A 71708-nucleotide genomic window follows, 5' to 3' on the forward strand; every position below is an offset into this window, starting at 1 on the left:
TTCCTGTTTACTCATACCTTATATACTTTGCTGTGCCCTGCCATCTACCTTCCTTCCTAGTGCTGGGGTTAAAGGCATGTGCCACCATGCCTGACTCTGTTCCCAGTGTGGCCTTGAACTCACAGAGATCCAGATGGATCTCTGCCTCCTGAATGCTAGGATTAAAGGCATGTGCTACCATTGCCTGATCTCTATGTCTAATTTAGTGGCTGGATTTGTCCTCTGATCTCCAGGTAAGCTTTATTGGGGTACACAATATATCACCACACCCTTTACCCTTCTCTTGCTTTCTCCTACCTTCCTTCCACCCACCCCCATCTACTTCTCAGAAAGGGTAAGGCCTCCCATGAGGAGTCAACAAAGCCTGGAATATCAAGTTAAGGCAGGACCAAGCTCTTCCTCTCGACATCAAGGCTGAGTAAGGTATCCCACCACAGGGAATGGGCTCCAAAAAGACAGTTCATGCACCAGGGATAAATCCTGGTCCCACTGCCAGGGGCCCCACAAGCAGACCAAGCCACACAACTGTCACCCACATTCAGAGGGCCTAGTTTGGTTCCATACAAGCTCCCCAGCTGTCAGTTCAGAGTCCGTGAGCTCCCACTAGCTCAGGTCAGCTGTCTCTGTGGGTTTACCCATCATGATCTTGACCCCCTTGCTCATATAATCCCTCTTCCCTCTCTTCAACTGGACTTCTGGACCTTGGCCCAGTGCTTGGCTGTGGATCTCTGTATCTGCTTCCATCAGCCACTGGATAAAGGTTCTATTACAGTAGTCACCAATCTAATTACAGGAGATGGTCAGTTCAAGCACCCTCTCCACTATTGCTAGGAGTCTTAGCTGGGGTCATCCTTGTGGATTCCTGGGAATTTCCCTAGCACCAGGATTCTCCCTAACACCATACTGGCTCCCTCTATCAAGATATTGCTTTCATTGCTCTCTCTCTCTCTCTCTTATCCCTTGTGTGAATTCAACCATTCTGTTTCCTCATGTTCTCATTCCCCATCTCCCTCCCTTGCCCCTAGTTTACCCAGGAGATCTTATTTATCTATTTCTCCTTCCTAGGGAAATCCATGTATACCCCCCTTAGGGTCCTCCTTGTAACTAGCTTCTCTGGGGCTGTGGGCTGATCTCCAAGATATATAAAGAATTTTAAAAAATAGACATCAAAATACCAAATAATCCAATTTAAAAATGGAGTACAGAGCTAAACAGAGAATTCTGAACAGGTAAATCTCAAATAGCCAAAAAAAAAAAAAAAAAAAAAAAGGAACTCCTCAACATCCTTATCATTAGGGAAATGCAAATCAAAATGACTCTGAGATACCATCTTACACCTGTCAGAATGGCTAAGCTCAAAAAACACGGATGACAGCTTTTGTTGGAGAGGATGTGAAGTAACGGGAGCACTCCTCCACTGCTGGTGGGAGTACAAACTTGTACAGCCACTTTGGTGGTTTGGCTGTTTCTCAGAAAATTGGGAATCAATCTACCTCAAGACCCAGCCATACCACCGTGGGCATATAAAAGGATGCTCAATCATACCACAAGGACACTTGCTCAACTATGTTCATAGCAGCATTATTCATAATAGCCAGAATCTGGAAACAAACTAAATGCCCCTCAACCATAGTATGGATAAAGAAAATGTGATACATTTACATAGTGGAGTATTACTCAGAGGTTAAAAAAACAACAATGACATCATGAAATTTGCAGGCAAATGGATGGAACTGGAAAAAAAACATCCTGAGTGAGGTAATCCAGACACAGAAGACAAACGCAGTATGTACTCAATCATAAGTGGATATTAGATGTAAGGCAAAAGGTAACCAGGGTATAATCCACACCCCCAGAGTTTTTTGTTTCTTTTACTATGGCAAAGCCAGCCACTGGGTACGAAACTGCCCTTTACCCCACCTGCAGCCAGGACCCTGTCCAAACTGTGGACAAACATGAGCCTGGGGAGTTGATTGCCTCACTTTGTCTACCAGGTTCCTACTCAACAGGAAAGTCTGTCATATCGTCTGGGTCTGACAACTGAAGAGTGATACTGCCCTGGGACCTCTGTTCTCAATGACCACAGAGGAACTTGAAGTGATTGTCCAGGTAGCCAGTAAGTCTATCATTTTTTTATTAAGAAATTTTTGTATTCATTTTACATACCAACCACAGATCACCCTCTCTTCCCTCATCCTACCCCCAGCCTTCCCCCACCAACTCACCCTCCATTCCTTCCTCTGACAAAGTAAGGCCTCCCATGGGGAGTCAGCAGAGCCTGGTACATTCAGCTGAGGCAGGTCCAAGCCCCTACCCCCACATTAAGACTGTGTAAGGTGTCCCACCATAGGTAATAGGCTCCAAAAAGCCAGCTCATGCACCAGGGATGGATCCTGATCCTACTGCCAGGGAGCCTCTGAAACAGATCAAGCTACACAACTGTCTCACTCATGCAGAGGGGCTAGTCCAGTCTCATGGAGGCGCCACAGCTTTTGGTCTAAAGTTTATGAGTCCTACTAGCTTGGGTTTGGTTGTCTCTGTAGATTTCCCCATCATGATCTTGATGCCCCTTGATCATAGAATCCCTCTTCTCTTTCCTTGACTGGACTCCTGGAGCTTGGCCTGGTGCTTGGCTGTGGATTTCTGCATCTGCTTCCATCAGTTACTGGAGAAAGGCTCTATGGTGACAGGGTATTCACCGATCTGATTACTGGAATAAGTGCTAGTTCAGGCACCTTCTCCACTTTTGGTAGTAGTCTAAACTAGGGTCATCCTTGTGGATTCCTGGGAACTTCCCTAGAACCTGGATTCTCCCTATCGCCATGATGTCTCCCTCTATCATGGAATCTTTTTCATTGCTCTCTCACTCTGTTTCTGTTCGAGTTCAACCATCCTGTTCCCTCATGTTCTCATCCTCCATGCCCTACCCTCGACTGCCCCCTTCACCTCGAGTTTACTCATGGAGATCAGATCTATTTCTCCTTCTCAGAGTGACTCGTGTGTCCCTTTTAGGGTCACAATTGTTATCTAGCTTTGCTGGAGCTGTGGGTTATAGTCTGGTTATCCTTTGCTTTACATCTAACATCCATTTATGCATGGTTACATCTATGTTTGTCCTTCTGAGTCTGGGTTAGCTTACTCAGGATGATATTTTCTAGTTCCATCAATTTGCCTACAAATTTCATGATGACATCGTTTTTTGTTGCTGAGTAGTACTCCATTGTGTATATGTACCACATTTTCTTATCCATTCTTCAACTGGGGGGGCATCTAGGTTGTTTCCAGATTCTGGCTATTATGAATAATGCTGCTATGAACATAGTTGAGCAAGTGTCCTTGTGGTATGGTTGGCATTCCTTGGGTATATGCACAAGAGTAGTGTAGCTGACTCTTGAGGTAGATTGATTCCCAACTTTCTGAGAAACCACCATACTGATTTCCAAAGTGGTTGTACAAGTTTGTACTCCCACCAACAGTGGAGGAGTGTTCCCCTTGCTCCACATCTTCTCCAACGGAAGCTGTCATCAGTGTTTTTGATCTTAGACATTCTGACAGGTGTAAGATGGTATCTCAGAGTCATTTTGATTTGCATTTCCCTGATGACAAAGGATGTTGAGCAATTCCTTAAATGTCTTTCAGCCATTTGAGAGTCTTCTGTTGAGAATTCTCTATTTAGGTGTGTACACCCACCCCTTTTTTTAAATTGGACTATTTGGTATTTTGATGTCTAGTTTTTTAAATTATTTATATAGTTTGGAGATCAGCCCTCTGTCAGATGTGGGGTTGGTGAAGATCATTCCCATTCTGTAGGCTGTCATTTTTGTCTTATTTCCATGTCCTTTGTCTTACAGAAGCTCCTCAGTTTCAAGAGGTCCCATTTATTTATTTTATTTCTTTTTAATTCTTTTTTTAAAAATTTATTTATTTATTATGTATACAATGTTCTGTCTACATGTATGCCTGCTGGCCAGGTGAGGGCGCCAGATCTCATTACAGATGGCTGTGAGCCACCATGTGGTTGCTGGAAATTGAACTTAGGACCTTTGGAAGAACAGCCAGTGCCCTTAACCAGTGAGCCATCTCTCCAGCCCAAGAGGTCCCATTTATTAATTGTTGCTCTCAGTGTCTGTGCTATTGGTGTTATATTTAGGAAGTAGTCTCCTGTGCCAATGCGTTCAAGGCTACTTCCTACTTTCTCTTCTATCAGGTTCAGTGTAACTGGATTTATATTGAGGTCTTTGATCCATTTGGACTTGAGTTTTGTACATGGCTATAGATATGGATCTATTTGCAATCTTCCACATGTTGGCATCCAGTTATGCCAGCACCATTTGTTGAAGATGCTTTCTTTGTTCCATTGGACAGTCTGGGCTTCTTTGTCAAACATCAGGTGTTCATAGGTGTGTGGATTAATGTCAGGGTCTTTAATTTCATTTCATTGGTCCACATGTGTGTTTTTATGCCAATAATAAGCTGTTTTTATTACTATAGTAGAGCTTGATGTCAGGGACGGTGATGCCTCTGGAAGTTGCTTTATTGTACAGGATTGTTTTAGCTATCCTGGGTTTTTTGTTGTTGTTGTATTTTTCATATGAAGTTGAGTATTGTTCTTTCCAGGTGTGTGAAGAATTGTGTTGGGATTTTGATGGGGGTTGCACTGCATCTGTAGATTTTTTTTTTTTTTTTTTTGGTAAGCTTGCCATTTTTACTGTGTTAATCCTACCTATCCATGAGCATTGGAGATTTTTTTCCATTTTCTGATATCTTCTTCAAATTCTTTCTTGAGAGACTTAAAGTTCTTTTCATACAGGTCTTTCACTTGCTTAGTCAGAGTTACCCCAAAGGTATTTTATATTATTTATAGCTATTGTAAAGGGTGATATTTCTCTGATTTCTTTTTTGGCCCATTTATCATTTGTATATAGGAGCACTACTGGTGTTTTTGAGTTAATATTGTATCCTGCCACATTACTGAAGGTGTTTATCAGTTGTAGGAGTTCCCTGATAGCATTTTTGGGGTCACTTATGTATACTATCATATCATCTGCTAATAGCGAAAGTATGACTTCTTCCTTTCCAATTTGTATCCCTTTGATCTCCTTTTATTGTCTTATTGCTCTAGCTAGAACTTCAAGTACTATATTGAAAAGATAGGGAGAGAGTGGACAGAATTGTCTTGTTCCTGATTTTAGTGAACTCACTTTGAGTTTTTCTCCATTTAATTTGATGTAGGCTGTTAGCTTGCTGTAAAGTGCCTTTATTATGTTTAGGTATGTTTTTTGTATTCCTGATGTCTCCAAGATGTTTATCATGAAGGGGTATTGGATTTTGTCAAAGGCTTTTTCAGCATCTAGTGAGATGTGGATTTTTTTCTTTCAGTTTGTTTAAATGGTGGATTACATTGACAGATTTTTATATGTTGAATCATCCTTGCATTTCTGGGATGAAGCCTACTTGGTCATGGTGGATAATTTTGTACATGTAATCAACCATCTTATTAAGTAAAAAACACAAAGCCAATACAGAGATGAAAGCCAAGAGGTCAGAGCAATAGCTAAGAGCTAAAAACCTTACCCTTCACTGTTGGCGTGGTCCTACCTCTCTGAAAGAGACCTACTTCCTGTGTGTCTGTCTTTTTATAGTGTTTCTGTTCTGCCCTCTCATTGGTTGTAAACCCAACCACATGACCTCCTAGTCACTGCCTGTCTGTACAGACCTCCAGGTCTTCTATGGTTGGTATTGAGATTAAAGGCGTGTGTCTCATGCTGGCTGTATCCTTGAACACAGAGAGATCTACCTAGCTCTGCCTACCAAGTGCTGGGATTAAAGGGATGCACCACCACCGCCCAGTTTCTGCTATGGTTTGCTAATAGCTCTAACACCCAGGCAACTTTATTTATTAACATACAAATCACATTTTAGTACAAATAAAATATCACCATATAATTTTTTGATGCATTCTTGGATTCAATTTGCCAGTATTTTATTGAGTATTTTTGCATCAATGTTCATGAGGGAGATTGGTCTGTAATTCTCTTTCTTTGTTTCATATTTGTGTGGTTAGGGTATCAGGGTAATGGTAGCCTCATAAAAGGAGTTTGGTAATGTTCCTTCTGTTTCCATTGTGTGGAACAATTTGAAGAGTATTGGTATTAGTTTTTCTTTGAAGTTCTGGTAGAATTCTGCACTGAAACCATCTGGTCTTGGAAGTTTTTTGGTTGAGAGACTTTTAATGATTGTTTCTATTTCTTTGGGGGTTAAAGGTCTATTTAAATTGTTTTTTCTGGTCTTGGTTTAATTTTGGTATGTGATACCTATCCAGAAAATTGTCCATTCCTTTTAGATTTTTTCCAATTTTGTGTAGTACAGGTTTTTGAATGATTCTCTGGATTTCCTCATTGTCTGTTGTTATGTTCCCCTCTTTGTTTCTCATTTTGTTAGTTTGGTTATTCTCTGTCTGCCTTTTTGTTAGTTTGATAAGGGTTTGTCTATATTGTTGATTTTCTCAAATAACCAACTCTGTTTTATTGATTCTTTGTATTGTTCTCTTTGTTTCTATTTTATTGATTTCAGTCCTCAATTTGATTATTTCCTAGCATCTATTCCTCCTGGGTGAGTTTGCTTCTTTTTGTTCTAGAGCTTTCAGGTGTGCTGTTAAGTCACTAGTGTGAGATTTCTCCAACTTCTTTATGTAGACATTTACTGCTATGAACTTTCCTCTTAGTACTAGTTTCATAGTGTCGCATAAGTTTAGGTATGTTATATATTCATTTTCATTGAATTCTAGGAAGTCTTTAAGTTCTTTCTTTATTTCTTCCTTGACCCATTGGTGATTCAATTCAGCATTACTCATTTTACATGAGTTTGTAGGCTTTCTGTAATTTTTGTTGTTGTTGAAATCTAACTTTAAGCCATGGTGAACTGACAAAATACAGGAGGCTATTCCATTTTTTTTTTAATCTGATGAGATTTGCTTTGTAACTGAGTATGTGGTCCATTTTTAGGGAAGGTTTCATGAAGTGCTGTGAAGAAGGTATATTCTTTTATGTTGGGTGGAATGTTCTGTAGAAATTATTAAGTCCATTTGAGTCATAACATCTGTTAGATCCCTTATTTCTCTGTTAAGTTTCTATCTGGCAGATCTGTCCATCAGTGAGAGTGGGGTGTTCAAGTCTCCCACTACTTGTGTGTGGGGTTTGATGTGTGATTTAAACTTTAGTAATGTTTCTTTTACATATGTGGGTGCCCTTGTATTTGGGGTATAAATATTCAGAACTGAGATTTCATTTTGATGGATTTTTTTTCCTGTGATGAATATGTAATGTCCATCCCAATCTCTTTTGTTTGATTTTTAGTTTGAAGTCAGTTTTGTTAGATATTAAGATAGCTACCCCAGTTTGCTTCTTATGCTCATTTGACAGAAAGGTTTTTGCCTGCCTTTTACTCTGAGGTAGTGTCTGTCTTTGAAGTTGGGGTATATTTCTTGTATGCAGCCTAAGGATGGATCCTGTTTTCATATCCATTCTGTTAGCCTGTGTCTTTTTATAGGTGAATTGAGTCCATTGATATTAAGGGATATTAATGACCAGCGATTGTTAATTTCTGTTATCTTTTGGTGGTAGTGTGTGTGTATTTCCCTTCTTAGGGATTTACTAATGTGGAGTTATCTATTGCCTGTGTTTTTGTGGGTGCATCTGACTTCCTTAGGTTGGAGTTTTCCTTCTAGTGCTTTCTGTAGGGCTGGGTTTGTGGATATGTATTGTTTAAATCTTGTGCACTCTGTGTATGGTGATTGAAAGTTTTCCTGGGTATAGTAGTCTGGGCTGGCATCTGTAGTCTCCTAGTCTTTATATTACATCTGTCCAGGATCTTCTGGCTTTCAGAGTCTCCATTGAGAAGTTGGGTGTTATTCCTATGGGTCTGCCTTTATAAGTCACTTGGCTATAGGTATAATTAAAAAGTAAATTCCACGTAGTTTATCTAGCAATTAAAAGAGGTTTATTTCAGGGGTAACTTACAGCAAATAAGGGGTCGATTACAAGATCCAGGAGAGATGAAGTACAGTCCAGCTTAGTTCTCTGGGGAACTCTGACTTGGTCTGCAAATCTAGCCTCCAGGACCATGAGGAACTAAGAGAGTGAACATGTATGCATCTCGGTTCTTAAGGGGTCCCTCTTGGCCACACCCCAGGGGCAGGTCATAGGTAGGTGTGGCAGTTACTTGCTGCGAGACTAGGGGCAGTGTTTCAAGGTCAAAGCTGGAACAGCTGCCAACTACACTTGGCCTTTTTCCTTTGCTACTCTTAATATTCTTTCTTTATTCTGTATGTTTAGTGGGGTGAGGACTTTTTTGGGGGTCTAATCTATTTGGTGTTCTATACGCTTCTTGTATCTTCATAGGTATTTCCTTTTTTAAGTTGGGAAATTTTTCTGTAGACGAATTTCTAAATGGTCTTTTTAAATAAAAATACATGGAGCCAAATAGAGGGGTAAAAGCCTTAGATCAGGGAAATAGGGAAAGCCACCAGCCAACCTCACCTCACCACTCTGAAGTTTCCAAATGTGAGTTACTTCCTGTCTACCCACGCCTTTATTTCCTTGGTATTCTGCCCTCTCATTGGCTATCTTAGCCCAGCTATCTCACTTCCTCTTTCTACACAGCTCTTGTCAGTTAATATCTGTCTGTACAGACCTCTAGGCCTCTGTGGTTGGTACTGGGATTGAAGGCGTGTGTCACCATGCTTGGCTCTGTTCCCTAGTGTGGCCTTGAACACACAGAGATCCTGCCTGCTAAGAGATTAAGGGAATGTGCTGCCTGACTTCTTGTTTACTTAAAATGGCTGGCCGTTCCCCCCTGATCTCCAGGAAAGCTTTATTTATTAACATACAAATGAAATATCACCACATTTCAGCACAAATAAAGTATCACCACAGTTTTCTTCTGTGATTTTGTGAATAAATTTTCTGTGTCTCTGAGTTGGTATTCTTCTCCCTCTTCTATCCCTATTATTTTTAGATTTGGTCTTTTCATGGTGTCCCTGACTTCCTAGATGTTTTATGTTATGACTTTTTTGGCTTTAGTGTTTTCTTTGACTGATGAATCTAATTCCTCTATTGTATCCTCCATTGCAGATGTTCTCTCTTCCATCTCTTGTATTCTGTTGGTTATGCTTGCACCTGTAGTTCTTGTTCATTTACACAGATTTTCTATTTCCAGCATTCCCTCTGTTTGTGTCTTCTTCATTGTTTTTATTTCAGTTTTCAGGTCTTGAACTGTTTTCTTCACCTGTTTAATTTCTTTTTCTTGATTTTCTTGGCTTTCTTTAAGTGATTTATTGATTTCTTCCAACTTTTTGTTTGTCTTATCCTCAATTTCTTTAAGGGAATCTTTCAGTTCCTCTTTAAAGGCCTCTATCATCTTCATAAAGTTATTTTTAAGGTCGCTTTCTTCTGCGTCTTCTACATTGTGATGTTCAGGTCTTGCTGTTGTGGAACCACTAGGTTCTGGTGGTGCCATATTGCCCTTTATGTTGTATGTATTTTTGCACTGGCATCTACCCATTTCTTCCTCCAATAAGTACAAGAGGTGTCTGTGTGTGAGGGAAGTGCTCTTGGTCCAATCTGTGCTTGCTGTGCCTGTTTCTCAGGGGGCCACTTTTGATCCAATCAGAACTGGTGGATTCTGTGTTTCAGGAAGTACTGAGGTCACAGTGGGGTAGATGGTTTTGGCATAGGGAGTGGGCCTTGTAGATTGCAGCATCCGAAGGGGGTGTTGGTAGGGAATCTTACCTGCAGGAGTCCTTCCTGATGGCCTGCGCCTGGCACAGTGATGGGTGAGGTGAAGAATACATGTTGTACACCAGGACCTAGGTCCTAGAGGACTCTCTGGGTGGGAGAATAGTCACTCACATCTTGGTCCAATCAGAGTTGGCAGATTCTGTCAAGTCTATCATTTTTAATAGATTTGGAAGCTGTTTAGTCTTTACTTCCTGCTTACTTTGGTAGAATTTATCCTTCTCAGATCTCTGGTATTATTGACAACTAGGCTAATGATAGTTTTGCCAGTTTAACAATAGCAAACAAGGCTTTAGCTGCCTCCTCAGTTCTCTTCATGTGTAAAAATCAGGACTCACTTTCCTAGACCTACTTACTAGGTCTAGACACAGTTTACCTTGTTACCGGACTCAGAAAAGAGATAAACTCTCAAAACAGATTTCAAAGTAACTTTTTACTATTCCTTTATTAAAGGAACTCACTTTACAATAACTGTTCTCAATAAGCAACCACCTATATCTTGTGGTGAATGGTGAGACAGGAAAAAGGTATAAAGTTTATGTAAGTTCTGAGGATATGAAAGCTTAAATTGTGATAAGAAAGTGACTTAAGGTGTTTAAATGCAAGGTATAAGGAAGTGAGTTAAGGTATATAAAAAATGAAAAATGGGGGCTAGAGAGATGACTCAGTAGTTAAGAGCACTGACTGCTCTTCTAGAAGACCTGGGTTCAATTCCCAGCACCCACAAAGCAGATCACACCTGTCTGTAACTCCAAGATCTCACACCCTCACACTGTCGTACATGCAGCAAAAACACCAATGAAGAAACATTTTAATTTTTTTTTGTTTTTTGAGACAGGGTTTCTCTGTATAGCTTTGCAACTTTTCTGAGACTCACTCTGTAGCCCAGGCTGGCCTCGAACTCACAGAGATCCGCCTGGCTCTGCCTCCCGAGTGCTGGGATTAAAGGCATGTGCCACCACCACTCATCCACATTGACTTAATTTTTTAAAAAATGAAAATGTCTAAGATTTGTTCCCTTGCTGTGCTGCTGTTACACAGAGGCTTCCACAGTGCCGAGATCTGAATTAACAACGGAGTTCTGATCAGCTGTTCACCTGGCTCTGGTAAAGCACTGCTGCTATCATAGTCACAAGCTCGAGGTTTTACATTTCCTTTGCTTGTCTTCTAAGTACAGACTTAAAAGTGCTTCTCACTGTGCTGAAAATGCCCATCTAATCTAAATATTTTCAGTCTTCCAGAGAGAGTGAAGAGATCCAGCTTTCACCATATTCATATTGTATTCATACTGAAAATCAAGATCAAGGGAGCTTTTCTCTTCTACTCCGTGGGAGGTTTCTATCCTCTCTGAGCTCACCTTAAAGAGTGTTCATACTTTTAACCCAAAGGCATCTCCCAAGCTTCTATGACACAAAGGAGTTAATCTACTGCCTTTTCTACAATGTGGATTTCAGTACAGATTACAAACAATGGTAATGCTAATATATTTAAACATTTGTTTTTGCAAACTTAAAAATTCTTGTAAGCTTCAGGAAATCAACTTGAATCCACCTTTCATGGATCAAATGGACTCCAGATAAGCACTCCTGTGAAGCAACAGCCTAAATTTCTCCACCTACTGCCTATTCCTGAGGGTGAGATCACTACCCTTTCCCTAGTTTGGGACTCCACTTCCCCAAATACCAGGACCATGGCCTGAAAGTATCAAATATACATCCAAGAAAGAAAAAAATTCCCCTAACTTTTTAACTTTACCTTTTCTCCCTAGTCTATCTGTCCCAGCAGATTTCAATCAGCTACAGAGTGCTCAAGAGCCAGCTCCAGGTGATCCCTCAAAATCTGCATCCTAGACAACTTTAACTTGGCTAGCCCCAGGTGGTCCAGACTCACTGACTTCTCTAACTAGGCCTGCATTTTCCTAGCTCCAGATGGGCCCATAGAGCCTGGACTGTAAGTGAATCAGCCTGCTCTTCCAGGACTTGTCCAGTATCATGGCATTTTGAGTCCCCAAATATGTTAACACTCTCAGACATCAGGAAGCAGTCTAATGAGCCTGATGCCCACATTTCTACCTCAGCATCACCCCTTCCAATTTCTTCATCTTTTATAATAAATAAAAGAGAGGAATGTTGGAAATCAGGCCCTCCCACAGCCTTCCCTCAGCCACTGAACACACCAACAGCTATGATGTCATCATGAGTTTCCAACCCTTTAAAAGGTCCCTGCCATCACAGATCACTCCCTTGTTCTCTCACTTTGTCTGTCTGTCTGTCTGTCTGTCTGTCTCTCTCTCTCTGTCTCTCTCTCTGTCTCTCTCACTTTCTCTAATTTTCTCCTGCCCCCACTCTGAGACAGCCTTTCACTCTTTCCTCCCCCACCAAAAAAAGCCTCTTATTTGAGATCTGTTTCATGGTGTAATTTTAACCCTAACATTGGTTCTGTCACTAAATCCTAACAGGTGCATGTAAAGAATTTAAAAAAAAAGGAAAGGAAGAAAGAAAGAAATTCCCAGTCTTCCCATAGTCTTTATTTATAGGTTAATGTTCTATTTTTGATGCTAAAAGGATCTTCAATTAAGTCTTCAACTCAAATTTTAAGGTTCAAACTTAACAAGGATCAAGCTATAAAATACTAATCTTATAAAAAAAATACTATTATAAGAAAAGACAGCCTAGAAAATGCCAAAAGATCTTTACCAACCCCACATCTGACAGAGGGGCTGATCTCCAAAATTTATAAAGAACTCAAGAAACTAGACATCAAAACATCAAATAATCCAATTAAAAAAAATGGGCTACAGAGCTAAAGAAAGAATTTTCTTTTTTTTTCTTTTTTTTTTTTTTTAAGATTTATTTATTATGTATACAGTGTTCTACCTGCATGTACCCCTGCAGGACAGAAGAGGGCACCAGATCTCATTACGGATGGTTGTGAGCCACCATGTGGTTGCTGGGAATTAAACTCAGGAACTCTGGAGAAGCAGTCAGTGCTCTTAACCTCTGAGCCATCTCTCCAGCCCCCCTAAAGAAAGAATTTTCAACAGAAGAATCTCAAATGCCCAAAACACATTTAAAGAAATGTTCAACATCCTTAGCCATCAGGGAAATGCAAATCAAAATGACACTGAGATATCATTTTACACCTGTCTGAATGGCTAAGATAAAAAACGCTGATGACAGCTTATGTTGCTGATGGAGAAAGGGGAACACTTCTCCACTAATGGTGGAAATGCAATCTTATATAGCCACTCTGGAAATCAGTATGGCAATATCTCAGAAAATTGGGAATCAGCCTCCCTCAAGACCTACCAATACCACTCCTGGGCATATATCTAAAAGATTCTAAACCATACCACAAGGACATTTGCTCAACTATGTTCATAGCAGCATTATTCACAATAGCCAGAACCTGGAAACAACCTAGAGGCCCCTCAAATCAAAGAATGAATAAAGAAAACGTGGTACATTTACACAATGCTATTATGCAGCTGTAAAAAAAATGTCATCATGAAACTTGTAGGAAAATGGGTGGAACTAGAAAAAAAATCGTCCTGAGTGAGGTAACCCAGGCCCAGAAAGAAAAACATGGTATGTACTCACTCATAAGTGAATATTAGACACAAAGCAAAGGATAGCCAGGCTATAATCCAAACCCCAGAGAAGCTAGTTAAAGAGGTGGACCGTAAGAGGGACATACATGGATCACCCCAGGAAAAAGAAAAGGTTAAGATTTCCTGGATAAACTGGGAAGGGTATAGAGGGGAGGAGATGGGAGGTGGGAACATGAGGGCTCAAGGTGGCCGAATTGGGGGCAGGGGAGAGATAGGGAGAAAGTGATATGAAAGACATACATTGACAGAGTGTACCATTGAGGGGATGGAGAGAAATTTGCAGCTAGGAAAAACTCCAGGAACTCACAAGATTGTCCCCAGCTAAGACTCATAGCAATGGTGGAAAGGGTGCTTAAACTAGCCTTCCCTTGCACTCAGTTGGTGTCCACCCTAATTGTCATCATAGTACTTAAATCCATTGACTGATGGAAGCAGATGAAGAGATCTAGAGCCAAGCACTTGGCCAAGCTCCTGAAGTTCAGTTGAAGAGATGGAGGAAGGATTACAGGAGCAAGGGGAGGTCAGGATCATGATGGGAAAAACCGCAGAGATGGCTGGCCCAAGCTAGGGTGAGTTCATGGACTCTGGACTGACAGCTGGGGAGCCTGCATTGGACTGCACTTGGACCTCTGAATGTGAGTCAAAGTTGCATGGCTTGATGTGTTTGTAGGTCCCCTGGCAATGGGACCAGGACTTATCCTGGGTACAGGAACTGGCTTTTTAGAATCCATTCCCTATGGTGTGATGCCTTACTGAACCTTGATGCAGAGGAGAAGGGCTAGGTCCAGCCAAAACTTGGCATGCTAGCCTGTGTTGACTGCCAAAGAGAGGCCTTACCCCCTAAGAGGAGGGGATGGGGATGGAGTGGGAGGAGGTGGAGGGGAAGTGGGAGAAGAGGAAGGAGAGAAAATAGGGGTTGGTATGTAAAAGGAAAGAAATTTTTTAATAAAAAATTATAAAAGAGCATTTAACTTACAAAGTGTTATGCAATTCAATTAGTGATAAGCTTTTGCCTCCTGTAAGTATTTTCAAGGTTAAGCCAAATATCAGGTATACTTAATGGTCCTCAAACTCTTCAGAGATTTACTGAATATGGCATTTAAAATATTTAATGGGAAAGTTTCCCATTATAGAGAAAAATGCTCCTAGTGGGAACTCTATTGTATTCAAATGAGGTAGGTGAAGCATAATGACTCCACCTGAATATGGTAACTCTAACCACTGGATGAAACTGCCCCATGCCTTGCCTGTTTCCAGGGTTCTGCCCAAGCTGTGGACCCTTTTGGGTTGATGGGCCTTCTGTGCCTGGTCAAAGTGAGGTCACTGCTCCAAGTTCCTTCTCCACAAGACAGTCTCTCAGACTTGGGTTGGCAGCCAAAGGTCCATGCTGCTCTGTGTGGCAGCTGAAGATTAAATGCTGTCCTGTATGACAGCCAAAGACCTACAACCACTGTCCCCAACAAAGCCATGGAGACCATGGGAGCCTAGGGCAGCCATTTAGGTAGTATGTGAGTCTGGGTCATTTTAATTGATATATAAGCTATTTAGATTAAACCTCCTGCTATAATTTATCCTTCTCAGATTCCTGATATTGACTGACTATAGCTTTATAGCAACAAGCTTAGCAACTCCTCCCCCAAGGCTATAGCTACCTTCCGTTTTATGTAAAAATGAGGCTGCAGGCATCACTTTCCTAAAACTACTAGTTCTCCAGCTGAGCAAGATAAACAGTTTACGTTGCTCCCAGACTCTGAAAGGGATAAACACACAGATGCTTTTAACCCAGAATAAGTTTTGGGTTCCCAAGCTTTCACTATGACTCAAAAGTTTGAGTCAATTGCCTTTTCCACACTGTAGATTTTAGTACAGATTACAAACAGTGGTCATCTTAATATATCTAAAACTTATTTTTCTTTGCTTATTTCTTTGTTTTTCAAGATAGGTTTCTCTGTGTAACAACTCTGGCTGTCCTGGAACTTGCTCTGTAGACCAGGTTGGCCTGGAACTCACAGAGATACACCTGCCTCTGCCTCCAGAGTGCTGGGATTAAAGGTGTGCACTATGACTGCCTGGCTAAAACATTTCTCTTTTTGTTAACTTAAAAAATAAATTTCTGTAAGTTTCAGAGAATCGACTTGAATCCACCTCTCACAAGTCAGGTGGACTCCAGATAAGTACTCCTAAGTCCCCCACCTCTCTATTTCTGAGGGTGACATCTTTCCCTCTTTCCCTGATCTTGGAACCTCCCTCCCACAGTTACCAGGACTATGGGCTTGGAAATGTCAAATTGTAGCTAGAGTTTTCCTGGTCCTGCCTGGCCCACAGTCAGGACAATTCTCTCTCATCTGCCAGTCCCACAGCTGCTCAGACACAACTAAGTAAACACACAGAGACTTCTATTATTTATAAACTATATGGCCATGGTAGGCTTCTTGCTAGCTATTCTTATATCTTAAATCAACCCATTTCTATTAATCTAAAAGTTGCCACGTGGCTTGTGGATTACCAATATCTTAACATCTTCTCATGGCAGTGGCTGGCAGCTCAAACTGGCAGGATGCTGCTAACTTAAGAGAGACAATTAGGAAGCTGTTTTTAGCTCCGTTTTAGAATCTTTTATCTCAGGTTTTAGGTGGAAACTCTTGCCAACCCATTGGGTGCCATTTGTAGCTAGAGTTTTTCTGGTTCTGCCTGGCCCACAGTCAGGAAAATTCTCTCTCACCCGCCAGTCCCACAGCTGCTCAGACGCAACCAAGTAAATACACAGAGACTTCTATTGCTTATAAACTGTATGGCTGTGGCAGGATTCTTGCTAACTGTTCTTATATCTTAAATCAACCCATTTCTATTAATCTATAAGTTGCCACAAGGCTTGTGGCTTACCAGTATCTTAACATCTTCTCATGGAGGTGGCTGGCAGTGTCTCCTGACTCTCTGCCTTTCTGATACCAGAATTCTCTTCTCTGCTTTTCCCACCTATACTTCCTGCCTGGCTACTGGCCAATCAGCATCTTATTTATACAGAGTGATATCCACACCATCAAATGTAAACCCTGAGTAAAAATTTTCCCTCTTTAGCTATATGTTTTCTCCAGACCCACCCAGGCCTGCAGCTGCTCAGACACAAATAAACATACAGAGGCTTGTATTATTTTGAAACTATATGGCCTAATGGCTCAGGCTTCTCACTAGCTAGCTCTTACACCCTAAATTAACCCATTTCAATAAGTCTATACTTGGCCACGGGGCTTGTGGCTTACCAGTTCTTTACATCTTGCTTCTCCTGGCGGCGGCTGGCAGTCCCCTCAGATCTCCTTTCTCCTTCCTCTCTCTAGTTAGAATGTTCGGTCTAACATATTCTGCCTCACCATTGGCCAAAGAACTTTATTTGTCAACCAATCAGAGCAACACATATTCACAGCATACAGAAAGAAATTCACAGCACCCCTAAACTCCTTAATTGTGCCTTCTCTCCCTAGGCTATCTGTCACAATAGATAGCAAATCAAATACAGTTATCTAGCAACTGGTCAGCTTGAGATGTTGCATCAGACTCTGCATCCTAGAGGCTCCAAGGTGACTATCCCCAAGTGGTTCAGTCTCACAGAATGCTCCAATTCAGCCTGTACTTCACTAACCCCAGAAGGTGCTACAGAGTCTGGACAGTGAGTGAAACACCCTGCTCTCCCTGGACTTGGCCATCATTCTGGCTTTCTTGGGTCCCTAACAATGACATCGCCATGTAGCATAAGGTAATCATGATTACATTACTCCTTGTAATGAAGACTATTGGCATCCAGCCCCTTGATAGCCTTCTCCCCGGGTCTGAGGAAGAATCTACAATCAGCTGATAATCTAATCCTTGATGATAAAAATGAATCTACATACACAAATCTCTTTAATTCATTCACTTTATTCTTGAGTCAGTTCTCTCTCCACACAGCTTCTATTCTGCTCTCATATTTAGCTCCTTTCTTGCCTGATTTCTCTCTACATTTTTCTGCTGTTCCCTGTAAATGCTATCAAAACTCCTTCATCTCTTTCTGCCCCATCTAGGTTCTCATCCACCTAGTTAATTCCCATCTTAGCTCCTCTCCCATCTCATCCTCTCTCATCTTGTTCTTCCCCACCTGGCTCTTCCTCATCTTCCATCTCATTCTTCTAGTTCTCTCCTCTTGTCCTCTAATCTAGTCCTTCTCAAGTCTCTGAGGTTTACAGTTATATACCCATGCAGAAGCAATGCTTTGGCTAAGGAACAGTCACCAGGCTTGAATTCCCTCAGGGTCAAAAGGAGGGGCAATAAGACCCACACAAAAGAGCAGGAATTCTCAACCATCACCTGCAACCCAGAAGGGAAGTGACTAATGGGGAAATGAAACAACTAGGGGCTAAGTTCAGCTAAAATCTAAGCAAAGTGATTTTATGTGTACAAACTATATTTTTAGAAGTGGTTAGGTAAAGTGTTAGAGTCTATCAGTGACAAGTGAAAATAAAATTGTCTTATTTTCCTTTGGTTCCTCATCTGTCCAGCTATCTCAGCTGCTGCCTGTTTTCTGCCAGGGCAGGGAGTGCACTCAGGGGCCAGGCAACCTGTGTACAGCTAGGTGCACCTGTTAATTGTTAAGGGTGATCTGGAACTAGAGATAATATTTGGAAAAGGAGAATTTTGCACTTAATTAGCACATCTGTCAGGCCTGGGCAGTAGTCAGAATAGTCATGTAAATTTTTACATTCTCTGACAGAACACACTGTTCCCAGAAAAAGAATTCTAATGGAAGAGCCACAATAGCATGCAAAAAATTTCATTGCAGGAAAATGGCTAATATCCAAGAGCTAATATCACCAAAGATGCCTTGAACCTTGGCTTTACCTCTGGAAGGCCCTTGGCTTCTTGCAGGTATTCGCTTTTGCCATAGTCAGCTGAATTCCTACTTCATATTTTTGTGACTGCTAGCACCGTTATCATTTATTTATTGTCAAAATATGCTGGGTTGTTAGGTATAAACCTGGGACAAATTGATACCTGAAGTGTCCATTAACATATAAAAGTGGATGCTGGGCATGAGGTGTTCCCAGCATCCCTCAGTCTCTACCTATTAGAGTGCCCTTCTGGTTGACATACCCTGAACTCTCCAGCCCAAGTATTAGGCTGGGATACCCTTCTGCCAGCTCCCCTGGCTCCTCTATAACTCAGCCATTTCTTTCTGCCAGTCTTTTGTCCAGTCCCTTGGTTCAGGCCAGCCCTCTTGGTCATCAGCTCCTCTCCAATACCCCCTTTCCTCACTTGGCTCAGGATGTGTTCACCCTGGACTCTCCCAGATGTCCCTGTCACTGCCTATGCTCTCCCTTTTATCTACAATAAACTCTCTTCTCCTCCATACCTAGAAACAGTCACGTCCTACCTTTATTATCTACTTTTTTTATTCAAGGGGAAGATTGTACTTCTGTTTCAGAAGGAAGAGGAGGACACCTCTGCAGTGACAGGTCTCAGTTCACACTAGAAATGCTGATCTGGTGAGCCTAGCAGTGTCCAGCTCTGTGGGCCACAAAGAGCTATAGCACAATGCTTCTACTTTGCAGGGTAGGTTGGCAGCTGGTTGAAGCTTCTGAAAATTATAGCAGAGATTTCTCCTCTTGCTGGTGTCTTAGTTACTTTTCTATTGCTCTTAAAAACATCATGGCTGGTCCATGGTTGGGCACATGGTTAATCTCAGCACTCAGGAGGAAAAGTTACTTGATCTCTGTGAGTTTGAGGACAGCCTGGAATAGAGAGCTAGTTCCAGGACAACCGGTCTATACAAAGAAACCTTGTCTCAAAAGACCAAAATATACCATGACCAAGGCAACTCAATGAAGGAAGGGTTTTATGGGATTATGGTTCCAGAAGGATAAGAGTCCACCATGGAAGGAGGCAGAAGGTACTAGAACAACAAGCAGGCTGAATCTCACACCTTGGACTACAAGCAGAAAGCAGAGAGAGTGAACTAGACATAACATGCATCAATAAACTCTCAAAGCCTGCACCAGTGACATATTTCCTTTAGCAATATCACACTTCATAAAATATCCAAACTGGGGACCAAGTGTTCAAATGTCCAAGACTATGGGGACATCTCATCCAAACCACCACAGCATTCAGCTGCTCACCTACTCTCTCCAGCAATGATTTGGTAACTGAAAAGGATGACCAGAGGGCAGGACACGGTGGTCACCACACCTTCCCTTTCTGTCAGGAAGCTGGAAATGAGCTCTGGCTATGGACTGTCTTCTGATCTCCAAGTCCTCTTGCCCCCAGTGCCTTTGCTCCCAGCCTCCTCTAATGTAAAGCCAGAGCACACTTGCATCTATGCCTGTCTGCTGGGTCCTCATAAACGTTTCTTCAGTCCAAACACCCTGCATGAAGCACAGCCACCTCTGAGAAGAGGTGACATACATGGAGGAGAAAGCAAACAGGACTGGTCCAGGAAGCAGGCCCAGGACCAGAGGGACTTCTCCTGAGGCAAGGGCAGAGCCTAAGCTGTGGAGATCTGGGTTTGCTCTGTAATTCTTTCAGGCCTGGGCACCAGCAAAACAGTGTGGAGGCTCCTGCAGCATGGCAGTCAGAGTGCAGGGGGACTGCCAGCCTTAGGCAGGTCCTTGCTCTAAGGCCACCCATGATTCCAGCTCAGTTCTTTCTCCTGTGTCCAGGCTTCCTGTTCCTTGCCACATACCCTTCCTAGGCCTCCTCCTGCCAGCACTGCCCACTGACCCCACAGCTGCCCCTCCTCCAGGCATTGTCTCCTCCCTGAGGCCCCTCCCACTGACCCCAAATTCCCTTCAGCTTTCTCCTGGGCCTGAGCCCTGAATCAAGTATCTGTTTCTCTGCACAGTCTGAATTAATTTCCCAAGAACCAGAAAAATGAAACTGAAACTAAGTCTGAGCTGACAGAGAAATGGAACAGGGAGGGAGAGGAGGAGGGAGCAGGAGAGACTGGAGGTAGTGAGAGGGAGGGAATAAGAAGGAAGGGAGCCAAACAAAGCTGAGCACAGGATGACATCATCTGAAGTCACTGAATCTGCTGGCTTCATCAATATGCATTCTAGGGCCACAGAATCAGTTTACACCAGGATCTGCTGGATCCCATCTACAAGCCCCACCAGTATGGACTTGGTGCTGGCCACAGACCCTGCTCTCAGCCTGGAAACAGAGGTCAAGACCCTGTGACAGGGCTCTGCTCCTTAGGGAACATAAAGGGAGCCTGGTGTCTGTCCTGCCAGTTCCCAGGACAGGCAGCTCAGGGAAAGGGCTGCAGCATCAAGTCCCTGGGTTCTGAGGAGGAAAGGCACTTACTTCCCTGAGCTGGGGGAGGTTCTCTGCAGAGCAGGGCTCTGCTTTGAATACAGGGGAAAGATGCATCAGGGATCATGGCCTGCCCCCTTTCTCCATGAAGACAGCACCTGTCACCCTCACCAGTCCTGCAGGAGTAGTGTGCTGTCCCCTTAGGGCCTGCTGTCAGAAGTCGCCCAGAAGATCTGGCAGGGTTCCTAGTGATTGCTAATAATGGTTTTTCTCTGCCTCTTTTTGATGCAGCTGCAATGGCCTAGGGAAAAGATGCCTTACAGTAATCAGATGGTCCTGAGGGAAAGCACGCAGCCATCTGAACTGGTGTCCATATAGCAGGTCTTGGTGGGTTGAGCCCAAAATATGCAATTTCTAGAACTTAGGACCCAGCCAAAGGCTCCTGAGGGTGAGTTTTGTTTCTGAGTTCAGTTTGTGTATAGTAGGGGTGGGTGAACAGGACGCTCTGGCAATTTCTCACTAAGTTTCGTTTCTCCCTTGGAAGGGGAGGAGCCAGCACTGTTTAAAGAGGTCTGAGCCCTGGGATCTGCACACTGTATTGCTGAGGAGTGAGTCAGAGTGGTGAGTACAGCACAGGATTCTGTGCAGGGCTAGGGATGACTCTGGGTTTTTTGTAGGTCTTGGGGGACATTGTAGATCACTTCTTAGTGCTTTTAAAATACGAGGATCAGTGACAGCACAGGCAGGGCCTCTGGGCTAGACAGGCAGCAGTCTGAAACATCCCCACAAATCCCAATATGTCTGTCTGGAGGCAGCAGGAGAGGATGGGGTCTCAGGGATATCTGGAGTCTTGGGCTAAGGAATAGAAGAGAGGTTTCAGATCCTCTGCTGCATGGCCAGGAACCCATGAGAAAGCAGATAGAGGTCTCTTGTTAGGGGTGGGAGGATGCTTGGAGACCTAGGGGCAGGCTTTGAAATGCAGGCAGGAGGCTCCTTTGGGGACCCTGCTGGAAGGACTGACAGAGGATCTGTGTAGAGAAATGTACATACCCAGGGCCTACCCAGTCCGCAGAGAGATGTCCTGGGAGATCTAAGCCCTACCTCTGCTCAGAGTACAGGGTATCCCATAGACCTTCCATTTCAATGGTTCAATTGCAGGGGGGACATGGATGGCAGGGACCTGGGAGAAGAAAGGGCTCTTGAGTCTCTCAATAGCCACTGTAACACCCAGACAGGCCTGAGAAGGCTCCCACTCCTAGGCAGGCAGGATAGCGGGTGGATAGGGGTTCTAACAGCGAAAGGGCTGAATCTTATTCCCATGCTGCTCTTGTTTCCAACTGGGCTCAGGATGCTTTTCTAACAGGACAGAAACCCAGGGAAACCCTGCCAATGGGATCTGTGTTCATAATAAATGGTATATAACACATGAGTGGGCATATGCCCACTGCCTACTGTAGCGTGGAAGTGTAGCCAACCACACCAAGGACAGCACAAATAGGCACAGGTATGCCTGGATAGGAATGCTTAGAGCCCACCACACCTGGTTACTTGTGTGGTCCTGACCCTGAACTTCAAGTAAGGTAGGAGTCTGCATAAATGTGATGGAGCTGCCCTGATGGTCTCTGTGCAATGGGATCTGTAGTGTGAAAGAGTTAGGATGTGGGGAGACAGGAAGCAGGGTATTCTGTAGCTCTCCTGCAAATTAGGGTTGATCTAGTGTTGGGAGCAGCTTGTGCTTGACTGGACCAAGATCTAGATGGGCAGATGCACTCACCTCAGGTTGACAGTGCAGCTGGGTGCCCAGGGCACTGAATGAACAGAGGAGGGTGTGATCCTTGAGGATGCTCTGCTCCTGAAATCCACCAAGTCTCAAAGGTGATTCAGGAGAATTGTACATGCTTGTGATTTGCAGACACAACATAGGGCTTAGATGCCAGAAAGGGAACAGACTCCCTGTATCCTGTTTTGACTGCTCACTAGGAGTCTTTGGTCATGGAACACAAACCTGGGGACTAGTCATATCCCTTGATTGTGCAGTGAGACTAGCAAGACAGCCATGGACCAATAGATGAGGGTCAATCTGAGAGTAAAGGGTATTCATTCTGGAGCCTGGGGCCCCTTCTAATATGAGGTCTTTCCAAAGCAGGGGAAGGAGAGCTGTGTCTGAAGAATGTTCTAGATTAACAGCCTCCATGAGTGCATTTAGAATTACTCCCCTTTCATGATCCTCCTCCCACAACAGAAATAAACACCTGCCTCTACGAGGTGAGATGATGGGGTGATGTTGATAGGAAGCATAGACCCCTGAGGTGGGTAGGGAAGGAATGGAGGTTGTAATACTGTTGTTTCTAATATGTGTCAATCTTAGCTAATGTCTGGAAATTTTGTTTCAAAACCTTTCTAATTTATTATCCCCATTTCCAACAGAATACCCAACAGGAAGCAGAAATCAAAGATGGTTCTCAGTACAGAAGAAATCGGAAGCTCTACTTCCTTAGCCTCACCCAGTGACCCATTGCCCAGTGGAGAGACTGACTTAGGAGAGAAAAACCAGGTATGACCACGTCCATCTGAGGGCTGCTGTTTTATGTCATATCCCCTGCAGATGGTGGCTTCCTTGACCTTCCTGGGGCAGGATGTTGATAGGGGTCTACTGTTCACTTTTCTTGGGCCAAGGTGAGACCAGTGAACCTCCTTGGTCCTTCATGGGATGCCATCTTGTTCTGGGAGAGATGGTATCATTGGGGTCTGTCAAGGCCCTGGTCAGTGCTATGCTGTCCCCTGCCCAAACCATGGCTTAGTCTTCAGCTCCACTGTCAGGACTCACTGAGACACTATCTCCTGGGAGAAGATGCTTGGGGTCTGTTTTCATAGAGTTGTAATCCAGTTTTGCCGGCAAACAAATGTGCTCTCTGGAAGGAACCTGTCAGCCTGGTCTCAGCCTGACCCAGTCGGCTGTCTGACCTTGGAGGGTCTTCCTCCCTTTAGCAGTGGGTTTTCCATCTCCACAGTGGGATCTTCAGCGTGGCTGTTGAGAGAAGTCAGAGCAGCTCTTTCTGGTACATAGAACTGTGTCTCACTCCCTGTTTGAGACATTGGGCCACCTGGCTGCCTGTTTCAGGCTCTCTCCATTGTCTAAGTAAAGATCAACATTTTAAATTTAGTGTTAAGCACAGTGTCAAAGGTCATAGGCAATGGGAAGGACCACTCTCTCTCCTTCTCCCTAAATCTCTCTATTTCCTTCTTGAAAAGTGAGGGGAAGAAAGAACTCAACCCAATGTATCAGTCAGCTCTCCATTGCTGTGACCAAGTTCCTGAAAGAATCAACTTAGAAAGAGGAAAGGTTATTTGGCTCACAGCTTGAGAAATTACATCCCATGCCCACTATGTGCCATTGCTCTAGGTCTGTGATGCATAGCATGATGGAACAAGGCTGGTGTCTAATGGTTGGGAAAAGTAGAGGTTGAGTAAGGGCCAGGGTCCAAGTTCACTTCAAAGTCGTGCTGCCAATGATCTATACCCTCCCAGAGGTCCCCAATTCTTCCAATCCCACCACATTCCAAGAACAGCTGGGGACCACACCTTCACCAGGTGGTCTTTGGGGCATGTATCAGATCTAAACTTATATACTCTCATACTCACATGCTTTGGGAACAGTTGGCCCTTTCTCTCCAGGTGACAGGCTATCTATGGTCCCTCAGCACAATTTCTAGGCAGATAGGGACTGAGTTTCTGATTTTCATACTTTCAGGCCCACAGTAGCATACATCCTCCTCTGTACCCTCAGTTATGAGAAGAGACCTAGGGCTGGAGGCATGCAATTAAACAGGTGTGCTCTGTTGGAGGAGCAGCTGAGACTCTTGCACCTCCTAGGAGTATTGTTGTTGTTAGCAACAAAGCCCCAGATGACCTGGCATTGGATGTTGTATTCCACTAATGCCCTGTTCCATTCTGTGAGGTACACACTCTCTCAGCTACAACTTTATCACTATCTCAGGACAAGAGCCTTCCACCCTCCCACTTTGTAGTTAGATTTTAGAGCCATTTTGCCTGTTGAAGCAGAATTGATGCCATTTATTTTTAATATTCTGCTTTTAGAATAAAACACCTGTTGCTATTTGTCCTTTGCTGGGAGCCATCCCTGGCAGTGGAAAGGTCCCTGCAGAGGAGGTCAAGAATTATCAGGGGAAGGAGTGAGCCAGGCATGATGGTTGGGTGAATCTAGCAGCCTGACTGACTAGCAGCCAGAGTGCTTCTTTATTTATACAGAATTTTGTAAACAAGGTTACATTCATGATGTTCCAAAACATAGATCTGTTGTTCAAAATCAAATTGGTCTTAAAATAATAATAAAAAAATTTGTAATAGCCAGAACCTGGAAACAACCTAGATGCCCATCAATGGAAGAATGGATGAAAAAAATGTGGTACATATACACAATGGAGTACTACTCAGCAGAGAAAAACAATGAAAGCATGAAATTTGCAGGCAAATGGATGGAACTAGAAAAAATCATCCTGAGTGAGGTAACCCAAACCCAGAAAGACAGTCATGGTATGTACTCACTCATAGGTGGATTCTAGATATAAAATAAAGAACAATCAGACCACAACCCATAGAACCATAGAGGCTATATATATAGCATGGAGGTCCCTAGGACGACTGTGGCTTATAATAAATTTCAGTTTTACTCAATTATTGAAAAAAAAATAGCCAAATGAATGGAAACACATGAACTATGAACCAAAGGTTGAGGGGCCCCCAGCTGAATCAGGCCCTCTGAATAGGTGAGACAGTTGATTGGCTTGATCAGTTTGGGAGGCAACTAGGCAGTGGTACCAAGTCCTGTGCTCATTGCATGAGTTGGCTGTTTGAAACCTGGAACTTATGCAGGGACACTTGGCTCAGTCTGGGAGGAAGGGACTGGACCTCCCTGGACTGAGTCTACCAGGTTGATCACAGTCCTCGGGGGAGGACTTGTCCTGGAGGAGGTGGGAATGGAGGGTGGGCTGGGGGTAAGGGGAGGGGGTGGGAGGGGGGAGAATAGGGGAACCCATGGCTGATATGTAGAACTGAATGGTATTGTAAAATTATATATATATATATATATATATACACATATATATATATATATATATATATATATATATATATATAATAAAAAAAAACAACCTTGAGCCAGATATTGGAGTGAAAGCTGAAAGATCAGAGAAGGAGAGCAAGCCACAGCCACATTTACCTCTAGGACTCCTCAGTCTGAAAAAGCCTCTAGTTCCTGTCTCCTCACCCCTTATATACCTTTATCAGCCCAACCATCACCTCCTGGGATTAAAGGCATGTGTGGTCCAGGGTAGCCTTGAACTCAGAGATCCAGATGAATCTCTGCCTCCTGAATGCTAGGATTAAAGGTGTATGCCACCACTGCCTAACCTCTATGCCTAATCTAGTGACTGGCTCTGTCCTCTGATCCTCAGGCAAGCTTTATTAAGATATACAATATATCGCCACATTTCCCCCCTTTTTTTGTTTGAAATAGTCAAAGAACATTATAATTAATGTAGGAAAAACTATATACAATGAGTACAGTAAGTATATGCAATGTATACAATCAAGAATTACATGAACAAGGTCTAGTCCATTAATATTTGACAAATTCAGAGACAATGCTCCATCAACTATCCTATTTTGGTGGGTCCAAAATATTGTACCTAATTTGCTTTCTATCCTAACTTGTATTACCAACTGCAAACTATCTTTTGATGCCTTTCAGCTTATGCACTTTACACCTCTTTAGTGAGTTCCTTTTGTGAATTTGTTAACAAAGAAAAGTATAACTATAAACTGTAACTATAACTATCTAATCTTCAACTCCCTCAGAAACCCAAGAAGGAAATAATATTAACCAAGTAAGCAGAAAGTACAAACAAGTGACTTTCAAAGAACGTGAGAAATGACAGAAACAGCTGGTAGATAGTCATCCAAGGTTTCTCTGCAAAGTTGGGGCATCATCTTCAGGCTACAAGCCTAGCATAAGTGCCAGACTCATCTGTGAAGCAGAATTTTTTGAAAGGCCTTCCTAATTTCTCTTAGCAAGATTCAGCAGTCCTTTCTTTTATGTCATGCTTGTCCATTTTGGACAGCATACTATCAGCAGTTGAGGTAAGGGCATTTTCTTACCCAGTGGCTAACTTTTGCCACAAAGAAAGTAAACTCCATAAGGAGTTTCTTCAAGGCCCACCATCTTCTATGAAGTAGATTGGTGCTGCCAGGAGTAGACATGTCTTGTCATAAAAAAAGAATCTATGCTATTAAAACATCTTAAATGCCATATTCTGTAGATCTCTGTTTGACCTTGAAAACATACCTAATATGACTACAAGTTTGATTGTAATAACTTATTACTAATCTATATTTCTTTATTGCCCTCAATAGTTGGTAATAACTTTCAAGGACTAGAAAACTGCATTACATTGGTAAATGACCTGTACAGGTAAAATACCTTAAACAAGAGTAGGAATGTATGTACACTATGTTCTAACAAAAATAATCTCAAATTCGTATCAATATACAAAATTTGTATACAATATACAAAAATCCAATCCAATGTAAAATATTTAAAACTAACAGTTGCTTTTTAAAAGTAGATTCAAAAATCTTCCTTTTATCTTATCATACCCATATTCTCTCTTTTTTATTTTCAGAGTAGATTCAATAATCTACCTTTTATCTTATTATATCTATATCCTCTTTTTTTCTTTTCAGAGTATCAACAATCTACCCTTTCATCCCATCATTTCTATATTTTTTAGAGCAGATTCAATAATCTACATTTTCATCCTATCATTTCTATATAATACATTTCTATATCATATCTTCCTTTCTTCTTTTAGAAAGAGTTTGACTATGACTAATATCAATTTTTAACCAACCCCTAAACAAAGACAAATATCCATCATCTATTTTTGGGGGGAATGTGGGTATAGTTTTCTAGGCTACTTCCTGCTGATTGGGGTGTTGGTAGTCTTATGAGGACATAAAGAAAATTTAGGATTATGGTCAAGTCCTGACCGGAGTAGTCTGTGAGGGCTGTATTATCTCACTTAGCCATCTCAATATTGTCCTGAGCAGTTTGTAGTCCACGCTGATCTTTGGGTATATTTGTCAGTGTAGTAGCCATGTGAAATCATTGTTGTGGGGTCCCATCATCTTTTTGAAGACTAATCAGTTCATGCACAGCTTGGAGATTTGTCAGTTCCTGTAAGATTACTGGATAGATTAAAGTTGGTTGTTTGAAAGCCTTAGGCTGTTTGTCTGTAACCTTGTAATGCAATGCTGATATTGGTTCACCTTTAAATTCTTCTGTCTGGGTCCGAATATCTCTATAATCTGTTTTAACAAGTTTTTGTAAAACTTTTATCTTGGCACTCATATTAAACAACTTTTTAAATGATCAAACAAATAAGATTTATAATTGACATTACATCTATCCCATCAACATTAATTATCCTCTCATTTAATTGTTCCATTTTCAGTCCTTCAATATTATTATCAAACAGAGACCAAACACCGTCCATTGTGAAATTGTTTCCCGTTTTTTTAATGTGGGGGAAAAATCTTTCTTTTAAATAATTCCTCCATTTAAGAAATCCCAGTTGACTCACCAAATCTGCTGACAATGAGATTCAGATTATGGTGTGGCAGCAGCCCAAGGAAGGATTCCAGAGAAAGCCAAAACCCACCAGAAGAGGAAAGAAGCAAAACATCCAGCCATCTGCCTGGGGGAAGTGTGAGAAAGTGGCTAACTCATGTAGTTTTAGGAGCCAAAACAAAGAACCTATAGAGTTTGCCGCAGAGAGCAAAACTTAGCCAGCTGGGAGGGACTCTGGCCCATGTGGGGTGGAGACTCTGGCCATGTGCAGCTTGGACCTGAGCTGGGGACTGCAGGGCCACAGGAAAGTGGCTTTTTTTGTGAATTCATACCCCACAAGTTGAATGCTAGGTGTTGGTTGAATACTAAATGGCCTTATAATAAAAAACCCTGAGCCAGATATTGGGGTGAAAGCAGAAAGATCAGAGCAGCAAAGCAAGCCACAGCCACATCTTACCTCTAGGACTCCTCAGTCTGAAAAAGCCTCTAGTTTCTGTCTCCTCACACCTTATATACTTTCTCTGCCCAGCCATCACTTCCTGATGTAAAGACATGTGAGATCCAGGGTGGCCTTGATCTCACAGAGATCCAAGTGGATCTCTGCCTCCTGAGTTCTAGGATTAAGGGTGTATGCCACCACTGCCTGACTTCTATGTTTAATCTAGTGGCTGGCTCTGTCCTCTAATCCTCAGGCAAGCTTTATTAGGGTATATAATAGATCATCACATAAATCATATCATTTTTGTTTTTGGACATGTGTTTCACTTCCTTTTGTTCATTATTAGTCATTATTAATAAACCTTGACAGAGCAGAGTTATTATTTCCAATCATTTTCCCTCAAGTTTTGACATGATCAGTAAATAGAGTTATCATTTTTACTCATAAATACCATAACCAAACTTTTAAGAATCCAGAGGCATATGAGAGCCTGTTCTCAGGCTTGTAGCTTTGGTTGCTTCAAGGACATTAGACCAAAACAAAATCTTCAAGCCACCTCAGGCCACGTCCCCAGCAGCGCATTATTAACTCTTGGTGGTCAGAGAGCTGAGGAAAAAATCCTCACTCTAAAGCTGCTGCAGTTGTTATTCAAATTGTGGCATAATACAATGTTTATATTTTATAACTTAATAGAATTTGTCTTTATGTCTAATCCTGTCATTCTGTTGTTCTTTGGTCAAATGACATCAGAGTGGCTCTGTATGTGCTAACTTTTCTAAGAAAGGGAGGTCCTAACACCTCATACTTTTATCATCTTTCCACTCCACACTTTGCTCATCAATATGTCTCTGTGTAGGGCAGAATTGTATGTCATATAGTTGTCTGAGTGTATAGTGGGAAGAGGCTTGTAATCTCAACTGTGGTCAACTCCTCTAGCCCACTGAATCTTGTTGACCTTTTTAATTTTACTTTGTCTTGAATATCTTGTTCCTGTGTAAGTACAGGGACAGATGTTTCAAAAATGTCTTATAGCCTCATAAAGAGACCTCTGGAATCTTTATCTGTCACAACCCCCAAAGTATAAGGAAGACCTTCAAATTAACAAGGATATCTCCCTAAAAGAGCATGTTGGGGGATAGTATGTTCAGGACTGTCCTGGGGAAGCTTAAAGGCAGCATTCCTGGGAGAAGGCATAAATGATTCATTTGAAAATTTCCATCAATCCAATATCTCCAAATGTACAAATATTAAAGTCCCTCATGTATGCAACTGGTGGAGATGAAAGCCAAAGGTGGCATGGCAGCCATCATGCAGTTCAATTTTGCCGGATTTTTCTATTACTTCTGCCATTCCATTCAGATATGGCTGTGCCAGTTCTTTATGTGAGGCATTTGTTCTTCCTCCCCCTTTTCCTTACATTCTTCCACATTTAGGATTGAACATCTGTATTTTAGGAGTGTATATCATATACTCTGCTGGCTGTTTCACTATGGTAGTGTCTGCAGTGCTCACACTTAATAAACACAATAAGTCTATTCATGAGGGACAGAATAAAAATTTCCTATGTGGTGTAAGAACCTTTCTCTGCTATTGGCCTCCATCCTGTCTGTCATGGTCTTCCTTACCCATTAATCAGAAACCCCACAATGCATTGCCACTGTTTGTGCTCAGGTACCACTTAAGGATGGTGAAGTCATAAGAAATCTGTACCAGTCACCACTTGTGTTGTCAGAGCCATGATATGGATTTAGGATTCCTCTCCTGTCACTTCCTGTCTGTACTCAGAACGCCTTTTACAATTCCTGCAGTGTGGATGTGCTAGAGATAATTTCTTAAAGTTTCATATCTTGAAAGTCCAGGTTTTGCCATAATTTTTGTGTTTCTATTTATAATAAGCATCTCCTTGTTTTCATGAGAACAGCACCTGGGAATTTCAGAGTAGGACTCTGGTTATCTGACTCCTAAACTGTCACATTTCAACCAGGGTGAGCTTAACTAACTCTCCAAGTCTTAGTTTTCCACTTAAATTATGAGATGTAGTGATAATACAGCACTTGTATAATTTTTTTTTTACTGTAAGGATGGGAAAGATATGTGCAAAGTGCTCAGGGACCTAAATAACACTTACCACTAAGCCAGACTCTCATCTTCTTTTCTAATGGAGCTGTAATTTAATTAACACTTCTTAAAAGCATAAATAAATAAATAAATAAATCTCAGTTTCTTGCAGCTTGTGATGTAAAGGCCACATTGCTGGCCAAAGACATACTACTTCTCAGACATCCAGGGTTCACTGCCAGTTCTCCATGGTGAGGATGGTGAGGTAACTTCAAACTTGCCCTCATTTCAAAACGATATTTTTCCTGGGTATAGAAATCTAGGTTCATGGCATTTTTGTCAACAATATAAACATTTTTCATAGCGGAGATATAAACAAGTTGTCAGATGTTTTGTCAAGTGCCACCCCACTGTCTTCATACTTCCATTCTTTCTGGTAAGAAATTGGCTGTCAAGCTTCTCTGTTTGTCCCTCTGTGTGTAAGGTGTCATATTCTGACTACTTATAATGCCTCCTGTTTATAACTAGTTTTGAATCATTTGGGCCTTGGTATTGGCATAAAAACAGACATGTGGACCAATGGAATCAAATTAAAGACCCTTGTAGATGTAACCAACCGTCTTATTAAATAAGAAACACAGAACCAATGTAAAGAAGAAAGCCAAGAGGTCAGAGCTCAGAGCTAAAACCTTACCCTTCCTCCTGCGGTGGTCCCACCTTTCCGACAGAGACCTACTTACTGTGTGTTTGTCTTGATATAGTCTTTCTGTTCTGCCTTCTCATTGGTTGTAAACCCAAATATGTGACTGCCTCATCACTGCCTGTATATACAGCCCTCCAGGTCTTAAAGGTGTGTGTCTCCAATGCTGGCTGTATACCTGAACACACAGAGACTTACCTAGCTCTGTCTACCAAGTGCTGGGATTAAAGGCGTGCGCTGCTGCTGCTGCTGCCGCCGCAGCTGCTGCTGCAGCAGCCGCCGCCGCCACCGCCACCACCGCCACCACCACGCTCTTGCTATGGATTTAATAGCTCTGACCCCCGGGCAACTTTATTTATTAACATACAATTAAAATCACATTTCAGTACAAATAAAATACCACCATAGACCCTGATATTAATCCACATACCTATGAACACCTATGACAATCAATGGGCCTTGATGTCATTTCTTTTGTGTGTCCTGCACCTAAAGTTTGTTGACTGTCATCAATCTTTGGGTTATGGTGTCCTTAAGGAGGCAGTAGGGTGGTAAAGAGGCAGTAGGTAGTAAGGGGAAAATGGCCCAGGGTGACAACTACCAGCCTCCCACACATGTCACAGTGAAAACAGAGGCTGTGGTTAAAAGAGAGATTAAGGATTAAAAGGATGGTGTCTAAAGACTGTGGAAGATGTGTGGGAGGGCTTGGAGTTAGCTATGAGATAAACATGTCAAACAGATAGCAGAGGGAGCAGGGTCCAGTGACACAGGCCAGCAGGCTCACAGGAAGCCCTTGAGGACATATATATGTAGGGCATGACTGACCTTCTTGTATTCTGGCTTCTACAGAGGCCAACTGTAGCAGAGTCAATTGTACATAAGGATGGCTTCTAACAAGAAGCTTGTGCTTGGGAGCCCATTTCTGACCACCCCACAGAGAAGTCAAATATGAGGTGACCAAGAAAGACTGCAGTGACATCTTGATGGCAGTGATAGAGTTTTCTGCTGTGCTACAAGCTGACCAATGTCAGAAGAAAGAGATTTCAGTATAATAAACACAACTATAACACCTGCAAGGTGTGTGTGTGTGTGTGTGTGTGACTGGTAATAAAACTGGAAGAAAACCAATAGCTAGGGGGTTGTCAGGATCATAGCTGGAGTCAGAACTGCATAGAACGGGACTTCAACTACTTCTGACTAGGCAGGCAGAGCACAAGCAATGCACGATCATCTCCCTTGTTGGGCCAGAGGACGTGCATAGAGTGTTTGCCCTGCCATTGGCTCAGCCCATAACAGTCCAGAGAATTACTGTTCACTCTCCACAGAGATTACTGCAGCCTTTGTCCAGTTTTTGCCATGGCCCTATAAAAACGGTGAACAAGGGAAATTGAATGGCTTTACTTCCTCCTTGAAAACCCATGTCACTTCTCTTCTCTGGCAACAGTGAACCTGAGGTCACCTTTGCGGATCGAGCTCTGATAATCAGGAGTATGCGGCACCTTAGGTCCTTGGGCCAGGAACATTTATTGAGAGCTTTGGTAGCAAAAGAGTGTGTGAGTATACAGCAGGTGACAACTAGAGTCCAGAAGGTCAACCTATCAGAACTAAGCATTTTGATAGAGGAAACCATCATACAAGATGTTATGGAATTACTGCCTTTTAAATGAATTGGCTGTTTCTTATTGTAAACTTCTTGTGAATAACAGCTATGATTCTCCCTGTTTACCATGCATCTCAATGTTATGTGTACATGTAATCTCATGACTGCATCTCAATCTTATAGACAAAACTTCCCCTATAATTTTGGGGTAATTGGGTAACTTTTCCCAGCTGTGTTTATTCTTCATTAGCTTACATCTGGCCAGGGCCATTCTCCAGACAAAAGTATTTCAACAAAGATACCTTTTTATCCAAGGACAAGCTGCACATAGATAAGAATTAGCTCATCTCACTTACAGATAAGAGAAAATGACCATTAACAATTAAATCCTCAACTCTTTACCTTCATCCCAGGTTATTTACACAAGACACTAATTTACAAGAAGTAAAGCCATTCAATTTCCCTTGTTCACCATTTTTTATAGGGCCATGGCAAAAACTGGACAAAGTAAATTAAGAGATTTACTGCTCACATTTCTGGGATGATGTTCTACACTTGCTAGTTATTGAGTTAAGGTAATTATTTCCCATTGACCAAAGGAAATTTCTGGCAAGGCCAAGCAGATGATAGGTGTCAAGCTTTGATTCTTGTGCAAATTAAATTTTAATCCTCCTCAGCCAGATGCTATTCCTAGATTTTCTCCTCAGCAATTACTCCAAGCAAAAGTGCTCTTACTAACCAAATGCTACAAGCTCTGGCATAGGTTGCTTAGCAACTGAGCATATGTCCCTTGCCCTTCCAGGGCTGCAGCTGGGAAGAGCAGGGGAAAAAAGTGGTGCTTTAGAAAATAAAGACAGTTTTACTTTCCTAGTGACTTATTGGCATTTATAGACCACTAACATCCTACCTAGCCATTTCTAGATTATATTTTGAGCACTTAAATTACATTTTAGAATTCCCTAATTGATCTTAGCCTTTAATTGACCTCACCAGAGAACTCCCCTTAGTCACTTCCCGCTTTGGGTTGTTAATCAAAGCTGACATTGCTTTATGTGTGGATCCTTATCACCTCTCTCTGTGACCCTGAACACTTTAAGCCTGGAATTGCACTGTTAAAGAATTACTGCTTGTGTATACATACCGCTTCCAACAACAGCATGGAAAGGAACTGATTTAGAAGAACAAAGATGAGAAAGAAGATGGAGAGAACTAGAGAGATATAAGAGAACAGCAGAAGGGACTGAACGAAAAAGGGACTGAGGGGAGCTAAGTATGAGAACAGAGAAGAAGCTTTGTAGATGGAATAGATTAAGAAGAATAAAGAGAATGGACTAAAGAACTCAGTGTCCTTAGATTCATTGAATAACCCTCAGATTAGATCGTCAGCTGGTTGGTAGACTCTTCCATAGACCCTGGGAGAAAGCAATACACAACAACATGGGTCCTGACTTTTTCATCAACACAGAAGAAGCAATGTTTTGTGTTTCTTCAAATACATTTCAGCCCATTTCTCACTCTTGGGGATTCTAACAACATGCACATTATCCTTGAACTCAGCTGTCTTTGCAGGAACGCTAACATGGAGCATAAACTCACTCTTCTTTGCCCTCATCTAGGAGTCCCTGAACAACCTCTGCAGGCAGTATGAGGAGAAGGTGCGGCCCTGCATTGACCTCATCGACTCCCTGCGGGCCCTGGGCGTGGAGCAGGACCTGGCCCTGCCTGCCATTGCAGTCATTGGGGACCAGAGCTCAGGGAAGAGCTCTGTGCTGGAAGCACTGTCAGGAGTGGCCCTCCCCAGAGGCAGTGGTGAGAGCTCATGCTTATTGCCTTGCTAGGCTGTGGACCTGGGGCTCAAAGATAGAGACAGATCCCTCCCAGTTTGGGCCCACAGCAGAATGAAGGTCAAGGTGGTCTTTCTCCTTGACTGTGGGCAGCCTTTCCCCTGAGCAGCCTGCAGGTTCTTCCTCCTCTCACAAGGGCACCAGTCGAAGTGGTTAGGGCTCCACCCATGCAGCTTCTCAAGCCTTCCTTCAGCCTAGGTTATCTCCTTTCAGTCTCTGTATCCAACAGTCACTGTAGGTGTCGGGGCTGAGCACAAGTACTGGGGTGGAACTAATTGAGTCAGTTCCCTAGGTCCTTTCTTTGAGGTGACCATTCCCCTTGGAGAAGAGACTGGTGTCCAGGTTAGTGCTGCTGCTTAAACTCCATGGCTGGTGTGGTCATTGAATGCTCAGGAAGAGGTCAGAGCCCAAGTGTTCCAAGGACGAGGTAAAATCCCTTGGATAAGGCAGGAGTTGGAAGGAGATCATATCAGGGGGTATGGGGAAGTAGCCTGAGGATGGTGACCAGGATGCATGGGGCCTGGTGGGAGATGTCTGGTACATTAAAGGTTCCACCAAGGTCCCCACAGAGCTGAGGGCGCCACACTAGAAGGAAGCAGCCTGAAGTGGTTGGTGGCTTTTACCTCAAATGGATAAACATGACCTGGGTTCCTATTCCAAGAATATAGACCTGGGGTCATACTGGAGAGACAGCATGAGAGTGAGGCCAGATGTTTCCATTCCCAGAGTCTCATGCAGATGAGTGTGTGTAAGTGTGTTAGTCTAAGGCCCTATAAAACACTGTGCTCACCAGAGCACTGGGCTAACATGGACCTCATCTCCTAGGTATCGTTACCAGATGCCCTCTGGTGCTGAAATTGAAGAAGCTGGAGCAGGGAGAGGAGTGGACAGGCAAGGTCACCTATAATGACATTGAATTGGAGCTCTCTGATCCCTCAGAGGTGGAAGATGCCATCAACAAAGGTTGGTGTCCTGTTGTCCCTTATCCTCTGACTGCCTGTCAACACTGCCTGGAGTCAGAGGAGAAGTGTTGAGTTATTTTGTCAGGACCTTGTTCCAGCACAGAAAATGAAACCCCTTCAAACCTGCTGCCACCCAGGACCCCAGGACAGAAGAGGCTTTGCATTCCTTTGGGTGGCTGTGGCACAGTACCTGGCAGAATGCCTTACAGAAGGATATATTTCTCTCCTGGATTCAGAGGATTTTTATCCAGGGTCACCTTTTTCTATGATCCTGGAAGGAACATTATTGTCATAGGAGCAAGTGGTGACAGAGAAGAAGCAGAGTGCCACAGGAAAGGACCAGAAATAAGACATATAGACCTACTCGCAGTGAACTATTTCCTTTAGCATGGTTCTACCTCACAACATGTCTATAAGCTCAAAATATTACCAGTTAGGGACCAACACAAGTTTCTATATAAGATCCCCTTGGGTCACTGCATATCCAAGGCATGCTTTCCCAGAGTTCCCTGGAATAAGATCCCCTCCATCTTCCCTCTGTTCTCCTTATCCCACCCCACCAAGCTTGGTCACACTTTCTTTTTCCTCCTCTCCAGGTCAGAACTTTATTGCTGGGGAAGGACTGGGAATCAGTGATAAGCTCATTAGCCTGGATGTTAGCTCCCCAAATGTCCCTGACCTGACCTTGATTGATCTGCCTGGCATCACCAGGGTGGCTGTAGGCAATCAGCCCGCAGACATCGGACGCCAGGTGAGACTCTAGACTCCACTCTGACCTACACTGGGTCCCAAGGGGCACTGGACTGAGTCCAAGGGTATGTCTAAGAGGGACCTTGAGGATGTGGAAGTGAGACTGGATGGCCAGAATTTACTACAGAGGGATGCATCCATGGAAGCCAGGGCCTTAAGCAAGTGGATGGTCACAACCATCTCTCTCTCAATGCTGTTTCCATAACTAGGAGTCACCATCTCATTTCTTATAGATCAAGAGACTCATCAAGACATACATCCAAAAACAGGAGACCATCAACCTGGTGGTGGTCCCCAGTAATGTGGACATCGCCACCACGGAGGCACTGAGCATGGCTCAGGAGGTGGATCCTGAAGGGGACAGGACCATAGGTAGGAGAGTGGGAGGTAACAGTGGTGTTGGTTTGCTAGTGGGGACACAAGCCCTGGATCCAGATGGACCAAGCTCAGTTCACAACCAGGATCCCACTGAGGTGGGAGGAAGTGACCCCTTCATCTCATCTCCCTGGTTGGAAAGGCATGAGGAGCCAGAGGTGGGCAAGCATGGGGAGGAAATCATATTTTCTGAGACTCAATGTCATAGGAGCCATGGTAAGGACCACAGAGTCGCTCTGGGTAATGGCCATGGAGAGGTGCTAGGAAGGAGCCTGTGGCTGATCTAAGGACTTTGTTGTTTTCACAAAGCCACCTACACATGTCTCTGTGGGAGGGCTTCCACCCTGCATGGTTTCTGTGGGCTTCATCTAAGGATGGGATCCTGGTGCCCAGTGAGAGCTACACTTCCTGTTCTCTTGGTGTGTTTCCTCTGATTTCAGTGTCTGTCCTGCAGGGATCTTGACCAAGCCCGATCTTGTGGACAGAGGAACTGAAGACAAGGTCGTTGATGTGGTGCGGAACCTGGTGTACCACCTGAAGAAGGGCTACATGATAGTCAAGTGCAGGGGTCAGCAGGACATCCAGGAAAAGCTGAGCCTGACTGAGGCCCTTGAGAAGGAGCAAGCCTTCTTCAAGGAGCACCCTCACTTCAGGTACCTCTGCCATACTGTGCCATGCAGTGAAAATTGCTTGACAAGAACACACCTGACATGAGTGGTGTGTGTGCAACAGCCTGAGGATGATTGCACTTTTGGAATGACTGTAAGTTTTTCCTGAAAGGTCAGACAGTGGTGGCGTAAAACTTTAATCCCAACACGTGGGAGGCAGAGCCAGGGGGATCTCTATGAGCTCAAGGCCAGCCTGGTCTACTGTGAGAAATCCAGGACAGGCACCAAAACTACACAGAGTAACCCTGTCTCGACAAATCAAAAATTAAAAAAAAAAGAAAAGAAAGAAAGAAAAAATACAAATAAGAAAAAAAATCTTTCCTGAAAGAAAGGAAATGCACTTAGTAGTCCTTAAAGAGTAATAAGTAGTTAAAAAAAGAGGAGGGGACTTCCCAAAGTACCACAATCAAGTAGCACAGGAACTAGAGTCACAAGTAGAACAGAGCAGAGGAAAAGTCAGAGACCCAGAAACTCACCATGACTTTGCTATGCAATAAAAATGTCACTCAGCCAAGCTAGGTGTCACTTTAGCAGTCCATGACATAAACAACTGTTCAGTGCCTGCAGTAATCTATGCCAGGCTCTTGCTGGAAACAAAACCAAGGTCAGAGAACCATAGACATAAGTGATAAGATCTGAGCTTCCAAACACAGATTTTGGCAGCATAAGAATAGTATAGCTCCATGCCTTTAAGCGTCCATGGCTTAAATCCTTTCTTGGACCGAAGAGTGTCTCCTCCCTTTACTTGTTCCTCATACATATGCAAATATATGTCAGTGCCTTTGTATAAAGACCTGGATCTATATGTATTTTTTGTTTTCTTGTGTATTATATATGTGTGTGTATGTACTCAGATGTATAGCCTTTATGGACAGGTATGTATACTTGAATGTATTATACATGTAAGTGTGAGTTCATTCACATCACACATTTAAGGATGTGGTGTATACTTGCATGTGTCACATATAGAAGTGTGTGCATGTGTATTCATGTGTATCACACATGGAATGAGGTATTGTGCTATGATAACATATCTGTGCTCATGCATATATGTTTTGTGGAGAACAGATTTTACTCTGATTATTAATGATCTGAGGAGGTTCACTGCAGCCCACTGTAGATCTCCTAGCTGTTCCCCCTATATCATTGTACAAAACCTTCTCTAAGTACTCCATGAGTACCAGTCTAAAGGTACCCATTCATTGAAAGTACCCAGACTGGCCCAGGCCTCCCCACAGCAGGCTCTAGACTTGTGTTCTGCTTCAGTCTAATGGGATCCTCTCACTTGTTCCCCCAGCGTTCTTCTGGAGGATGGGAAGGCCACAGTGCCCCTTCTGGCAGAGAGACTGACCACAGAGCTCATCTCACACATCTGTGTAAGCCTGGGTGGCTGTGTCTTCATAAAGCTGAACCTGGACTGGGACAATCCTGGGCACATGAACTGGTCAAGATCTCTTTGCTCAGACATGTGGTATTTGGGAAATTGTAACTCTAGCATCAGAAGGATTTTGCTGGTTCTTGCTGCTGTCACCTTTGATTTTGAGGCATGGCTGTGAGCTCCTCATTCTGGAGCTGATCTCAAAAGCTAGAGTTCAAACAGGTTCTTCAGATAGAAGCCATGTTCACTTTTCTCTGACCTGGTGTCTCAAATCACCTTAGTTCTCTACTTGGGATATTGATACTACTCACTATTGTGGATTTAGTGTGTAGACTTGCTTGAGGACTGGCTGTGCAAAGACTCAGAAGAGATCTTCCCCTGGACTGCTCCTGTTTTCAAGGTATTCCTGCAGCTCCAGGATATAGGTGCAGATCAGGGCATCGGCAGGGCACCATGATCTTGTGTGACCCTCTATGGGCCTCCTTGATGCTGACAGATCAGGCCTATTCTTGCTGAGTTCAGTGCCTTGAGATGACTGGGGACAGCAAAGTTATAGGAACCTTCCTTTGAAACAACAGTACCTGGCAGCTTTTACTCTGTTGAAAACAACACAAAAGTTTATGAGTCTTGTATTGTTATAATTTCCTCTGTTTCAGAAGCTACTAGAAGGTGCTTTGTGACATTTCCCTGAAGAGAGTTCATGTCCCTGACAGAGGGATGTATCTCTGGGTGGCTCTTTTAGGAGGCGACCATGATCAGTGGACAGGGTTGCATACCAGATGCAGGCATGGGCAAACCTGTTTATAAAGGGATGCTTCTCAAGTGCTGCTCTGCACCAGGGAAATAATATCAGGACTTCAGAATGCTTCCCACGTGTCATGGTGACTCTGTAGAGTAGGCTTGGGGCCTTGTTTGCATTCCCAGTCTATATTTCTATGTTCCATTCACCTCTTTCCATTTCAGAAATCTCTGCCTTTGTTAGAAAATCAAATAAAGAAGTGTCACCAGACTGCAAGTGAGGAGCTGCAGAAGTATGGTGCAGACATACCAGAGGATGACAATGAGAAAACTTTCTTCCTGATTGAAGTGAGCATTGTCCATAGTTCTGGGCATGATGACTGCATCACTGTCTACACAGGAATCTCTTTCTGGTGCTCTTCAGATCTCATGCTTCCAAGGCTGCTAGAGATGCTTCCTGTCCATTTAGTGTTAAGAAGGGAGTCAGGATAAAGAATATGGTTGAGTGCAGGGTGGAGCTTGTAGGGGGCATTTTCTTTTCATCCACATTGACAGAAGAGTTCTCCTTAAGGATCCCAAAGGAAAAAGGAAAAGGGAGGCATTTCCTGCTGCAAGTGTCCCTCCTTAATACCGTTCTGTTGGGCCTAGGAGGAGGAGGTGGCTCATCCACCTTCATTGCACACCTGTCCTTTTACTACATTGACCCCATACTTGAAAGATCTCTGCTGATACTGATGTTTTCTTTCTTGACAGAAAATCAACACTTTTAACCAGGACATCACTGCCATAGTACAAGGGGAGGAAAATGTGGAGGAGGGAGAATGTCGCCTGTTCAACAGGATCCGAAACGAGTTCTTATTGTGGAGTAAGGACATCGAAAAAAATTTCCAAAATGGTAAGCATCTTGTCCAATCTGGGTTGCCATTCTTAACAATCATACACTCCATTGTTATAGACAATAGGAGACCATCACTCACACTTTGTGGTGCTAAGAAGTCTCAGGACAAGGCACCAGAAAATGAGGTAACTAGTGAGGTCTCCATCTCTGCTCCCAAGATGACACCATCTATCCTGGTCCTCATGTATTAAGGATGAGAGACAGTTTTCTCTGGCATCTATTATGAGGACACACACACCCTCTGTGAGGATGGAACTTCATGTCCTACTAACTTCTTAAATGCCAACCTTTCAGTGCCAGTATACTAGGAATGAAGTTCAACTTACAAACTTCAGTAATACATCAGATAGGGAAATGTCAACAAACCAAAGTACAGGTGCTAGCAAAATCCAACTTGGTGAACCAATGAGTTTTCTTGGGTTGATATCCAGGAATATGGGTGAGGAGTTACTTATAGGCATAGAAACGACTCAAACACAGCTGTAATCTCAGAGCCCACTCAAGTATGGATGATGGCTCATGAAATCTGGAGCACAGGGCAGAGACTGCAAGCAGCCTAACAGGTTAGAAAGATAGTTCTAGGTAGTTCAATTGATCTGAGCCTCTGACAGGAAGCTTGATTGGTCTCTGCTTCTTCCTGGGATTTTGGCTTATCTGAGAGTGAGTCTCAGCAGTCCCTATTTTTTATATACACTTGGGGAGAAGGCTTGGTGAATCTAGTCAGTTTCGGGGACTTTCTGGAGTCACTGAGTTGTTGACTTCCTGAGTTTAAGGAGCTTCCCAGGAGGATGTAGTTGGTTTCACCTCCTTTGTAACGTCTTGTGCATGAGCTTCCCTCAAAATGGAAAGTTTTAATCTTGGAGGAAACTGCTGCCTGTCCAGTGCCTTTATCTTGGGGCGTAATTATACATTTCTTTATGACAATGAGAGGATGATACAAGTACAGGCAGCACCTCACCTCATCTTCATAGCTTCAAAACCTGAAACAGAGAGGAAGTACAAGAAATCAGTTCTTTGATCACAGATCTGTGCTAAGAAAGCTGCCAGAGTGGAGGGGACTTTGTCTTCCCTCAAGGGGCTTGATGAAAACATCAAATTGACTTGAACCAACCAGAGGTTTTGAAAAACAGCATCCTTGGCTGTGCAGGACAGACATACAAAGTAGAATGCTCTATTTATTGCAGCTTCGTGCAGGTGGTCAGGTTGGGTAGCAATGTACCTTTGTAGAGACGCTTATGAGACACTTACTTAAGGCTGTGACTCCCCATGTCCCCACAGTGCCCACCACTTCTGCCTTACTCACCACTACTAAGTCCAGACTATTGAAGCTGACACTATAAGCCCTGCAGTGTGTCCTCACTCCAGGGAAGAGTCAATGTCCTGTTTCAAAACTTAGAAGTGCCTGCCATTATATCTGATGGAGGGGGCCCTAGAGACAAGAATATGAAGCAGCTTTACAAGTCCAAGGTACAACAACTGGATCCAATTAGAAAATGGGCAAAACACTATAAAGATGTTTTTCCGAAAAGAAAATATACAAATGACTAACAAAAAACTCAAAGGCTGCATGGCCCGGGGACATCAGAGACTGGACAAATGATAGAGGACTTGACAATTAACCCAAAAATTTTCTTTTCAAGATTCCCTAAAGATATCTTCACCCCTAGAAAGCAAAAAGAAAAAGAGAATAAGATATGAGATAGATCATTGAATCTACTCTGAGAAAAAAGATAAAGAAATAATAGGATAAATAGGTAGATCACTGAATCTACACTGAAGAAAAAGGGGAAGATATAAAAATGACAAAAGGTAGACTACTGAATGTATTATGAAAAGAAAAAAGAGAATATGGATATGATAAGATAAAAAGGGAGATTATGGAATCTACTTTTAAAAAAGAACTACTTGTTTTAAATAAGATAAGTAATGAAAATTTTTTGGTCTGGGTTTATCAGATGTTACTGGACTGGACATTGTTAATATATATAATGGAGTTTTTTGTCTGGATCTGGCAAATGTTAATGGACTAGACATTGTTAATGTAATCTTGACTGTATATTGCATATACTTATTGAAGATAGTTTTTCTTGTATTAGTTATAAGCTTTTTTAATTTTAGACAAAAAGAGAGGAAATGTGGTGGTATTGTGTTCCCCAAAATATTGTGTACTCTAATAAATTTATTAGAATTTTAAATTTTATTTAATTATTAGCCTTGATGACAGGATACTGAGTGAAAGCCAGCACAGTCACAGTGGCCTGTGGTATGTGATTCCATTTCAGAAACACCCAGAGTGCATACATGGTGTGGACCGAAGCAGAGCAGAGGCTGCAGGGTTGGAGAGAGGGCAGAAAGGGAGGAACTGACTGCTGGTGAGAGCAGCAGATCCTTGATGTGACAGAAACTTCACTGAATCAAGGGTTAAACTGTGGAACTTGGCTCACAACTCTGAATATATTAAAAGTCTTCTTTAATGAGCTAAGTTTTCTTTTAATTAAAAATATTCTGATAAACTGGATTGATTGCTCAGTGGTTAGTGACACTGGCTATTCTTTCAGAGGACCTAGCTTTGATCCACAGCACCCATAAGGTGACTCATAACCATCTGTAATCCATGGGATCTGAGGCTTCTCTGACCTCGGGTGGTACAGTATGCACATTGTGCACAGACATTCGTGCAGGCCAAACACCCATCCATATAAAATGATAAAATAAAAAAATAAAAACAGCTAGTTCATCACAAAGGAAACTGGGGCCATCTGACTCTGCGGCCCATTTCCAGTAGTGGGGAGAGGGACTAAGTGTTTTGTGTCATGAACAGGGAGGTCAGTTCACACTGGGGCCATCCAGGGGCTCACTAGCCCTGTCCTTTCCTGCTGAGGGACACCCTCCTCCCACTCAGCTCCTGATGTGGTCTCTGGTCTGAGCTTGCTTTTTTGCCTCAACTGAGGGAAGCGGCCTTGAGATTACATTCTTCTCTGTAACCCAAATATTTTCCAATTTGCAGATATTTGTTTGCCTTGTTTTACCTCAGTAAATTCAGTAATATCAGAATGGATTTGCTTAGGAAAATGTGCAAGATGGTTTTTTAAAAATATCTAATAGTCACCTCCTATTTTAGGTTATGATACATTACATAATGAAGTCTGGAAATTTGAAAAGCAATATCGAGGTCGAGAGCTGCCAGGGTTTGTGAACTACAAAACCTTTGAGACCATCATAAGAAACCAAATCAAAGTCCTGGAAGAGCCAGCTGTAGACATGCTGCACAGGGTCACAGGTGAGTGCTGTACAGGGTCACAGGTGAGTGCTGTACAGGGTCAGAGGTGAGTGCTGTACAGGGTCACAGGTGAGTGCTGCACAGGGTCACAGGTGAGTGCTGTACAGGGTCACAGGTGAGTGCTGCACAGGGTCACAGGTGAGTGCTGCACAGGGTCACAGGTGAGTGCTGTACAGGGTCACAGGTGAGTGCTGCATAGGGTCACAGGTGAGTGCTGTACAGGGTCACAGGTGAGTGAGTGCTGTACAGGGTCACAGGTGAGTGAGTGCTGTACAGGGTCACTGGTGAGTGCTGTACAGGGTCACAGGTGAGTGCTGCACAGGGTCACAGGTGAGTGCTGTACAGGGTCACAGGTGAGTGCTGTACAGGGTCACAGGTGAGTGCTGTACAGGGTCACAGGTGAGTGCTGTACAGGGTCACAGGTGAGTGAGTGCTGCACAGGGTCACAGGGTCACAGGGTCACAGGTGAGTGCTGGACAGGGTCACAGGTGAGTGCTGTACAGGGTCACTGGTGAGTGCTGTACAGGGTCACTGGTGAGTGCTGCACAGGGTCACAGGTGAGTGAGTGCTGCACAGGGTTACTAAGAAATGCTTCTGCTGCTCTCAGCCATTTTATTTCTGGGACAGGGGACAAAGGCAATGCTGACCCCAGAACTGTCCTCTAGGGCTGGTTCTAGGTAGGCATTCTGTGCTCTAGATGCCACTGTGGTGTTCAGGAAGTCAGTCCATTCTCACCCTGTGGGCACAGGGATTTGCTGTCAGAGGGCAGAGTCACCTAACCTTCTTGGCCCTTATCACAATCGTGTAAGGAGCACAATCAGAGTCCTTTATATAAAGTGATAACCACCCTCAGCCTACAGCGCTATTTATATTAAAGAGAGTTCTCTAGAAGCCTGTGTGTACCTCCTTCTTTATTGCGGAAAAAGGAAGAAAAGAAAGAAGGGAGGAATGTAGCATAAATCTTAAAGGTACTTATTAATAAAATCAAACCTGAGGCCAGTTATTAGGGTGAACACTGCAAGATCAGAGAAGCAAAGCAAGCCACAGCTACCTCACCTTGCCAGTTTCTCAGCTGATCCTGTTTCCTCAGACTGGAAGCCTCTGAGGCCTTATCCAAATGAACCTCAGCTGAATTGCTTTTCAAAATCCTGAATGCTTAGGCAGCTAAAAGCTTCTAGTTTCTGTTCTTCATGCCTTATATACCTTCTGCTTTCTGCCATCACTCCCTGGGATTAAAGGCTCACTTTCTGGAATTAAAGGCGTGAGTCACCATGCTTGGCTGTATCCTTGAACACACAGAGATCCAGGTCGATCTCTGTCTCTGGAATGCTAGGATTAAAGGTGTAAGTGCCACCATTTTCTGGCCTCTATATCTAGTAGCTGTTCTGTTCTCTGACCCCAGATAAGTTTATTAGGGTGCAAAATATTTTGGGGAACACAATATCACCACAGAGGAGGAGAGCACCCACCTCCCTCACCCCTACCCAGGTTGGCATCTACACAGAGTGAACACATCTTAACCACTTACTGTGTGAAACTGATTTTTTTTCTCTCTTCAATCAGAAATAGTACGAGTTGCCTTTTCCAGTGTTTCTGAAAAAAATTTTGCTGAGTTTTTTAACCTCCACAGAACTACCAAGGTAAAACCAAGTGTGTATTATTTTTAAAGCATAATGAATATAATGGTAGAGAACAGATGTTTTGGTTTGAGACTACTTCTCCTCTCCTGGCTTCCCTGGAAAGTATGGTAAATGTGAGGTGCAGCTGCAGACACACCCAGCACCAAGCTTTGCATATATTATCCCTCCAATGGTCAGGTCAGGATCCTCTCTAGGCAATGGCTGTCCTCCATGGCTGACCTGAAATCCTAGGACACGAGACCCATAGGAGGTGACTGACCTAGACTGAGCCCCTCTTATCTTTACACACTCTCTGGTGGAAGCCATCTCCTTATTGTAGAAGTTAAAGTGTCTAAAAGAGCAAGGAGAGTGGCTGGGTCAGGGCTAAGAATTCACACAGTTCCCTCGCCTAGGTTTTTCCTTACTTCTCCTCTTATTGTGACCAAATATCTTGTAAGAACAACCTAATGAGTATTATTTGGACTCCTGGTTTGAGGGGATACAGTCCACTGTGACTGGGAAGGCAGGGCAGAAGGAACATGAGGCAGCTAGTCACGTTCTGTTCAGAAAACAGATGAGTGCAGTGTTCAGAAGCCCAAACTATATAGGATAGCATTGCCACATTAGCCTGGGTCTGCCCCTTACTTAAACATCTCTGCAAATACCCTTAAAGACATGCTCAGAGACAAGTCTCTTGAGTGATTCTAAACCTAGACAAGGAGCCTGAGAGAAGACTCAGTGGTTAAGAAAGCTTACAGTTCTAAGAGGACATCAGTTCAATTCCCAACACCCACATCAGGTAGCTCTAACCATTTGTAACCCCAGGTCCAGGGGATCCAGTACTTTATTCAGGCCTCCCTAGGCACTTGCATAAATATGGTACACACAAATGCATGCGACACACACACATACACACAATACATAAAATAAATCTATAAAATAAATCCACTCAGGTTGACACTAAAGGTTGACCTTTAAATAAGAGGCTCTTCACACCTGGCTCAGGCTTCCTCTGGTTTCCACCCTCAGTACTGGGTGTAACATAGATGAACTGAGCAAGAGGGTACAGGGAATACTCCCAGGTAATGACTGCTGTTGTTTCTGCTGGGTGACCATATGCTTGTCGACCTGTTGAGTATCCTGTGCTCTTACTCCATGGCGAGCATTTCTTGATGACTGGTGGCTTTCATTTCTCTTTCATTATAGTCCAAACTTGAAGACATCAGATTAGAACAAGAAAAGGAAGCAGAGAAGATGATCCGACTTCACTTTCAGATGGAGCAGATCATCTACTGCCAAGACCAACTTTACAGAGGAGCCTTGCAGAAGGTCAGAGAGAAGGAAGCTGAGGAGGAGAAGAATAAGACAAAGTCGAGTGCCTTTACTTCCTCTCAGTCTCAAGTTTCACAGAACTCATCCATGGATGAGATCTTTCAGCATCTGGACGCCTACCGCCAGGTAAATGTGAGAACCCTTTGGAACTGGATGTCAGGACATTTATTCCCTTTGTTTCTGTGTCTCTGTGTGTAGGATATGGATCTGCAAGGAGGCTTCAGGACAGCTCAGTCCTGCAGTTCTGGGTGATCCTCTGGGAAGAGTTTGTAATTCATTCAGATAAACAGGTAGTTTAGAGCCATATACATCTGCCTTTTATGGTCCTTGTGATCCTGGCTGTGTGATTTAGATTGTCAGAATATCAGCTTTCTTCTTGTACGTTGTTGTTTGTTTTTGCTCCTTTTGGGGGGCCCACCAGCCAGTTCCCAAATAAATCAAACACAGAGGCTTACTCTTAATTATAAATGTCCAGCCTTAGCTGGCTTATTTCTAATCATCTTTCCTTAATTATAAATTTTTATGTCTGTCTTTTGTCTCTGGGCTTTTACCTTTTCCTACTTCTGAAACCTTAATTTCAGTCTTACTCTGTGTTTGCTGTGTAGCTGGGTGGCTCAACTCTGGACTCCTCCTCCTTCTCTGACTACTTCTTTTTTCCTCCCAGATTTTTCCCTCTATATATTCTCTCTGCCTGCCAGTCTCACCTATTCTTTCTCCTGCCTTGCTGTTATTGGCCAATCCGTTCTTTATTAGATGTCAGGTATTTTACACAGGCACAGTTACACAGTTTCACAGAGTTAAAAGCAACATAAACAAAAGAAACACACCTTAAAATAATATTTTACAACATCTCTAAGATATGGTTTCAGCATCCCAAGCACCTGTAATGGAGTGTGGGGCCCTTAGCACAGTGTTGGGATGCCATGCACTCATCAAGTGGAAGCCAGGTCCTGACATCTGTTTGGTGGGGCACACATCATGGGATCCAGGTACAGCAGGTCCTACTCAGCCAAAGCCACAGGCACCTGGAAGCAACCATACAGGGAACGTCATGGTGACCTTCTAATGTACAGACTTCTGTCACTGGCTGCTAGAAGGCCAGCTTTTTCATCTGGGCTCCTGGATCTTATGGCCATGCACCTGTAGATATTAGGTTTCCTCTCTGCTTCTGGGACACTGACAATTCAGGGGACTTCAACAAGTGGGATGGTAGAGATTTTATCCTTCCTGCCTGGCTTGTCCTCAGAGAATAATGTCCTCAATGACTCTACATGACATAGCATGATTCAGGACTTTTTTTTTTTTTTTTTCAAAAATGATCCTTTCCTTTTAGTCAAGACCCTATTCCCTCCTACCAAAGGCAGAAACATCTAAATATCTGGGGTCTATATGACTTCTATTGCCCCCCATCTCTGAAAATCACTCCTTCTGATTGACAATGGGAGACAGGCCTCACCCAGGTTGTCTGTGGTTAGAGAACACACAGCCTGTTTCCTGCCATGACTCAGGGTTGTGCCCAAGCTGTGACCAGCTGCTCATCACTTGCCAGGCATGTTCTAACTCTGTTGTCTTTTGACACATCTGCTTAACCATCCCCAGAGGGCTATGGTCGTGGTAATCTTGTATCCTAAAGAAGGAAAATGAGAACCAGAGAGCCACCAACCTTGGGAAACCAACAGCACATGTCATCTAACTGAGAGAGCAACCTGTCTGAGGGGAATGGGGCTGACAGCTGAGAGAGAGGATGGAGCAGGTGAAGTCTTACTTCCTTCAGGCAGCTCATTTAGGACTCTGACTGCTCTGCTTCCCTGCTGCCAAGAAGCCTTGATCTTAAGGACAGGCAAGCAATGTTCTCAGCAAAGGGATCAGCCATTTGGAAATGGAGTTGGGGTGTCTCTGTGGACTCCGTTCCAGTACATATTCCTTTTTTCCATTGAAACCCATTTGATTGATGGTCAGGGAAACTGGTGGGATCCAGAGTCTAGCAGGCACCTTGGACTGCTCTGCCAGGACACTGAGGGGGATGAGGCCTGTACCTGCCGGGATCTCACTACTCAGAGATGACCTGGTGTCAGGTTCCCTGTGCCTCTCCCTCAAGCCTTCTGTTTCTCCCTCTTCCAGGAAGCTCACAACCGCATCTCCAGCCACATTCCTTTGATCATCCAGTATTTCATCCTGAAAATGTTTGCTGACCAGCTGCAGAAGGGCATGCTCCAGCTCCTGCAGGACAAGGACTCTTGCGGCTGGCTCTTGAAAGAACGCAATGACACCAGCGAGAAGAGGAAGTTCCTGAAGGAGAGGCTGTCAAGGCTGGCCCAGGCTCGCCGCCAGCTAGCCAAATTCCCTGGTTAAGCTGGCCCTGCCCTTCTCTGTGTCTCCTGGACAGTGTGTCAGGGACAACAGGGCTCCTGCCTTTCCTGGTAGCTATTCCACCACCCTTTAGCCTCTGACCTGGTATTGTTGTTAGCAATCAGAAGCAAAGGGAAACTCTCTGCTCACTCTAAAATCAGGAAGGAAAAGAGGCTCTAAAACACAGGATGCAGATGGGTAGAGGATGCTTCTTTTCTGATATGACAATGGCTTCACCCTAAGAACCTTTCCCACCTTGGCCTCTACCTTCTCAGCACCCTGTTTTAGTGCATCGTTCCAGGAGGGAGCTACCTATTGCATTCATTCCTAATAAACCACTTTTGACACTTCTCTGACTCACTTTGAATTGGTGGAAGGGGTTGTACAGGACTGCAGGGAATAGAAGGCAAGTGGTAAATATGTGGGCCACTAAAGCCAACTCCCCTCAGGAATTGGGTACCAAAGAGAGTATATTTCCTAGGAACTACAGCAAATGGAGACAAGCTGGAAAGACAAATTGTTGAACATTTGCATTCTTTGTGCACAGGCACCGGCTGCAGGGAATGTAAAGCAGTTTCATTGTCAGCAGAGGCTGTAGGAAGCTCTGGACACCCACCCAGGGCAGGACCAGGTCAGCTGAGGGACAATAACCTCGCTACAGTAGAGCTGCAGAGTCCCTTCATGACTGAGAGATGAGTGGACACAAGGCTCATCATCAGACTGACTCTCCTAGAACTCAGCTCCAAATCCACACGGTACTTCCTGCCTTCAAGGTGAGGAAGCCTTGGGTACAGTCACAACACTAGCTGGGGACAGATGCCCAATAGAGGCCCTGACACCAGGTCCATTGAAGGAGCACTAAACCATCAGGAATGCCAGAACCAGAAGGAGAGGACAAACCTGGCAGGCAGGGGAAGGAGCAAGGACTTGAGGGACATTCTCCAGGAAACAGGATGGAGGACATGGGGAGCAGAGTCCTTTTTATAGACTTCCAGAAATACTACTTTAAGAACTGCCTACTCCCTGAGCAGTGCTTCAGACCAGATGCATAGTCACTCTGTCCCCTCCCAATAGACCCCATCCTAAATATCTTCTGACCCTTGAACCTGTATCATCTCTGACTTGGGAGGTTCTAGAATAGGCTTACAAGAGGGATGTTAGGAAGACAATGGTCACTTCCCAGTTCCAAGGTCTGGGATGAATGACATCAATAGGCCTTTCCAGGGCTGACTGACAACTTACCATTGCCATGGTCACCGGAGCTTCCAGAGGCTGTCCATTAACCTGAGCATGAAGTATTTGAGCCTCCCCTCACAGAGGATTCTGGGAAAGTAAAGTGGGCAGCTAGTTTAAATATCTCTGGCTCAAGTGTGTGTTCCTCCAGTTGACACAGTCTTGACATCTTGTTCTGGAGAGTATTAGCCCAGTGCCTGATGCCTGAGGCCATAATTATGATTTATTCCCAGATCCCTCCCCTGTATAGCCCCAACCTAGCTCCATCTTCCAGGCATATTAGATTCTGATGGACCAGAAACTGTCGGAGGAATCCAAGTATCAGATGTACTTTGCCTGGCTTCACTTGTTTCCTGGATATATATAGAGTGTGAATGGCAGGCAAGAGTCTATGTTATAAAGAAGGGAGTTTAAAGGGAGGTAGTCTGCTAGATGTGATTCTCCCAAAGGACCAGGAAGATGTTCCTTTTGGGCCATAAATAACAAGTGTCTGGGCTCTATCCCTGTGATCAGAACCCAGAATGTGAACTCTAGGACACCTCTATGAGATTCTAGTCCTGGGAGAGACCAGGCTCAGGCCACAGCTCATCAGTGACCCCAGGATGACAACTATGTCCCAGCTATTGTCACCTGCTATGTGACACCTGCCTGACATACTCCTCTGAATAATACTAGAACTTGCAGTTTATTCTCCTGGACCCGCACTCTAGGAAGGGTGAATTTTATAGCCTGGGTCTTAGTGACTATTATAAAGTGGGGATGTTTAGTGCAATAAAGGGAGGTCTAGACCGATCAGAACAGGCTGCAGTGGAATGCCTCAGTTTTTCAGAACACAAGGGATGGTATCCTGTGAGAGCTGAAACCATCTTGTGTGATGGGAATCCATATGAACCTTGTTTTGAAGCCCTTGTGGACATGATGTTGTCAATGATGGGAGCCTTCTGCTTTCTATAAATCCTCTGTAAGTGGAACAGACACTTGGCACCAGCCAGGCAGCCAACCCCCACAGCAAGCCTGGTCTCAAGGAGGTAAGTTGATGTGAGTGTAACCCAGTGACAGGTGACAATGAGTCTGGGAAGAACACAGCTGTGGTGCTGGCTTATCAGATCCTTTATTCTTCTCCCAGGAAACCTGCCCTGGTATCCAGGTCAGACTATGTTCCCACTTCTGCCTCAAGTACCACCACTGCAGGCTGATGCACTTGGGATGGACCAGCAGCTTCCTAGGGGACTTCTAAGCCTTCTTTCCAAGTACAAAAATTAAAGCCCTTGTCAAACACTGCACCCACCCAAGTGAACCTGGGCCACATCACACCATATAGCCAATCCTCTGCACAGTGATTGGACAGAGTTACACCAGGCAGGTATGCTTCTGGAACCACAGCCTTGGCCTGAATGGAAAATAGCTTGGAAATCAGTGACCCATATCTGGGGACAACCCTAGGAACAAGATTTCAAAGCAGGACTGTCACTTCCAAACTCAGCCAACCAGTGATCATTCAAGGCTGTTTCAGCTACTTTCCCAGCTATGAGAAGCTGCCAATGTTGATTTTTCACTCTAATAACATGCTGGGTTAAATTATACTCAGAAAGTGTTTAAATACATCAACATCAGTGTTTCCCTCATCTGGTTGCTTTTAGCTTTATCTTTCAAGTTATGTCAGCCTAAGATGAAATGTTCTAAAATGGAAAAGGAAATATCCCATCTCTGAATGGGCATCCCCAATGGAGGCCAGCAGCTGGTGCTTTGCTGTCCCAGCACACACTGACGCCTTAAATCAGCTTTTAGTGTGGTTGCACTTTCATAATTTCACTGTTTTACAGCCCTCAACAATGTTGCATATCTGTGATGCACCCTCAGCCCAAGAAGGCAGAAGCATCTAATGGGAACATGTTTGGGAACGTTTTTGTTCAGGCTGAGCTATGAGGCTGATGCTAGAGGAGTTCGTCACAGTTCAGGTAGCAAGCCTCTTCCCACTCTACACTCAGGCAATTGCATGACATATACAGCAGCCAAGTTAGATTAGCTGAAGTTACCTCTGCCCCACACAGAGACTTATATTGATGAGCAAAGTATGGAGTGGGAAGATGATAAAAGAATGAGATGTCAGGACCTCCCTCTCAGAAAAGTTAGCACAGGCAAAGTCACTGTGATGTCCCATGACCAAAGAACAACAGAATGCCAGGACTAGACATATAAAAAATTCTACAAATATATAAAACGTAAATATTGTATTATGACATAATTTAAATGATAATGGCAGCAGCTTTAGGTTGAGGATTTTTCTTGGGCACTCTGACCATTAAGAGTTAATGGTTTACTGCTTAGGATATGACAATATGTCAGGGCTGCCTTGAAGATTTTGTTTTGGTCTAGTACACTTGAAGCAACCAAAGGTACCAGCCTGAGAACAAACTGAAAGACACCTTTAGATTCTTAAAAATTGTGTTATGGGTTAAAGAGTAAAACTGTTATCTCTGTTCATCAATGATGTCAAAACTTGAGGGAAAGTTATTGGAAATGATAACTCTTTTCTGACATAGTTCTTTAATGATGACTAAAAGAGGAGCAAGAAAAAGTGAAACAAAAATTATATGATCTGTATTTTGAAACAACGTGGATCTATCCCTGATTACTAAATTTTGGATAAATAAAAAAGCACTCTGGCTGCTAGTGAGCCAGGACTGCAAGATTCTCTGGACAATCATACATGGCTCATTCCTTTCCTTGCCGACTCCTTACATCCTCTGGTGTGAACTGTCTACTGCCAGGGATGATTCCTGGCAAACACAGTCTTGCCAAAATATCTGGGCAAGTCCTGGAATTGAGGGGTAGTCAATTATCATTCTGTGTCTGGGATTCACTCTCTAAAATATATTATTCATCAAGGCTTCACAATGGTGCCTTGAACCTAGCATCATATGAGCCTTAGTTATGAGAGATAAGGCATAGTCCTGTACCATTTAATATGTTTAAGGAATGTGACATTCTGCTTAGATGGCTGGCTAGGGATTTTTAAATTTTGGACAGAAATAACAGATAGATAGGAGCCATTTCCATAAACACTGACACCCTGGGTTCCAGCGGCTCACTAGCTGAGCATCTAAACCCAAAGGCCTGTGATTCTCAGCCTGGAGACTAGTGGTCTATGGCTTTCAGAAATGGAGGCCTATTGCTTCAGGTAATAATGCTAGGGGTTCACTATCCTGGGATCTCATGGCAGGAATTTATTGTTGTGTGTGAAAAACAGGGCTTAATCTGTGGGTCTAAAGGCACACAGGGGCCAGTACTGCAACTCCTGAGCCCCAGTGTGGGAACTTTCAGCTCATTAATCCTTGGTGGCTCTTGAAATCTTCTAGTGCAGGCACCTGCAATCCTTTTAGCCTGGTCTTTTAGCCTAGTCTTGTGCTTTATCTCTCTAAAGCCACTTGTCCTCCATAGTCACAACTGTCTCGGTCTGAGTAGCTCAACCTGCAGAGTGTGCTTCCAGGACTCTGAAGTTTTCAACTGCTCCTTAGATTTGCCACTCAGAGCTTCAGGTTTGGGGCCCTCAGCTCAAGATGACTCTAGAATACTTAGCTACCTCTTCATCTTGGGACTTAGGGTAGCAGACCCTTGGGCTCTGGTGACTTTGGGACTCTTTGGGCATTGCCTTGCTGTAAAGGCCTCTGCTGGGCTGGCAACCCCAGTGTCTTGCTAACTGTTCACGCAAGCAGCCTGTGTTTTATAGCAGGAATCTTAAAATGTCTTATTAATAAAATCAAACCTATGAGCCAGGTATTGAGGTGAAGCTGGAAGATCAGAGATACAGAACAAGCCACAGCTAACCTCACCTGGCCATCTTCTCAGCTGATCTTGTTTCCTCAGACTGGAAGCCTCTGTGTCCTTATACCCGAATGGCTCTCAGCTGAACTATGCTGCTCAAAACCTAAAAGCTTAACCAGCCAAATGCTTAACCAGCCAAATGCTTCTAGTTCTGGTCCTCATGCCTTATATACCTTTCTGATTTTTACCATCATTCCCTGGGATTAAAGGCTCGCTTTCTGGGATTAAAGGCATGAGTCACCATGCTTGGCTGTATCCTTGAACAGATAAATTTCTGCCTCTGGAATGCTAGGATTAAAGGTGTGAGTGCCACCATTTTCTAGCCTTTTGTATCTAGTGGCTGTTCTGTCTCTGACCCCAGATAAGTTTATTAGGGTGCACCATATTTTGGGGAACACAATACCACCACAAGGTTTCTTAATGAAGACTACATGTGGACAAAGAGAGCATCCTGAAGAAGGCTTTTATTGGGCCTAATGTTTCTGGTGTGCAGTACACAAGACAGTGTTTTCTGGCTAACAAAATGCGTGCTAGGCAAGCTGGTAGCTCATGGCAACACCTCTAATATCCTTCAAAGAAGATGATAGGCCGCAGAAGAACTCTACCTGGAGTTTTTTAATGTGGCAAAGCCAGGCACTGGGTACAAAACTGCCTTCACCTCGATTGAATCTTGTCCCAGCTGCAGACCAACAGGGATTGGGGAGTTGATTGCCTTGCCTTGTCCAGACAAGGTAGGCCAGTCTTCCCAGGTTTCTACTCCACAGGAAAGTCTGTTGGATCTCCTAGGTGACAGCTGAAGACCAATGCTCTCCAAGGACCTCTGCCCCCATTGACCACAGAGGAACCTGGGGTGATTGTCCAGGTAGCCAGTAGGTCTATCATTTTTAATAGGTTTTGAAGCTGTATGGTCTTTTTTTCCTGCTTACTCTGGTGAAATTTATCCTTCTCAGATCTCTGATGGTGTTGACAAGTAGGCTAATGATAGTTTTATTAGTTTAACAGCAGCACCCAAGGCTTTAGCTGCCTCCTCAATTCTCTTCAAAAATTAGGTCTCACTCTCCTAAAGGTTTTACTAGGTCTAGACACAGTTTACCTTATTACCAGAGTCAGAAAAGAGATGAACTCATAAAAAGATTTCAATGCATTTTTTTTGCTATCCTTCCTTCCTTCCTTCCTTTCTTCCTCCCTTCCTTCCTTCCTTCCTTCCTTCCTTCCTTCCTTCCTTTCTTTTTTTTTCCCCCCCGAGACAGGGATTCTCTGTGTAGCTTTGCGCCTTTTCCTGGAACTCACTTGGTAGTCCAGGCTGGCCTCAAACTCACAGAGATCCGCCTAGCTCTGCCTTCAGAGTGCTGGGATTAAAGGAGTGTGCCACCATCACCCGACTTTACTATTCTTTTATTAAAGGAACTCACTTTACAATAGCTGCTCTCCAAGGGCAACAGTCCTCCACTCTTGGTGGAAATACAAACTTGTATAGCCACTTTGGAAATCAGCATGGTGGTTCTCAGAAAACTGAGAATCAAACTTCCTGAAGACCCAGCTATACCACTCTTGGGCATATACCCAAGGAATGCTCAATCATATCACAGGGACAGATGCTCAACTATGTTCATAGCAGCATTATTCATAATACCCAGAACCTGAAAACAACCTAGATGCCCCTCAAATGAAGAATGGATTAATGGTATATGTGGTACATATACCCAATGGAGTACTACTCAGCAGAGAAAAACAATGACACCATGAAATTTGCAGGCAAATGGATGGAACTAGAAAATATCATCCTGATTGAGGTAACACAGACTCAGAGGGACAAACATGGTATGTACTCACTCATAAGTGGATTCTAGAAGTAAAGCCAAAGATACAACCCACAGCTCCAGAGAAGCTAGCTAACAAGGAAGACCAAAAGAGGAGCATATGGAGTGCCCTGGGAAGGGGAAATAGATGAGATCTCCATGAGCAAAATGGGGGTGAGGGGTAGGCAATGGAGGGTAGGACATGGGGGATGAGAACATAAGGGAATGGGATGGTTGAGCTGGAACAGGGATGGAATGGGAAAGCAATGAAAGAGATATCATGATAGAGGGAGATATCATGGGGATAGAGAGAAACCTGGTTAGGGAAGTTTCCAGGAATCCCCGAGGATGGCCCCAGCTTGGACTACTAGGAATAGTGGAGAGGGTGCCTGAACTGAACTAGCTTGCCTCAGTGATCAGATCGGTGAATACCCTAACTGTCAACACAGCGATTTTCTCCAATGACTGATGGAGGCAGATGCAGAGATCCACAGCCAAACACTAGGTAAAGCTCTAGGAGTCCAGTCAGAGAGAGAGAAGAGGGATTCTAGGAGCAAGTGCATCAGGATCATGATGGGGAAACCTGCAGAGACAACTAACCAAACTAGTGGAGACTCATAAAAGTTGGATCAATGGCTATGGAGCCTACATGGGACTAGACTAGGACCTCTATGCATGGCTAGACAATTGTGTAGCTTGCTTTGCTTGGGGGCCCCCTAGCGGTAGAATCAGACACCATCCCTCATGCATGAAAGGGGGTTTTTGGAGCCTACTACCTATGATGGGATACTTTGTGCAACCTTGAGGCAAGGGGAAGGGCTTGGACTTACCTCTACTGGATGTGCCTCACTCTGGGAGGCCATGCCTTCTTGTTTGAGGCAGAGGGAATGGGGGGGGGGTTGGTTGAGGGGAAGGCTGAGGTAGCCAGGAGGAGGAAGAGGGGGATCACTGATTGGTGTGTAAATTGAAAATTTTTTTCTTAATAAAAGATTGAAAAAAAAAATAGCTGCTCTCAGTACTCAACCACCTGAATCTTGTGGTGAATTGTTAGAAGGAAAAAAGGTGTAAAGTTTGTGTAAGATCTGAGGATGTGAAAGCTTAAGTTGTGATAAGAAAATGACTTAAAGTGTGTAAATGCAAGGTATAAGAAAGTGACTTAAGCTATGTAAAAATTAAAAATGTGGGGTGGAGAGATGTCTCAGCAGTTAAGAGCAGAGAACATGGGTTCAGTTCCCAGCAACCACATGGCAGCTCACACCTGTCTGTAACTCCAAGATCTCACACCCTCACACAGACATACCTGCAGGCAATACACCAGAGCATGTAAAATTAAAATAAATAATTTTTAATTGAAGATGTTAAAGAATTGTCCCCTTGCTGTGCTGCTGTTACACAGAGGCTTCTACAGTGCGGAGATCTGAATTAACAACGGAGTTCTGATCAGCTGTTCACCTAGCTCTGGTAAAGCACTGCTGCTATCATAGTCACAAGCTCAAGGTAACATTTCCTTTGCTTGTCTTCTAAGTACAGACTTAAAAGTGCTTCTCACTGTGCTGAAAATGCCCGTGAAATCTATATACACCCAGTCTTCCAGAAAGAGGGAAGAGATCCAGCTTTCACCATATTCATACTGTATTCATACTGAAAATCAAGATCAAGGGAGCTTTTGCTCTTCTGCTCCGTGGAAGGTTTCTATCCTCTCTGAGCTCACCTTAAAGAGTGTTCATACTTTTAACCCAAAGGCATCTCCCAAGCTTCTATGACACAAAGGAGTTAGTCTACTGCCTTTTCTACAATGTGGATTTCAGTACAGATTACAAACAATGGTAATGCTAACATATCTAAACATTTCTTTTTGTAAACTTAAAAATTCTCGTAAGCTTCAGGAAATCAACTTGAATCCACCTCTTATGGGTCAAATGGACTCCAGATAAGTACTCCTAAGTCCCCCATGTCTCTGTTTCTGAGTGTGACATCTTTTCCTCTTTCCCTGATCTTGGAACCTCCCTCCCACAGTTACCAGGACTATGGGCTTGGAAATTTGAAATGTATGCCCTGAGTAAAAATTCCCCCTATGTAGCTGTATGTTTTCTCCAGTCCCACCCAGGCCTGCAGCTGCTCAGACCCAAGTAAACACACAGAGGCTTTTATTATTTTGAAACTATATGGCCTAATGGCTCAGGCTTCTCACTAGCTAGCTCTTACTTCTTAAATTAACCCATTTCTATAAGTCTATACTTTGCCACGGGGCTTGTGGCTTACCAGTTCTTTACATCTTGCTTCTCCTGGCGATGGCTGGCAATGTCCCCTCAGATCTCCTTTCTCCTTCTTCTCTCTAGTTAGAATGTTCGGTCTAACATATTCTGCCTCACCATTGGCCAAAGAGCTTTATTTGTCAACCAATCAGAGCAACACATATTCACAGCATACAGAAAGAAATCCAAAGCACCCCTAAACTCCTTAATTGTGCCTTCTCTTCCTAGGCTATCTGTCACAATAGATAGCAAATCAAATACAGTTATCTAGCAACTAGTCAGCTCAAGGTGTTGCTTCAGACTCTGCATCCTAGAGGCTCCAAGGTGACTATCCCCAAGTGGTTCAACCTCACAGATTACTCCAATTCAGCCTGTACTTCACTAACTCCAGAAGATGCTACAGAGCCTGGACAGTGAGGGAAACAGCCTGCTCTTCCTGGCCTTGGCCAACATTCCAGCTTTCTTGGGTCACCAACAATAAAATCCCAATGTAAGTATGAAGTCATCATGATTACATCACTCCTTGTAATGAAGACTATTGGCATCCAGCCCCTTGATAGCCTTCTCCCCGGGTCTGAGGAAGAATCTACAATCAGCTGATAATCTAATCCTTGATGATAAAAATGAATCTACATACACAAATCTCTTTAATTCATTCACTTTATTCTTGAGTCAGTTCTCTCTCAACACAACTTCTATTCTGCTCTCATATTTAGCTCCTTTCTTGCCTGATTTCTCTCTACATTTTTCTGCTGTTCCCTGTAAATGCTATCAAAACTCCTTCATCTCGTTCTGCCCCACCTAGGTTCTCATCCACCTAGTTCTTTCCCATCTTAGCTCCTCTCCCATCTCATCCTCTCTCATCTTGTTCTTCCCCACCTAGCTCTTCCTCATCTTCCATCTCATTCTTCTAGTTCTCTCCTCTCATCCTCTAATCTAGTCCTTCTCAAGTCTCTGAGGTTTACAGTTATATACCCATGCAATAGCAATGCTCTGGCTAGGGAACAGTCACCAGGCTTGAATTCCCTCAGGGTCAAAAGGAGGGGCAATAAGACCCACACAAAAGAGCAGGAATTCTCAACCATCACCTGCAACCCAGAAGGGAAGTGACTAATGGGGAAATGAAACAACTAGGGGCTAAGTTCAGCTAAAATCTAAGCAAAGTGATTTTATGTGTACAAACTATATTTTCAGAAGTGGTTAGGTAAAGTGTTAGAGTCTATCAGTGACAAGTGAAAATAAAATTGTCTTATTTTCCTTTGGTTCTTTATCTGTCCAGCTATCTAAGCTGCTGCCTGTTTTCTGCCAGGGCAGGGAGTGCACTCAGGGGCTAGGAAACCTGGGTACAGCTAGGTGCACCTGTTAATTGTTAAGGGTGATCTGGAACTAGAGATAATATTTGGAAAAAAAGAATTTTGCACTTAATTAGCACATCTGTCAGGCCTGGGCAATAGTCAGTGTAAATTTTTACCTTCTCTGACAAATGGTCTGTTCTTGAAAAGTCTGGAAAGTTTCTCAGCTAAGACACTTTGGTCCAGAGCTGGTTCTGGCTGGATGTTGCTAATGACAATAGTTACAGAGAGGCTTGATATTGAGTTTTGGCTGTGTTATTGCTGTCAGCACAGAAGGTTATCAAAATATTCCATTTTAGAGGGGAAATTGTGCCCAATGAATGATCAAACACACTGTTCCCAAAAAAAAAAAAAAAGGGATTTGAATGGAAGAGCCACAATAGCATGCAAGTATTTTCTTTTTCCATATTCAAATAAAGTCCTACTTCATATTTTTGTGGTTCCCAGCACCCTTATATATTTATTATCAAAAAAGGCTGGGATGTTAGGTATCAAACCTGGGGCAAATGGCTACCTGAAGTGCCCATTAACATATAAAAGTGGATACTGGGCATTAGGTGTTCCCAGCATCCCTCTGTCTCTACCCTCATTGGCATACCCTGCCCCCTACCCTGAACTCTCCAGCCCAAGTATTAGTCTGGGCTCTCCTTCTCCCAGCTCCCCTAGCTCCTCTATAACTCAGCCATTTTGTCTCTGCCAGTCTTTTGTCCAGTCTCTTGGTCCAGGCCACCCCTCTTGGTCATCAGCTCCTCTCCCCTCTCTCCCATCCCCCCTTTGCTCACATGGCTCAGGATCATGTTCACCCAGGACTCTCCCAGATGTCCCTGTCACTGCCTATGCCCTCCCTTTTATCTACAATAAACTCTCTTCTCCTCCATACCTAGAAACAGTGACGTCCTACCTTTATTATCTACTTTTTTTATTCAAGGGGAAGATTGTACTTCTGTTTCAGAAGGAAGAGGCAGATACCTCTGCAGTGACAGGTCTCAGCTCACACTAGAAATGCTGATCTGGTGAGTCCAGCAGTGTCCAGCTCTGTGGGCCACAAAGAGCTATAGCACAATGTTTCCACTTTGCAGGGTAGGTTGGCAGCTGGTTGAAGCTTCTGAAAATTATAGCAGAGATTTCTCCTCTTGCTGGTGTCTTAGTTACTTTTCTATTGCTCTGAAAAACATCATGGCTGGTCCATGGTTGGGCACATGGTTAATCTCAGCACTCAGGAGGAAAAGTTACTTGATCTCTGTGAGTTTGAGGACAGCCTGGAATAGAGAGCTATTTCCAGGACAACCGGTCTATACAAAGAAACCTTGTCTCAAAATACCAAAATATACCATGACCAAGGCAACTCAATGAAGGAAGGGTTTTATGGGATTATGGTTCCAGAAGGATAAGAGTCCACCATGGAAGGAGGCAGAAGGTACTAGAGCAACAAGCAGGCTGAATCTCACACCTTGGACTACAAGCAGAAAGCAGACAGAGTGAACTAGACATAACATGCGTCATTAAACTCTCAAAGCCTGCACCAGTGACATATTTCCTTCAGCAAAATCACACCTCATAAAATATACAAACCGGGGACCAAGTGTTCAAATGTCCAAGACTATGGGGACATCTCATCCAAACCACCACAGCATTCAGCTGCTCACCTACTCTCTCCAGCAATGTGTTTGGTAACTGAAAAGGATGACCAGAGGGCAGGACACGGTGGTCACCACACCTTCCCTTTCTGTCAGGAAGCTGGAAATGAGCTCTGGCTATGGACTGTCTTCTGGTCTCCAAGTCCTCCTGCCCCCAGTGCCTTTGCTCCCAGCCTCCTCTAATGTAAAGCCAGAGCACACTTGCATCTATGCCTGTCTGCTGGGTCCTCATAAACGTTTCTTCAGTCCAAACACCCTGCATGAAGCACAGCCACCTCTGAGAAGAGGTGACATACACAGAGGAGAAAGCAAACAGGACTGGTCCAGGAAGCAGGCCCAGGACCAGAGGGACTTCTCCTGAGGCAAGGGCAGAGCCTAAGCTGTGGAGATCTGGGTTTGCTCTGTAATTCTTTCAGGCCTGGGCACCAGCAAAACAGTGTGGAGGCTCCTGCAGCATGGCAGAGTGCAGGAGGACTGCCAGCCTTAGGCAGGTCCTTGCTCTAAGGCCACCCATGATTCCAGCTCAGTTCTTTCTCCTGGGTCCAGGCTTCCTGTTCCTTGCCACATACCCTTCCTAGGCCTCCTCCTGCCAGCACTGCCCACTGACACCACAGCTGCCCCTCCTCCAGGCATTGTCTCCTCCCTGAGGCCCCTCCCACTGACCCCAAATTCCCTTCAGCTTTCTCTGGGGCCTGAGCCCTGAATCAAGTATCTGTTTCTCTGCACAGTCTGAATTAATTTCCCAAGAACCAGAGAACTGAAACTGAAAGTAAGTCTGAGCTGACAGAGAAATGGAACAGGGAGGGGGAGGAGGAGGGAGCAGGAAAGAGAGACTGGAGGTAGTGAGAGGGAGGGAATAGGAAGAAAGGGAGCCAAACAAAGCTGAGCACAGGGTGACATCATCTGAAGTCACTGAATCTGCTGGCCTCATCAATATGCATTTTAGAGCCACAGAATCAGTGTACACCAGGATCTGCTGGATCCTACCTACAAGCCCCACCAGCATGGAATAGGTGCTGGCCACAGACCCTGCTCTCAACCTGGAAACAGAGGTCAAGACCCTGTGACAGGGCTCTGCTCCTTAGGGAACATAAAGGGAGCCTGGTGTCTGTCCTGCCAGTTCCCAGGACAGGCAGCTCAGGGAAAGGACTGCAGCATCAAGTCCCTGGGTTCTGAGGAGGAAAGGCACTTACTTCCCTGAGTTGGGGGAGGTTCTCTGCAGAGCAGGGCTCTGCTTTGAATACAGGGGAAAGATGCAGCAGGGATCATGGCCTGCCCCCTTTCTCCATGAAGACAGCACCTGTCACCCTCACCAGTCCTGCAGGAGCAGTGTGTCCAGCCCTAGAACCTGCTGTATAAGAGAGGCTGGCAGGGTTCCTCAGTGATTGCTGGGATGGTTTATCTCTACCCCTCCCTGGTACAGCTGGAATGGCCTAGTGAAAAGGGAAAGCTAGTGTAGGTTGTATTCAGATCGCAGGAGGTCACACTGTTGGAGTAGAAGGTGCAGTGGAGAGCTGGTCTAGTCCTGAGGGAAAGCAGACAACCATCTGAACTGGTGTCCATATGGCAGGTCCTGGTGGGTTGAGTCCAAAATAAGCAATTTCTAGAACTTAGGACACGGCCAAAGGCCCCTGAAAGTGAGTTTCATTTCTGAGTTCAGTTTGTGTGTAGAGGGGGTGGGGTGGGCAGCAAGCTTAGCTCATTTCACTAACTTTCAATTCTCCACGGAAAGGGGAGGAGCCAGCACTGTTTAAAGAGGTCTGAACCCTGGCAGCTGCACACTCTATCACTGAGCAGTGAGTCAGAGTGGTGAGTACAGCACAGGATTCTGTGCAGGGCTGGGGTGACTCTGGGTTCCTTGTAGATCCTGGTGGGCACTGTGGGACATTTGTCAGTGCTGTTAAATAGGAGCATCAATGACAGCACAGGCAGGGCTACTGGAATAGACACAGTGGTCCCCACGCAGCTTCTGATTTCAGGGGACAGTCTGAAACAGCCCCACATTTCCAATACCTCTCTGCCAGGAGGGATCAGGAGAGGGTGTGGTCCTTAGGATCCCAGAGGTCTTGGGCTAAGGCCTAGATGAGAGGTTTCAAATCCCCTGCTACATGGGCCAGGAGCCCATGGGAAAGGAGATCAAAGTCTCTTGATAAGGGTGGGAGGAAACCATGTGACCCAGGGACAGGCTTTGAAATGCAGACAGAAGACTCATTTGGGGATCCTGCTGGAAGGGCTGGCAGAGGATCTGTGTAGAGAAGTACATTTCCAGGGTCTTCCCAGTCCCTAGAGAGGAGATGTCCTGGGTGATCTGAAGACCTACCTCTGCTCAGAGTGCAGGGTGTCCCAGAGACCTTCCATTTCAAAGGCTCAATTGCAGGGGGACATGGAGGGCAGGAACCTAGGAGGAGAAAGGGATCTCTGTGGACACTTTAGCACCCAGACAGGCCTGGGAAGGCTTCCACTCCTGAACAGCCAGGATAGCGGGTGGTTAGGGGTTCTAATAGTGAAAGGGGATGAACCCGATTCCCATGCTGCTCCTGTTTCCAACTGGGCTCAGCATGCTTTTCTAACAGGCAGAAACCCAGGGGAACCCTGCCATTGGATCTTGTCCATAATAAATAGTATATAACACATGAGGGCCATTGGCAAATGCCCACTGTTACTGTAGAGTGGAAGTGTAGCCAACCACACCAAGGAGAGCACAAATGGGCACAGGTATGTCCGGATAAAAAATGCTTAGAGCCCACAACACCTGGTTACTTGTGTGGACCTGACCCTGAACTTCAAGTGAGGCAGGAGTCTCCATGAAATGTGATGGAGCTGCCCTGATGGTCTCTGTACAAAGGGATCTGTAGTGTGAAAGAGTTAGGATGTAGGGAGACAGGAAGCAGGGTATCATGTAGCTCTCCTGCAAATTAGGGTTGATATAGTGTTGGGAGCAGCTTGTGCTTGACTGGACCAAGATCTAGATGGGCAGATGCACTCACCTCAGGTTGACAGTGCAGCTGGGTGCTCAGGGCACTGAATGAACAGAGGAGGATGTGATCCTTGAGGATGCTCTGCTCCTGAAATCCACCAAGTTGCAAAGGTGATTCAGGAGAATTGTACATGCTTGTGATTTGCTGACAGAACATAGGGCTTAGATGCCAGAAAGGGAACAGACTCCCTGTATCCTGTTTTGACTGCTCACTAGGAGTCTTTGGTCATGGAACACAAACCTGGGGACAGTCATATCCCTTGATTGTGCAGTGAGACTATCAAGACAGCCATGGAACAATAGATGAGGGTCAATCTGAGAGTAAAAGGTATTCATTCTGGAGCCTGGGACCCCTTCTAATATGAGGTCTTTCCAAAGCAGGGGAAGGAGAGCTGTGTCTGAAGAGCATTCTAGATTAACGGCATCCATGAATGCATTTAGAATTACTCCCCTTTCATGATCCTCCTCCCACATCAGAAATAAACACCTGCCTCTATGAGGTGACATGAATGGGTAACGTTGATGGGAATCATAGTCTCCTGGGGCATGTAGAGAAGGAATGGAGGTTGTAATACTGTTGTCTCTGATGTATGTGAATCTTAATCAAGGTCTGGATAATTAGTTTCTAATTTATAATCTTCATTTCCAAGAGAATACCCAACTGGAAGCAGAAATCAAAGATGGTTCTCAGTACAGAAGAAATCGGAAGCTCTACTTCCTTAGCCTCACCCAGTGACCCATTGCCCAGTGGAGAGACTGACCTAGGAGAGAAAACCCAGGTATGACCATGTCCATCTGAGGGCTGCTGCTTTATGTCACATCCCCTGCAGATGGTGGCTTCCTTGACCTTCCTGGGGCAGGATGTTGATAGGGGTCTACTGTTCACTTTTCTTGGGCCAAGGTGAGACCAGTGAACCTCCTTGGTCCTTCATGGGATGCCATCTTGTTCTGGGAGAGATGGTATCATTAGGGTCTGTCAAGGCCCTGGTCAGTGCTATGCTGTCCCCTGTCCATACCATGGCTTAGTCTTCAGCTCCACTGTCAGGACTCACTGAGACACTATCTCCTGGGAGAAGATGCTTGGGTCTGTTTTCATAGAGCTGTAATCCAGTTTTGCTGGCAAACAAATATGCTCTCTGGAAGGAAGCCTGTCAGCCTGGTCTCAGCCTGACCTAGTCAGCTGTCTGACCTTGGAGGGTCTTCCTCCCTTTAGCAGTGGGTTTTCGATCTCCACAGTGGGATCTTCAGAGTGGCTGTTGAGAGAAGTCAGAGCAGCTCTTTCTGGTATATAGAACTGTGTTAGATGTTGTATTTCTTTAATGCCCTGTCCCATTCTGTGAGGTATATACCTTCTCAGCTACAATTTTATCACTATCTCAGGACAAGAGTCTTTTACCTAGTGACACAGGCAAGGTGACTCACAGGAAGCCCTTGAGGACAAATATATAGAGAGCATGATTAACTTTCTTGTATTCTGGCTTCTAATGAAGTCAACTGTGGCAGAGTAAATTTTATATCAGCATGGCTTTTTGCAAGAAGTTTGCACTTGGGAGCCCATCTCTGACCACCCTACAAAGAAGTCAAATATGAGGTGACCAAGAAAGACTGCAGTGACATCTTGATGGCAGTGATAGAGTTTTCTGCTAGAGTAAAGCTACAAGCTGACCAATGTGAGAATAAATAGATTAGTATAATAAACACAACTGTAGACACCTGCAAGTTATGTGGGTGTGTCTCAGAGGCTAGTAATAATTTTTAGAGCAACCAATAGCTAGGAGGTTGTGAGGATCAAAGCTCGAGTCAGAAATGGATAGAACGGGACTTCAACTACTTCTGACTAGGCAGGCAGAGCATAAACAATGCACGATCATCTCCCTGGTTGGGCCAGAGGACGTGTATAGAGTGTTTGGTGTGCCATTGGCTCAGCCCATAACAGTCCAGAGAATTACTGTTCACTCTCCACAGAGATTACTTCAGCCTTTGTCCAGTTTTTGCCATGGCCCTATAAAAATGGTGAACAAGGGAAATTGAATGGCTTTACTTCCTCCTTGAAAACCCATGTCACTTTTCTTCTCTGGCAACAGTGAACCTGAGGTCACCTTTGCAGGTCCAGCTCTGATAATCAGGAGTATGGGGCATCCAGGAGTATGTGCAATCTTAGGTTCATGGGCCATGCACAACAACATGAATACTGTCATTTTATTCATCAATACAAAAATCAATACTTTTTATTTCCTCTAATTTACCCATTTCTCACTCTTGGAGATTCTAAAACCATGCACATTGTCCTTGAAACATCAGTCTTTGCAGGAGCACTTCCATGGAGCATAAACTCACTCTTGCTTTGCCCTCATCTAGGAGTCCCTGAACAACCTCTGCAGGCAGTATGAGGAGAAGGTGCGGCCCTGCATTGACCTCATCGACTCCCTGAGGGCCCTGGGTGTGGAGCAGGACCTGGCCCTGCCTGCCATTGCAGTCATTGGGGACCAGAGCTCAGGGAAGAGCTCTGTGCTGGAAGCACTGTCAGGAGTGGCCCTCCCCAGAGGCAGTGGTGAGAGCTCATGCTTATTGCCTTGCTAGGCTGTGGACCTGGGGCTCAAAGATAGAGACAGATCCCTCCCAGTTTGGGCCCACAGCAGAATGAAGGTCAAGGTGGTCTTTCTCCTTGACTGTGGGCAGCCTTTCCCCTGAGCAGCCTGCAGGTTCTTCTGCCTCTCACAAGGGCACTAGTCTCAGTGGTTAGGGCTCCACCCATGCAACTTCTCAAGCCTTCCTTCAGCCTAGGTTACCTCTTTTCAGGCTCTGTATCCAACAGTCACTGTAGGTGTTGGGGCTGAACCTATGTGCTGGGATGGGGCAGCTTTAGTCCATTGCATTGTCCCACTGTGCATTTCAAGAGCCACCTGAAACCTGCAGATTGCAGAAACTGTCACTAAGTAGTCAGGTACCACCCCCTTCCTTTGAGGTGACCATTCCCTTTGGAGAAGAGACTGGTGTCCAGGTTAGTGCTGCTGCTTAAACTCCATGGCTGGCGTGGTCATGAATGCTCAAGAAGAGATCAGAGCCCAAGTGTTCCAGGGACCCAGTGAAATCCCTTGGATAAGGCAGGAGTTGGAAGGAGATCATATCAGGGGGCATGAGGAAGTGGCCTGAGGGATGGTGACCAGGATGCATGGGGCAGGTGGGAGATGTCTGGTACATTAAAGGTTCCACCAGGGTCCCCACAGAGCTGAGGGTGCCACACAAGAAGGAAGCAGCCTGAAGTGGTTGGTGGCTTTTACCTCAAATGGATAAACATGACCTGGGTTCCTATTCCAAGAATATAGACCTGGGGTCTTACTGGAGAGACAGCATGAGAGTGAGGCCAGATGTTTCCATTCCCAGAGTCTCATGCAGATGAGTGTGTGTAAGTGTGTTAGTCTAAGGCCCTATAAGACACTGTGCTCACCAGAGCACTGGGCTAACATGGACCTCATCTCCTAGGTATTGTTACAAGATGCCCTCTGGTGCTGAAATTGAAGAAGCTGGAGCAGGGAAAAGAGTGGAGAGGCAAGGTCACCTATGATGACTTCGAAATGGAGCTCTCTGATCCCTCAGAGGTGGAAGATGCCATCAATAATGGTTGGTGTCCTGTTGTCCCTTATCCTCTGACTGCCTGTCAACACCACCTAGAGTCAGAGAAGTGTTGAGTTATTTTGTCAGGACCTTGTTCCAGCACCGAAAATGAAACCCCTTCAAACCTGCTGCCACCCAATACCCCAGGACAGAAGAGGCTTTGCATTCCTTTGGGTGGCTGTGGCACAGTACCTGGCAGAATGCCTTACAGGAGTACATACTTTCTCTCCTGGATTCAGAGGATTTTTGTCCAGGGTCACCTTTTCCTATGATCCTGGGAGGAACATTATTGTCACAGGAGCAAGTGGTGACAAAGAGGAAGCAGAGTGCCACAGCAAAGGACCAGAAATAAGACATATGGATCTGCTCCCGAGTGACCTACTTCCTCTAGCATGGTTCCACCTACCAGCATGTCAATAAGCTCAAAATATGATCAATTGAGGACCAACCCAACTTTCTATACAGGAACCCCTGGGGTAACTACATAACCAAGGCATACTTTCCCAGAGTTCCCTGGAATAAGATCCCTTCCATTTGCCTTCTAGTCTCCCCATTGTACCCCAACAAGCTTGCCCATACTTCCTTTTTCCTCCTCTCCAGGTCAGAACTGGGTTGCTGGGAAAGGGCTGCAGATCAGTGATAAGCTCATTAGCCTGGATGTCAGCTCCCCGAATGTCCCAGACCTGACCTTGATTGATCTGCCTGGAATCACCAGGGTGGCTGTAGGCAACCAGCCTGTAGACATCGGACACCAGGTGAGACTCCAGACTCCACTCTGTGTACTGGGATGCAAAGGACACTGAAGTATGACCAGGGCCATGTCTAACAGGGACCTTGAGGATGTGGAAGTGAGACTGGACGGCCAGGATTTACTACAGAGGGATACAGTCCATGGAAGCCAGGACCTTAAGCAAGTGGATGGTCATAGCATCTCACTCTGGATCCTGTTTCCATAACTAGGAATCACTGTTGCTAGAGTTTTCCTGCCTTGCCCACAACTCTTTGTCACCCGCCAGTCTCACAGCTGCTCAGACCCAACAAAGTAAACACAGAGACTTATATTGCTTACAAACTGTATGGCCATGGCAGGCTTCTTGCTAACTCTTCTTATATATTAAATTAATCCATTTCTATAAATCTATACCTTGCCACGTGGCTGCTGGCTTACCAGTATCTTCACATGCTTCCTGTCATGGCGGTGGCTGGCAGTGTCTCTCTGCCTCAGCCTTCCACTTCCCAGAATTCTCCTCTCTCCTTGTTCCACCTACTTCCTGCCTGGCCACTGGCCAATCAGTGTTTTATTTATTGACCAATCAGAGCAATTTGACATACAGACCATCCCACAGCACTTCCCCTTTTCTTTTCTTTTTTTTTTTTTTTTAAAGGAAGGTTTTAACTTTTACACATCTCCAAAGCCAGCTTGGTATATTTGGGAATTTGGGCGTAGCTTCTCTTACTACTTCCTGCTGGAAGGGGGTGCTGTATCTTATGGGGACACAAAGAAAATTTTAGGATCATGGAATAGTCCATGAGGCTGTATCGTCTGAGCCAGTTGCCTTGAAATGATTCTGGATGTTGGATCATCTGGGCCATGGTGTCATTGGAGACCTTTCAGGTGGTGTTGGCTGGTCAAACCTGATGTATCTTAATCTGGAGCAAATCCATAGCATCTGGCTTTCTGTAGAAACAAAAGCAGAGCCTCTTTTCCAAAGCAACATATCCTTATAGCCAAATTATAAGGCAAGGTACCTTTAAAATATACATTTTGGTATAACTCAACAGCTTTTGCAATCAAATGTTTTTCTTCAGTTACAAATATCAAAGAGAACACAATCCAGATTCTCTGTGTGGTAGCCATCTTTACATGGCTTATGTTTTATATTACCTTGAGCCTATTGCTTTAAACTGCAGCCTTCTAAGACTGAAAAGGCGCTGCGGCTGCTGGCTCGGCCCACTTCAGCTTCCCATCATGTAGGTGGTACGTTTTCTGCCAGCTTTGGGAGCCATCAATTCTCAGAAATAGTGGGTCTATGCTTCTTATCAAAGCAGCGTGTAGCCCAGAAACCTCTTTTTGTTTTGTACTAGCAAAGGCTAAATCCACCATGCAGCTTAATGTGCCACGTGCAGAGGCCTCATTCCCTCCATACTGCAGGTCAAGCACACACGCCAGGAACCTGCCAGTAACTCAAACCAGCAGCTGCTGCTCATTTGAGAGAGACAATTAGGAAGCTGTTTTTAGCTCCATTTTAGAATCTTTTCTCAGGTTTTATGTGGAAACTCTTGCCCTCTCATTGGGCACCATTTGTTGCTAGAGTTTTCCTGCCTTGCCCACAGTCTGGACAAATCTTTGTCACCCGCCAGTCCCACAGCTGCTCAGACCCAACCAAGTAAACACAGAGACTTATATTGCTTACAAGCTGTATGGCCGTGGCAGGCTTCTTGCTAACTCTTCTTATATCTTAAATTAATCCATTTCCATAAATCTATATCTTGCCACATGGCTGGTGGCTTATTGGTGTCTGCACATGCTTCTTGTCATGGCGGCAGCTGGCAGTATCTCTCTGCCACAGCCTTCCACTTCCCAGAATTCTCCTCTCTCCTTGTTCCACCTACTTCCTGCCTGGCCACTGGCCAATCAGTGTTTTATTTATTGACCAATCAGAGCAATTTGACATACAGACCATCCCACAGCAAGTCACCATCTCATTTCTTACAGATCAAGAGACTCATCAAGACATACATCCAAAAACAGGAGACCATCAACCTGGTGGTGGTCCCCAGTAATGTGGACATTGCCACCACGGAGGCACTGAGCATGGCTCAGGAGGTGGACCCTGAAGGGGACAGGACCATAGGTAGGAGAGTTGGAGGTAACAGTGTTGTTGGTTTGCTAGTGGGGACACAAGCCCTGGATCCAGATGGACCAAGCTCAGTTCACACCCAGGATCCCACTGAATTGGGAGGAAGTGACCCCTTCATCTCAGCTCCCTGGTAGGAAAGGCATGAGGAGTCAGAGGTGGGCAAGCATGGGGAGGAAATCATATTTTCTGAGACTCACTGTCATAGGAGCCATGGTAAGGTCCACAGAGTGTAAGGATGAAGAGTTGTTGTCACTCTGGATAATGGCCATGGAGAGGTGCTAGGAAGGAGCCTGTGGCTGATCGAAGGACTTTCTTGTTTTCACAAAGCCACCTACACATGTCTCTGTGGGAGGGCTTCCACCCTGCATGGTTTCTGTGGGCTTCATCTAAGGATGGGATCCTGGTGCCCAGTGAGAGCTACACTTCCTGCTCTCTTGGTGTGTTTCCTCTGATTTCAGTGTCTGTCCTGCAGGGATCTTGACCAAGCCTGATCTTGTGGACAGAGGAACTGAAGACAAGGTCATTGATGTGGTGCGGAACCTGGTGTACCACCTGAAGAAGGGCTACATGATAGTCAAGTGCAGGGGTCAGCAGGACATCCAGGAAAAGCTGAGCCTGACTGAGGCCCTTGAGAAGGAGCAAGCCTTCTTCAAGGAGCACCCTCACTTCAGGTACCTCTGCCATACTATGCCATGCAGTGAATTGCTTGTCAAGAACACACCTGACATGAGTGGTGTGTGTGCAACAGCCTGAGGATGATTGCACCTTTGGAATGATTGTAAAACTTTCCTGAAGGAAAGCAAATGCACTACATAGTCCTTAAAGAGCAATAAG

The 71708-nt window shown here is 44.3% G+C and overlaps 2 protein-coding genes across 2 annotated transcripts in view; both read left to right on the top strand.

The window, feature by feature from the left end:
- Positions 1-21112: 21112 nt before the first annotated feature.
- LOC102913822 (interferon-induced GTP-binding protein Mx2) lies at positions 21113-49670 on the top strand. The gene is made up of 15 exons (XM_042259583.2): positions 21113-21130; positions 21227-21303; positions 23110-23236; positions 34744-34936; positions 35797-35934; positions 36530-36684; positions 36917-37055; positions 37513-37711; positions 39024-39102; positions 40068-40190; positions 40596-40737; positions 43862-44020; positions 45584-45660; positions 46846-47097; positions 49093-49670. The coding sequence occupies exons 3-15, from the start codon at positions 23138-23140 to the stop codon at positions 49321-49323; spliced, it is 1986 nt and encodes a 661-aa protein (XP_042115517.2). The 5' UTR covers positions 21113-21130; positions 21227-21303; positions 23110-23137; the 3' UTR covers positions 49324-49670.
- A 13483-nt stretch (positions 49671-63153) lies between these two features.
- Positions 63154-71708, top strand: part of LOC102913514 (interferon-induced GTP-binding protein Mx2-like) — a 21107-nt gene continuing 12552 nt past the window's right edge. Inside the window, exons 1-7 of the mRNA XM_076549308.1 lie at positions 63154-63230; positions 65049-65177; positions 66757-66949; positions 67882-68019; positions 68614-68768; positions 70730-70868; positions 71347-71545. Of these exons, the coding sequence (XP_076405423.1) occupies positions 65079-65177; positions 66757-66949; positions 67882-68019; positions 68614-68768; positions 70730-70868; positions 71347-71545 (923 nt within the window). The 5' untranslated portion in view covers positions 63154-63230; positions 65049-65078. The remainder of the gene's footprint in view (positions 63231-65048; positions 65178-66756; positions 66950-67881; positions 68020-68613; positions 68769-70729; positions 70869-71346; positions 71546-71708) is intronic.

Source organism: Peromyscus maniculatus, chromosome 12 (genome assembly GCF_049852395.1).
Source record: "Peromyscus maniculatus bairdii isolate BWxNUB_F1_BW_parent chromosome 12, HU_Pman_BW_mat_3.1, whole genome shotgun sequence".
NCBI classification, from domain to species: Eukaryota; Metazoa; Chordata; class Mammalia; order Rodentia; family Cricetidae; genus Peromyscus; species Peromyscus maniculatus.

Bases quoted from the DNA above. Each gene is read 5' to 3' on its own strand.
- LOC102913822 (XM_042259583.2), top strand. From the start codon at position 23,138: ATGGTTCTCAGTACAGAAGAAATCGGAAGCTCTACTTCCTTAGCCTCA. The intron at 23,237-34,743 runs GTATGACCACGT...GCCCTCATCTAG, and splicing joins ACTTAGGAGAGAAAAACCAG to GAGTCCCTGAACAACCTCTG. The intron at 44,021-45,583 runs GTGAGTGCTGTA...CTCTTCAATCAG, and splicing joins CATGCTGCACAGGGTCACAG to AAATAGTACGAGTTGCCTTT.